Genomic DNA, 72,089 nt, shown 5'->3' on the forward strand with positions numbered 1-72,089 from the left:
ACAAACTCAATCTGCTCACAGGAAGGTCAGTTTTGTAGCTTCTGTAATGAGCTAGACTGTTTTCAGATGTGTGAACATGATTGCACAAGGGTTTTCTAATCATCAATTAGCCTTCTGAGCCAATGAGCAAACACATTGTACCATTTGAACACTGGAGTGATAGTTGCTGGAAATGGGCCTCTATTCACCTTTGTAGATTTTGCACAAAAAAACAGGCATTTGCAGCTAGAATAGTCATTTACCACATTAGCAATGTATAGAGTGCATTTGTTTAAAGTTAGGACTAGTTTAAAGTTATCTTCATTGAAAAGTACAGTGCTTTTCCTTCAAAAATAAGGACATTTCAATGTGACCCCAAACTTTTGAACGGTAGTGTAGTTTACCTGTATGTAGGTGAGTAAATGAGGTGCCTTTCACTAGGTTGTTACAGTGGGCACATGACATGCATGGAAAGTTGCCTGTTTTGCCCTCGATGGAAGTTCTCCCAATAGAGTCCGCATATGTGTGGACAAGTTTATCACGTAGATTCGGTCCCCGTCTGTAGGCCATAAGGGGAGGTTCTGCAAACTCGGGCATATTGGGATGACAAATACCAAGTATAGACCAATTTTTGCGGAGGATTTGGGAAATGGTTCCGCTGATAGAGCTATAGGTGCTGACAAAGGGGATTCTAGTTATAGGTTTATCACCTCGTGATTTTGGTGTCAGTAAACTATTGCGATCGTGTGATTTAGCGCGCATTCTTAATGATTCCACAAGTTCTTTGGGATATCCTCTGTCGATGAACTTATGGCACATTTGGGCCAACCGTTCATCGATGAAGTCATCGTCCACGATTCGTCAAATTTTTAAGAACTGACTCCATGGAAGTGATTTGGTCATATTGGGTGGGTGGCAACTCTCATACCGTAATAAACTATTCCGGTCTGTGGGATTCACTTATAGGTCCGTAGTTAACCCCTGAGTGGTCTTTGAAATCAGGACATTCAAAAATTGGATATGTTGATTCGAAGATGTCAATGTGAATTTTAATTTAGGTTGGATGTTATTGAGATCTTGGAGGAATAGCTCTAATCTCTCCTCAGTGTCATTCCAAACAAAGAAGACGTCAATATACCTCCACCACATCTGGACCGAAGTGCAGTGTGGGGAGGTATATAATTCCGACTCCTCGACGCTGGCTACATACAAATTCGCTTTTGTTGGGGCGACATTCGTCCCCATTGCTGTTCCTATGCGTTGGCGATAAATGCCGTCAAATAGGAAATAATTGAGTAAAACCTCGTCGAGGAGAGACATAACGAAATGTAAATTCTTGTTAGACATATTTGTATGTGACAGGATGTTTCTAACTGCATCTGTACCCAATGCATGATCTATATTTGTGTACAGCGAAACATCGCATGTGCACAAAAAAGCGTTAGGAGCCACAATGGTATTCTTAATCTTAGATAAGAAATCTGATGTATCCCGTATATATGAACGAGCTGTATACACGTGTTTGCGAAAAATGACGTCAAGAAAGCGAGAAGAGTTATTATAAATTGAGCCGCGGCCCGAAACGATGGGCCGACCCGGCGGGTCCACAAGACTCTTATGGACCTTAGGGAGGATGTAAAGTACTGGTGTGATCGGATGTTGAACCATGAGAAAATCATGCAATTGCTTGTCGATGATGTCCTCAAAAAGAGCATCATCGAGAAGAAGCCGCAAGCTCCTTTGGAAGGTGGATGTGGGATCGGTAGCCAAAGCCTCATATGTCTCATTATTAAGCTGCCGCATAACCTCTGCTGTGTATTTCTGAGAGTCCATGATGACCATGGAGCCCCCCTTGTCTGCCGGGTGGATAACAATAGATTCATCATTACTCAATGTATGCAATGTAGACAACCCATTTTTGGGAAGATTATTACGATGGACTCTATTTATACGAAATACGGAGTTGTGAGATGTCCTTTCGGACCAAGTGTTCAAAAACATCCACACACTGGTCTGTAGTGGGAGGGACAAAAGTGCTCTTATTACGCAGTCCAACCTCCCTAGATGTGAACCCATCTCGGGAGGTGGACTGTGCAACATCAAGGGAAGCAGACTGTGGTAAAGAGCCAAAATATGTTTTCAGTCGTCTACAGTCCAAGTCCAATTGGAACCAGTCTAAATCAGGAGATGGGCAAAATGATAATCCCTTTGACAGTAATTTAGATTCGACTTCAGTGAGTACCTTAGAAGATATGTTGATTACTGTCGGGTGTTCTTCTGCTGTTTCGCTCGGGTTACCATTCGTGGTCTGTTCCTTTCTTTTGTGTCTCCGCCCCCCTCTTCGTCTGAGTCCTTTCGGAGATGTTGTGTTCCAGTGGCAGATGGAGGGCGGGTCCCTAAAAAAGAGGTCAGTACGAGTTCCTCTAGTAGTAGATGCCCGAGAATCCTCTGCAGAATCAGAGGTATATATGAGGCTTGAATCAATGCCTTTTCTTCTGAATTGGCGCCTTTTGGTTGGACCACGTTGTCTGGGCATAGATGATATATGAGAATCATAACGATCTCGTCCAGCAGCTGTAGCCACCTGCCAATTGTAAACAGCGCCTGTCTTGTAATCATCAAGGTCTCGTTGCCATTTCCTTTTCTTATTTGCCTCCATCTCCTCCTTGTATTTTTTCAGAATAACGTCACATTAATCTTTTAATTGTGACCACTCCTGTTCCCCCACCACATCCAGTAGCTCCTTTTCAAGCTTCATGGCAGAGTCAGCGGCCAGAGAAATTTCCGTAAGTAAAAATTCTAGATTTAGCATACTTATTTGAGAGAGCCACGAATTTAGCACAAAATTCTTTATTGTCCGACATGAGGGTAGGGCGCACATGGGGCCGAAGTCCCCTAGGAATGCGTTTGCTGCGTAATAGCTTTCCAAGATTGCAGCATGTAGCTGTAATGCGATATGGCGTCGCTGTGCCTGTTCATGTTTCCGTTGCAAGGAACGAATATCAGCGTCTCAAGAAAAGCTACATCAGATGTTGTTCTACATAGAATATTATCCGCTTCTGCTAGCGTGTATGTAAACGTCCTGGACAACCCCGCTAATCCCATTACGGGGATATCACAATCATCATCTCCAATAATATGTGCGCGCTGTGTTGTATCCATGGTACAGTGCAAATTTACGATCAAACAGCAGCACCAAAGCAGTGTCCACCATAAATAAGGTGTGGAGGAACAAATATCGAATACTCACCGTGCACGCCTGCCGGATCCTGGATACCAAAGATCCAAAAGATAAGCTGTAAACAAGGTGGTGTTGGAAGGCAGCACTGGTCCGCGGGAACTCAGCAAAGGAAATTGCTTGTATATCATCTTTTATTCATAGGCATAGGTCCAGAAGTAAAACAGCATGGCGACGTTTCGACGGCTGCTGCCATCTTTGTCAAGCTCAATACACAGACAGAAAGTGTCCCTTATGTAGTGATAAAACAAACCCCCCCATGACATGATATTTCAGGGCGGAAGTACATCGGCGCTCCTGGCAACACATATTCACAATACTTATAACAATGTCCACTCAGGTTAAACATATTGTCATGGCAGCGGCAACATAGTCCTAAGTGTATAATGATCCACACGGGATCAGGGCGAAGTTTGAAGGGCGCCTATGAATAAAAGATGATATACAAGCAATTTCCTTTGCTGAGTTCCCGTGGACCAGGGCTGCCTCTCTGTCTGTTGAGTTGGAGCAGATCCGGTTGTATCTGATGGCCTGGCTGTAGGCTATGGACTTTTTGGTGTGTTTAGGGTGGAAGCTGTCCCACCTGAGGTATGTGGGCCGATCAATCGGTTTCCAGGGTAGGTATGAGTTTTTATGGTGGTATCCAAAAAGTTGATTTCTGTATGCGAGTAGCTTAATGTCAAATTTATGGTGGGGTGGAATGCATTGAATATTCATGAAATTTTATTAGTTCTTGTTCGGTCTTGGTCCAGATGAATATGATGTCATCAATGAAGCGGAAGTTGACCAATGGTTTGTTGGGGCAGGAGGCCAGAAAGTCACTCTCCAGTTTTGCCATAAAAATGGTTAGCATATTGCGGTGCCATTTTACTGCCCATGGCAGTACCGGTAAGTTGCAGGAATATCTCTTTGTCAAAGGAGAAATAGTTGAGTGTGAGGATGAATCTATTGAGTTGTAACACGGATTCAGAGGCAACCCCATTGGCCTTAAGGTGTGCCTGGCAGGCGGTCAGTCCATCTTCATGTGGGATGTTGGAGTATAAAGACTCCACATCCATAGTGGCCAGGATTGTGCCATCTGTGAGGGGACCTATGGTTGACAGTTTGTTCAGTAGGTTCGTGGTGTCCTGCAAGTAGCTGTTTGTATTCCTCACCAGTGGTTTGAGGACACCTTCTACCCATCCTAAGTTTTTTTTTCAGTGAGGTTTCCCACACTGGAGATAATTGGCCTCCCTGGGTTGTCAACTTTGTGTAGTTTGGGAAGCATGTAGAATACACCAATCCTAGGGTTCTCTGGTATCAAGTCCAGAAGTTTTGTGGAGCCCATAGACAGACTTCTGATGACCTTTCTCAATCCCCTCATATATTTCTGAGTCAGGTCTTGATCCATTTTGGTGTAGTATCTGTCCATCAGCTGTCTGTCTACTTCTTTCTTGTAGTCCAATGTATTCATGAGGACTATAGCACCACCCTTATCTGCAGACTTAATGGTGATCTCCTTGTTGTTTTTGAGTGCACGGAGGGCCCTTCTTTCCTGCATATTGACATTAAATGCTTTCCTTTTCTGCTTGTCCAGTATAGTAGATTGCACCTCATGTCTAAAGGAGTCTATATATTTATCCAAGGTGGGATTACGGCCAGGAGGGGGTATCCAATCAGACTTCTTCCTGGTCCCTAATTTCTCCTGTGTTTTGAGTTCTTGGAGGTCCTATGTCCTCTTTGTCATGGAAGAACTCTTTCAGGCTCTGTCTTCTGAAATATTCCTCCATGTCACTGCAGAGTTCTATTTTATCAAGTGTTTTGGTAGGACAGAATGAAAGTCCCCTGGAGAGAACTGTGAGCTCCTCATTACTGGGGTTGTGAGATGACAGATTAATAACACAGCTGATTTTACCTTTGTTCATGTCCTGTTAGGGGTTCTGCTTCATCATGCTGGACTCGTGATGTTCCTGATTGGTGTTTAGGTACAGGCCAGCTCTGGACTCGGCGTGTTCCTAATCGGTGATTGGGTATAGGCCCGCTCTGAGTGGAAGTCTCTGGAGTTTCTTTTCCTTGTTCTTGAGTAGCATCGTAGTGTTGCTTTCTCAGTTTCAAGTCCTCTATAAGTGTGTTCCTTAAAGTTTGTATCTCCACAAGGGTCTTTCTCTTGCTATTGTAGAAGACGTGGATAAGGTGGTTCCGCAGTCTTTCAGAAGTCCTATAGCAAAGACGTTGTGTATAAGGGGTATTATAGGTGTGCAGAATGGGATTCTTCAGGTAAAGTCCTTTGGAAATTAAATGTGCCTTCTTGTGTCTGGTTAAAAAGAAAATGTCACTATCCATTTGTGCCAGTTTCTTCAAAAGATGTTTAGTTGAATGAAAAACACATTCGTCATGCATACGGTGATTCCTCACAACTTCTCTTCCTCTTGGAGAACACTCTCATGGATGCCAGGTCCATACTGCAGATCATGTGCGAGTTTAACGTCCTTCCCTTGTCCTTACAGATCACCAATATAGCAGGAAACTTCTTGTCAAGGACCCTGATGGGGGGGACGTTCTGAACCAAATGAATACCTGCTTCATGCTTTCTATGAAAATGACATCTTAGTACCTGATAAGCCATCTTTCAAAAAAAAGTCAGCAGGTTGTGGTTGACGAAGATGATAATATGAATGTAGATCGAAATAAAAAAGGTTGTCGGAAGGCTGCATACTCTGGTGGCTTAGTCCTAGACCCAAAATTGGGTTTTATGACAAGTTCATTTTGCTTCTGGATTTCAACAGCTTCTAGTCCTCCATTATCCAGGACTATAACATCTGTTTCACCACAGTGCAGCAAACAGCTGCTAATGCTCAGAATGCAAGAGACAGTGAGGAGCAAGATGAGATTCCAGAACTACCTAATCCAGATTTAGAAATGGGAATCTTACCTCGGGAAATCCAGACATGTACCTGCAGTATGACATATGGCAGAAGGCTCTGAAGCTTACTGCCAAAAGCATGTATGGCTGTCTGGGCTTTTCTTACTGCAGATTCTAAAGTCACATATGGCGACACAGACTCTATCATGATAAACACTAATTGTAACAACCTTGAAGTGTTCACGTTGGGGAACAAGGTTAAAAGTGAAGTAAATAAATCCTACAAGCTGCTGGAGATAGATAATGATGGCATCTTTAAGTCACTTCTGTTGCTAAAGAAGAAGAAATATGTTGCACTTATTATAGAGCCTACGGCCGATGGGAAGTACGTAACTAAACAGGAAATTAAAGTCCTGGACACTGTCAGAAGAGACTGGTGTCAACTTGCTAAAATGGCTGGAAATTATGTGATTTATCGGATCAGCCCCAAGACGCCATCATGGAAAACATTCAGAACTAATGGACATTGGAGAAAATGTGATAAATGGCAGCATCTCCATTAGCCAGTATGAGATTAATAAGGCCCTAACGAAGGATCCACAGGACTACCCAGACAAAAAAGTTTGCCCCATGGACATGTTGCCTTGTGGATAAATTCTCAAGGAGGAAGAAAAATGAAAGCTGGGGATACAGTTTCATATGTCATATATGCCAAGATGGGTCAAATCTGAGTGCCAACCAGAGAGCATATGCTCCCAAACAGCTGTAAAAGCAAGACCTTTCCATTGACACACAATACTACTTGTCACACCAAGTTCACCCAGTAGTATCTCCAATTTGTGAGCCCATAGACGGGATTGATTCTGCACTTATTGCTGCGTGGTTAGGTCTTGATCCCTCTGTTTCGGGTTTAGCAGCAATATCGGAAAGATGAAGAGAATGAAGATTTACTTGGTGGCCCAACTCAACTGACTGATGAAGAGAAGTCGAGAGACCGTGAGCGGTTTAAGTTCTGCTGCCCAAAGTGTGAAACAGAAAATGTAGTTGACAACGTCTTTGACGGATCGGGACTACAGATCGAACCCAGTTTATTAAGATGTAGTAAACCAGAATGTGGTGCTTCACCGCTTAATCATGTTGCTCAGGTGCAAAATAAGTTACTTTTAGATATAAGAAGACACATAAAGAAGTACTCCAGTGGTTGGCTTTTGTGGGAAGAACAGACCTGCCAGAACAAGACGCGTAGTCTACCCCTAAACTTCTCTTGCAGTGGTCTTATATGCCAGGCCTGTCTAAAGGCTACCCTAAGACCCGGATGTCCTGAGAAGGCCTTGTACACCCAGCTGTGTTTCTATAGATTTATCTTTGACTGGGATTATGTACTGGAAAAGGTGGTTTCAGAACAGGAAAAAGGTTTCTTGAAGAAGCAGAAGCTGCATACAAGAAAGTAAAACATGTCGTCGACCAACTTCTATCACGGAGTGGATACTCTGAAGTAAATCTGAGCAAACTGTTCCAGACCCTGAGTGTAATCAAATACAAAATGTGCCTACTAATTGCCTTCAAGTGTTAAGACCCCTTAAATGTTGTCATTAAGATGAGGTTTAGATACATCTATAGGTTAAAAGTCTTCTGCAGGCGATCTGTATGGTTTCACAATAATGTTTTTATATGTTCTACAGTTATCTGTCAGCAGATTGTATTCCTGAAGCCCTAAGTGATAAAAGGACGGCTGCATTAATGGAATCATTTCCAGTGAGATCCTTGACCCGGGGAGGCCATAACAACCTCCGCTGTAGCCAAAAACCCCCTTTTTACCAATAAATACACAACTCCTTCTTTTGGCCACAGCGGCCACTTTATTTTGACAACAACAATACATAAAATAAAGCACAATATATGAGGGGGAGTCTTTGGAGCCACAAAAATCTGGTGCAACCATAACATGAACAGAAACCTGCCCACCACCAGACAAACAGGTTCCGGGGTAACACAAGCCTTCCAAAGGGTGGCTACTACCATTAAGACTTACGGCCGAAGGGAGTCAACCGCCGCCCCCGCACCAGATCACATAAAATTTACCAGGGAGGGATTCCCCGCCACACAATTTCCACCGACTCCAAGGACTCCCCACCCGCCACAGCTAGCACGGCTTACCCCTAAGCCTGCGCAGCCCCCTAACAACAATAAGGCCCTCTATGCCCTCCTGAATCCCTAATGCCCACAGATCAATCCCAACGTCGTTCAAGTGAATCCCATCCTCAGCCCAATAGCTCCCAATACCTTTCTCCAGTTCTAAGTGTCTTACGCTCACTCCCCCATTTCTGGACACAAAAGCCGACACATGACGGTTCAGCTTCACCGTAGCCCTATTAATACCTTTCATGGACCGCGCATATCGCCAACTCTTTCTCGGCATAATTTCCGACCACACAACAATCGGCTTCGGGAAAATAATGCGGATTTTAAGGAAATCGTATTGTATATCCCTGCGCAGTTAACGCGCTGGGCGACTACCCAAATCATTGCCGCCCGCATGTACCACTAAGATATCTGGGCTCCGATCCATCCGTACATAACCCTCCACTTCTCGCAGTACCTGGCACCATTTCATCCCCCTGATGCCTAACCACCTAACCAATGCCACATCCTTACTAAATCCTAGTTAACGGCCAGTAGGCCGCAACTTGGCCCTCTCCGCCCTCCAATACACATACGAATGGCCCAATAGCCAGACGAAAGCTGGATACTCTCGACCTGCAAGAAAATTAAGAAAAACCACAAATCAATAACCATCCTCCCCCAGACACAGAATACACAAGCACTCATACCTGGCTTCCCATTCAAAAACCTCCCACTAACAGTCCGGCAGTTCAGGACGAACATATAACTGATACCTCCTTGAAGCCCATCTCCCAATTCCCTTCACTACCTCTGCCGGCAACCCACGACTTGACGCCTCTGTCGCGGCCCCAATTCTAAAATAATGTGACGAGTATCCTGTACCCGCCAACTCTAACACAGCTACCACTTTTTTCAGCACACCTGTAAATTGGAATTGGGACAAAAAAGAGCCGTCCTCATGTCTGAACAACGGACACACTTCATGTCTCTGGTGCTTCCTGAACTCCCTGAAACAGCGCACCGGGCACATAACCGCCCCCGTAACTTGCCCCAAACAGACTCTTCTTCCTCTGCCTTCCTGGTCTGTTTTCGACCGACGCAGCCAAATTTCCACCCTGCCATCCAGCAGTATAACATCCTCTGACGCCAAACCACCTTGAACCCCTTTACCGGGGGCCACTAGCTCCCCCAGCCTAAATGCCCCAAAAAAGGCAAAAGCGCATCTAAACAAACACTCCTCAAAAACGTCCCTGCAAATCTCACCGAGCACGCCTGCCATCTTTACCAATAAGCCATGTTATAGGGCGTCTCTTGTCCTTAAACACCTGACCTTTCCGCAACCCACGCAATGCTTGCTGCACCCGAAACGTCTTAGTCAAATCTTGATGACCTTGTAACTTAAAAACGAAGGCCCACCCGGCCATATAACGATTCACCTTGGCCACGGACCAACCCTGTGTTGTTTCATGACCTAACCACGCCAGCAATGCCAGCTCTTTCTCGTTTTCAGATAATTGAATCCCCAACGCACTCACCCACTCCTGCCAATGATCCCAAGCTGCCTTGTAAACCTTCCAGGTCCCCCGTGCCAGCGAATTTCCAATCATTTGTTCCGCTGCACGTCGACCACGTTCCATAACTCCTGTGGACACAGCAGACCCTCTCGTTCGGCTCCCGGCACCAACGCCCAAAACTGCTCCCACTGCGAACGAGAAAGTGCATCAGCTATACTATTGTCAACCCCTGGTAAATGAACCGCCACTATCCACGCATTCAAGGACAAACAGAGCAATACAAAGTGCCGCAACAAATCCACCACTGGTGGCGACTGGGCTGTCACCCCATTGATGGCTTGAACCACACCCATATTATCGCAATGCAACCGCACCTTCTTATTTCTAAACCATTCCCCCCAAATTGACACTGCCACCACGATTGGGAACAATTCTAATAAAACTAAGTTCTTAACCGCCCCAGTAATCTTCCAATCTTCCGGCCAACAACCTGCGCACCACTGTCCCCTAAAAAAGGCTCCAAAACCAACCGACCCAGAAGCATCCGTGAACAACTCACAATCAAAATTATTCACTGCCTGATCTATAAACAAGGAGCGACCATTGTATTTGTTCAAAAACGAGGCCCATACTGCCAAATCCGCCCGAATCCCAGCCGAGATCCGAATAAAATGGTGGCCTGCCTTCACACCCGCCGTTGCCCCTGCCCTTTTCCTACAAAAAAACCCATCCCATAGGCATTCGACAAGCAAAATTTAATTTGCCTAACAACGACTGCAGGTCCCGCAGGGTCATTTGTCGGGAGCTAGCTGCTCTCGCCAAATCCTGCCGCAATGCCTCAAGCTTGTCCATGGGCAGCCTGCACTCCATTCTCACAGTATCGATCAAGATACCGAGAAAACTCAAACATGTAACCGGTCCCTCTGTCTTTTCCGGAGACAAAGGAATGCCAAATTTTTTGGCCACCCATTGCACCATACCCAAGAGCGAACTGCAAACGTCCGTATGTGCAGGGCCAATACACAAGAAATCGTCTAAATAATGCAGAATTGACTGCAAACTGGACACATCTTGAACCACCCACTTCAAAAAGGAGCTAAACGCTTCAAAATAGGCGCAGTAAATGGAGCATCCCTTTTCCCATCCGCACCTGGGGCCTTCCCTTTTCCATGCTTAAAGCACCTGGACGCCCCATGTCCCGCTGCGCTGCAAACAGAGCAGTTGTGTTTGAATCGACAACTTGCTCTAAACTTACACTGGCCTTCATTGAACTGCCTGCAAAACCCTGCTTTCCTAACAGACATTGATCCGCTACCGGCGGCTGAGCTTCCTCCAACATTTGCGCCGGAAGACGCGCTCCCTTGAAAGGACTGCCCATACCGTGTCGGTGCCATCACTTTTAACCACAAGCCTATATCCTTGTGGTCCCACCCAATTGTAGGGCGCACAGCCTTGCGTTGACGAAATTGTTCATCATACCGCAACCACGCCTGTCCGCCATGCATTCTATACGCCTCCCCAATTGAATCCAGATAACAAAAAAGGGCTGAGCAATTTTCCGGCGCCTTTTCGCCTATCACCCCTGCCAAAATCGCAAACGCTTGCATCCAATTAGCAAACGTCTGCGGAATTAGCCGCCAACGCTTCTTTTCCTCTTTTTTAGTTTCCGTCCGCTTCCCCTTTTCCACATTGAATTTTTTTAATAGTAACAATAAAAAAAAATTTCAATGTACTCATCCCTCCATATTTTTTCCCGTACCTCTTTTTTCAAATGGGCCCCCAAGGGGCCCTCGAAACAGACATACACCTCCCCCTTTGCCCTATCATCTAATCGAACTGACTCCCCGTCTTTTTCTGTTGCACAGCCACCATCACGCCGGCACACTGTACTTCCCCCACTCCTACATCAACCGAAGGTCCGGCAACTACTGTCGCATCACTCCTAGATCCCTGCGTCACCCACGCCGCCACCAGATACCCTAAAGGAAACCTTTCACCCCTATCACACTGCAGCAACAAATCCCTCACATTACCCAATAACTCCCTTAACTCACTCCCAAATTCCCCCTGCGAAACTGCTCCCTGTCCAGCATTCACACTCTGAACACCCCACTGACCCTCACGCACATCATCAGACATACAATACATGGAGCTATGCTCACCGGGCTGCATAAACGCTGTATCTCCACCAGCCGGGCATCCAGGAACCGGGACCTCCGCGTCGTTCCCTGTCTCTTCTGAATCCGCGCCATCCTGTCGCTGTTCTGCTAGCACCGCATACCCTGTTGCTTGCCGGCTTGCTCCAGTCCTCTGCTCCCGCTGCAGAACACACACCATGGACCGCACCCTGGTTGTGCTGCTCCCAGCGGATTCTTCAATTTGCTGTCGCTGTGATTGGGCTCCCCTGCCCTGCTTGGCTCCTACTGCACCTCTTGCCTGCTTTCTATCTCTCCCCTGGGCCGGCACTTCACCCATAGGGGTCGCTGTTCTGCCACTCCCAACAGCTCTGCCACCGCCGCTGCTAGCCCTCTCAGCCGTCTCCCTCCTCAGGACCGCGCTGCCAGACGCTCCCCCAGCCAGCACATCACCGGGGGAGACGTCTGTGCCAGGAAGCTGCATACTGCCGCCCAGCGCTGCAGGCCCCGCCCCCCGACCGGAGCGGGGGCCCCCGCCGGCAGCCTAGTCTGATTCCTCCGTGGCCTCGACTCCCTACCCCGAGGCTTGGGGAGGGCGCCGCTGCCACGAGGGTCCCCGGGGGGACTCCGGAGCCGCCGCCCAGCCTTCGGAGTGATTCCTCCTCAGAAAATCTTGCCGGCGGCCTGGCCCGCCTCAATCTCCGCTCCTCCGTTGGTGCCATATTTACTGCGCCACTCCTGTTCAGCACTCCGGACACCTGCTCCTGCAGCCAGTCTGGACCACGAACGCTGGCAGTTGCTCCCAACTCCTCCAGGATCCTGTCAACCGGTATTCCAGGTAACAGTCTCTTACAGTTGTTTGCTGTGTGACACTCACTAATGTCCCTCAGCTAAAGATGACGCTGACCCCCTCCCCTCTCTTAAATAACCCCCGCCTACTCCCAAAGCAATAGCTTTGTGCGCGCAATAGCTTTTTTAATTTTTCCGTCGACGTAGTTCAGCAAGGGCTTAATTTTTGCGGGATGTCCATAAGTTTCCGTTACTACTACTTTGGAATATATACAACTTTTTGATCGCTTTTTATTGCGTTTTTTCTGGGAGACAAGGTAACTGATTAAGTGCATTTCTGGCGTTCTTTATTTTTTTTCCCCAGAAAAAGCCAAAAATACAATACCTGAAGGTCTGCAAAGCAGAAACGGTCGCCATAGGCACGATCGCCATAAGGCAGGCACAATCGCCGTAGGGCAGGTGCAATGGCCGTAAGCCAGGCGCAATGGCCGTAAGCCCTGGATATATGCAGTCAGCCAGACAATGTGTGCAGGAGCAGCTTGTTCCTGGCAGGCTAATATGCAGTCACCCACTCAACCCAGCCCAGATTGGGGAGGAGTGACTGCATATACTAATAGCCTGCACATGTGAACGATACCAAAGATGTCAGCCACAGATGGATGGTGACCCACCATACAGGATATCAACCCTGGCTGATATAACAGCGGGTTGCCCTGTATCTCTAAAGTGGGCCACACTGGCTGACATCTTGGGCTCCCCCACCAACTAGCAAACTACATAACAAAAGTACTAATGCATACTAATAAAATGTGGGTGTTGGTACTGCATTTTGGCCAAAACGCATAGGCTGACGGGCCGTGCCGAAGCCACACCGCTTCTGTCAGTACCTACGCTAACTCACTATAAATTACATAAAATCACAGAGGTGAGGGAAAAAACAGACATTCACAGAAAAAGCCAAAAATACAATACCTGAAGGTCTGCAAAGCAGACACGGTCGCCATAGGCACGATCGCCATAAGGCAGGCACAATTGCCGTAGGGCAGGCGCAATGGCGGTAAGCCCTGGAGATATGCAGTCAGCCAGACAATAATGTGGAGGAGCACATTGTTCCATGGGGATGGCTTGATAGGCAGTCTCTCAAGGAAGCCCTGGGGCCTTTCAGAAGGCCCCCGGCAGCCATGACACCTGCAGCATTCAAGGGCTTTATATGCCGCTGTCAGAATTGACAGCGGCACTTAAAGGGTTAATAGCCGAAGGGTTAATAGTCAAACGGCGATCGGCTATTTCCCAGGGGTGTCAGCTGTAGTAAACAGCTGACACCCACGGTGCATGAAGAGAGGTCGCCCTGCGACCTCTCTGTGTACATACTCCGACGATCCAGGACGTAAATGTAGGACAAAGGACAGCCCCCTCAAAATACTCCAATCTCATATTTATTAGGACTGTGACTGGACAGATTGATCTGCATTTTGTCCGATGGCCTGGTTTCTCTTTCTACGTCAGTCGACTAATTCGCCTGTGGTGGAGAAATTGCTAGGGGTTAATGTGGAGGTGGGAACTCCCGACGATCTCTTAAAAAATAGTTGCCCCTTGCCCGTCCTCTCCCACGATACTGCCTACATCCTCTAGTGGCCCATGGTGGTAATCTACGATTGTTCATATGTCTGGGCCCTTCTGTATCTGAGAGGTCAAAATCTGACACGCTTTGTTCCATCTCTGATGGGACTCTTGTCTGGGGGAAAAGGCGATTTATCACGGAAGTGCTGTACATCTCTGAGAGAGATTATGCTTCCTTAATTCGAAGAGTCTATTGATTGATAGAGTCCTGTAGAGCCTTCTCCCGTTGCGGAAACTCAGGGTCAGACGCAAATTTCTTTGCTTGTAAGACTGACTCCTCTGGCATTTTTTGATTCTTGTTTAGTGTGATTTTTTTTTTCCCCTTCCTCTCAAGGTTACTGAAGGGCTTGGTAGGAGCGATCATGTTTGGGCAATTCACAACTTCAGCTTTTCGGTAATTAATAAAATGACAACGTGGAAAAAATGTTCTATGTAAATATCGAGTTGTAGAATAGACAGTTCCATTCCAATACTTTCCATGTGTGTTTGAGGTTATTACATATGTAGACATTACATCTCATTGATGTGGTTCAGTTTAATGCTTTTATGTATTTTCCAGGAAAATGTTTTCTGATTAAATATAAGTTTTGTATACTTTGGAAACTTAAACGAGTGAAAGTGTGTCCCTCTTATCCATAGCAACCAATGGACAACAGGTATTTGTAAAAAGACAGCTGAACCTTGGAGAAAAAGGAGACTTTTTCAGAGACAGATTTGATACTTGAGATCCAACAGTTTTAATACATGACAAAACTAAGTTTTTAGTACATTTCAACATTTAAAAAAATTGGCCTTTTCTTTTTATAATGTAAGCAAATAAGGTCTTGTAAAATGCAAAAATAAATAAATAAATATATATATACCGGACAAAATAACAACCAACTGGGCAACGGAACGAGCTGGATCAAATGGGAGGGCTGAGCCACAACTCCAGCCTACATTTCAAAAATGGTGAACTGCAACAGGTGGTGCAACAGAAGAGACCATCTGCACGATGAAGCGATCTTCATACAGGATTTCCGAAGGGCTGCACCATCCAACTGTAGAGGCCAGAGAGGCGCTCCAGGAGCCCATCCACCGCACTATGCAGCTAGAGAGCGGTGCACTCCTGGATAGCTGCAAATGCCCACTCCGGCCCCTGCGCTGAGGAGAAGAGACGCCAGCACTAAAGAAACAATAGTGTTTTTTCCCCTTTTGACTAGATGTAGCACTGTAGTACCCCAGCACTACTTCTGTCCCACCCCTTAAAGGCACGTGCTCTTTTGGTTATGTACAATGTCTGTTTTTCATTTAAAAATATTTTAACGACATTTAACCAAGTAACCAAACCCGCAGAACAGCTGAGCGTCCAGTCTCGTTGCACGGCCTTCAAAAGGTATTGGGCAATCTTTTTGGTTGTCAAGTTACATTGGGCAATTTTTGTGGGGGCCAGAGGGGAGGGGGGTGGCATTACAGTGTTAATTTAGGGTTTAATGCATTGTATAGACTTGTCACCAACTGACATGCGTGAGGGAGATGTAGAGAAAGTGTATTTTATTAAAGGTATTTTGTAGTCCTTGGGACAGCACTTATAGTTTTTTCACATTGGCATCGCAAAGATCCAGAAACATGAGGGGCGTTATTCTGCTATGCCCAAAAGTTTAGCTAAAAAAATGCCCTGTGTAGAATTAATATTTTATATAAAAAAAAAACTACAATGTCTAGTGAGATTAATCACTAAGACATTTATCTGTCCCTGGCAAACAAGGTGGGAAAATAAGGCCTTGTCCGACTTACCAGACACAGGGGGCTTATAGCAACAGGGCGCACAGCCTGCACCCGCGTATAAGTGGTGCAAGCAGGAGAGGGAAACGACCTTTGATGCGTTGCACCTATTATTGTTGCATTGGCTGCTCTAGTTCACCCCTATCCCCCCTGGACAAGGCACCTCCACAGCTTCCCTTCCCAACTCATTTCTGTGTCCTTACTAAGCCTAGCGACTGCATTTTTCCATATAACCATAAAGAAGCTCTGAAAGGAAAGAATTTAAATGTTGACATTACCCGAACTGAAAGGACTCTTCTGGGGGGTTTTTCTAGCAAAATCCACAAACTTGATCCAGATGTTATTGTGGGTCATGATATATATGGTTTTGATCAAATCAATGTTTATAGCCAGTGCCAGGAAGAACTACCTATTATAAAGCTGCAGACTTGTCAAAAGATGATCTGTTGGGGGATTTACTGCAAGATTTGAAATCGTAGCCAGTACAGATGACTCCACCACCGGTTATCACACTGAAGAAGAGGAGACCTGCAGGGACACCTCTTAACCCTTTTTCTATGCCTACTAAATCTCTAACCTCCAAGGCTTCTCCAACAGTTGTCAACTACCTCTTCCACTACCCAAGCAGGAATATGACTCTGCCCCATCTCAAGCGTCTAATTACACCGCCACTAAAACAACTGAGTTGTAGCGAGACCGTGACAGCAGAACTGCTACTGTTGCTAAAAATTAAAGGGTGACGAAGTTGGAAGAAACTTTAGAAGATGATGTCAAAGAGATGATTGAGTTTGACTACAAAGATTTTGACACGCCCGTGGAGGAGGATCATTCGGACATGAAAGCTGGCCTAAGAACAGCTGTTAAGATGGAAGCAGATATCAAACAGGAGGTGAAAGAAGAAATGGATGAAAAACCTCATTGGTTCAACATTTTATGGGGAGTCCTGCTGGGATCAAATACCGGATGAGAAAGTGTCTGTTGTAAATGAAGTTCAAGTAGATTCCAGTCTCCTTCCTTTGGTAACTGGTGAAGATGGTGATCAGGTTTTCAGATTTTATTGGCTGGATGCTTATGAGGACCAATACAATCAGCCCGGTGTTGTGTACTTATTTAGGTAAGTCTGGATAGAGTCTGCTGAATGTCAGTTGCTGTGTAAGCATAAAAATCATTGATCGCACAGTTTATCATCTGCCATCTGGAAAAGATACTTGTGTTCCTGTGACAATGATGAATGTTTAGCAGGAGTTCACTCATGGCATTGTAGACAAATATAAAATCATGAAATTCAAGTCCAAGAAAGTTGGAAAGAACTATGCTTTTGAGATTCCCGATGTCCCTGCTAGCTCAAAGTATCTTGAGGTTCGATATTCCGCAGACTTGCCCCAACTTCCTCAGGACCCAAAGGGAGAAACATTATCACGTCTTGGGACCAAATACATCAAGCTTGGAGCTTTTCTTGCTTAGTCAGAAAATAAAAGGGCCCAGCTGACTAGAGATAAAGAGCCCACAGCTGAACAGCCAGCCTATAAGCTGGTGCAAAGTTGAAGCAATGGTGGCTAAGCCTGATCTGGGGAATGTTCAACATATGCCACCACCTGCTATTGTTGTCCCGTCTCTCAGTATGAAGACTGTTCAGAACCCAAAGACTCATCAAAGTGAGATTGTTGCATTGGCTGCTCTAGTTCACCCCTATCCCCCCTGGACAAGGCACCTCCACAGCCTCCCTTCCAAACTCATTTCTGTATCCTTACTAAGCCTAGTGACTGCATTTTCCCATATGACCATAAAGAAGCTCTGAAAGGGCAATCTCAACATTTAAATTCTTTCCTAACTGAAAGGACTCTTCTGGGTTTTTTCCTAGCAAAAATACAGAAACTTGATCCAGATGTTGTTGTGGGTCATAATATATCTGGTTTTTATATTGAACTTCTGCTTCAAATGATTAATTTATGTAAGGTTCCGTTTCGGTCAAAAATTGGTCGACTTAGGCGATCAACTATGCCAAAACTAGGGAGTCGCAGCGGCTTTGCTGAAAGAAATTCACCATGCGGTCGAATAATTTGTGATATTGAGATCTCTGCAAAGGAGTTAATTCTCTGTAAAAGCTACCACTTGTCTGAACTAGTCCATCATATACTGATAAATGAAGGCATTATGATTCCTTCAGAACACATTCGTCATGCATACGGTGATTCCTCACAACTTCTCTTCCTATTTGAGAACACTCTCATAGATGCCAGGTCCATACTGCAGATCATGTGCGAGTTTAACGTCCTTCCCTTGGCCTTACAGATCACCAATATAGCAGGAACGTTTGTCAAGGACCCTGATGGGGGTTCGTTCTGAACCAAATGAATACCTTCTGCTTCATAGTAGGTAAAATAAACTATCCGCGCTCCAAGGGAATACAAAGCTTCAGTATAGGAAAACAATGTCCTTCTTTATTATTCTTGAGCAACGCGTTTCGGTAGATAAACTACCTTTTTCAAGCTCTATACATTTAACAATAAGTAACACATATAAATAGGCACTCACATATCTTCAGGTTTGACTACAACGCTGTGCATTGCAGTTCCGTAATTAGCGGGGGCGTGGTGCATGCCTCCCAGGTAGATCCCACGTCATACAGGTAAGACACCTGGAACGCTTCAGTCTGCGCTCCACGGTCTTCAGTAAAACTTTATTTGGGTTGCAGGAAAACAGCAACCTTCATACAAACTCTGTGCACACCCGCTGTCCGCTGGCTATTGCAGCAATGGTCGCTGGCTAAGTGCAATGCTCCTCTGTCCATACATTATCACTAAATCACATATATATACACATATAAAGTTCATTATCCCCACAGGTAGCTATTCAACAATTTTTCTTTACGTTCATTTACTATATTAAATTTCATATTTTTTATATTTTTTCTAATACCTCGTTTAAACCATATGGGCCTAGCGTATTGAGTCTGTGAATCCAGAACATCTCGCGTCTCCTCAGTTCGCCAACTGAATCTGCTTCTATAGATTCCAATGGGGTGACGGACATTTTTGAAGAATCGGCAATGTGGACATCGTTGAAGTGCCTCGATATGCTGTGGGTACGTAAATTATTTTTAATGTTTAATCTATGATTATTGATTCTCATTTTTAATTTATTTTTAGTACGACCAATATATTTTAGGTTGCACGGACATTCGATTAAGTAGATCACTTTAGTTGTATCACAAGACAAATATTGACTAATGGGAAATTTTTTACTGTTATCGCTCTCGTCATACTTAATTTCCGTTCTTTTGTTAGTGATAACTTGGCAACATTTACATTTAGTGTGTCTACATTTATATACTCCCGCTATTTTATTACATTTATGTTGAATGCGTTTTTTATCCGGATTAGATGGAGATATGATATTTTGGATGGTCTTCTGAATTTGGTTATAAAAGGTGCATTTTTAGAACTTATATTCGTCTTTTTTGTTAGTTTTTTATTTTTAACTGGATTTGTTTCATTAGCTATTTTGTTATATGCGTTTTCAAGGATTTTTTCAGGGAAATGTTTTTCTCTAAATCTATTTTTTATTAAGGCTGCCTGATCTTCATAATCACTATTTAAGGTACAGTTTCTCCGGATTCTTTTCAGTTGGCCGTAAGGAATATTATTAAGCCAATGTTTGGCATGGCAACTTCTGTAATCTAGGTATGAATTTTTGTCAACCTTTTTAAAGTACGTTTTAGTGGTAATTTTATTGTCAATTGGAATTAATTCTAGATCTAAAAATGTTATTTTTTCTTGGCTAATATTACTAGAGAACTTTAAATTATTAGTATTATTATTTAAAATTTCTATAAATTCTATAAGACTATTAAGAGGGCCCTTCCAGATTATTAAAATGTCAATAAAACGTTTGTAAAAAGCTAAATGTTCGTGTGATAAAAGGAATTGTTCAAAATGGCCCATATACAAATTTGCGAAAGCCGGGGCGAATTTACATCCCATGGCCGTGCCATGAATCTGTAGATAAAATGTTTTTTTATATAAAAAAATTACTTTTTAAGATGAAATCTATAGCTTTCGATATAAAATTTTTTTGGTTAGGGGGCATCAGCATATCTTCATTTAGAAATGCTTGTATGGCTACAATTCCAAGGTCATGGGGGATGCTCATATATAGAGCTTCAACATCTAGGGTACATAAAAAATAATTACTTTCCCATTTAAAATTATTTAAAAGCTCCAATAAATGACCTGTATCTTTAAGATAAGCTGGTAATGTTAAAACGTATTTTTGCAAGATCCTGTCTACGTGTTCGGCTAATCTACTGGTGACTGAATCTATTCCGGCAATAATAGGGCGGCCAGGGGGGTCAGATTGATCTTTGTGGATTTTAGGGAGGTGATACATAAATGGTATTTTAGGTTCTATAGATGTAATGTAACTACCCTCTTTTTTGTTTAGTCCCTTTAATTCAATAGTTTCATTAATAAAATTTTTTAATTGTCTAGTAATCTCTTCAGTTGGGTCACTTGGAATGATTTTATAGTTAGTTTTATTATTTAGCATTTCTAGGTTTACTCTATCATATCGACTATAGTCCATAAGGATAATCCCACCCCCTTTATCTGCTCGTTTAATTATTAATTTATCATTATCCCTAAAATTATTTAAAATATTTCTTTCCGATAGGGTTAAATTTTGGGGAGATGTAAGTTTTTTTATACTTTTATTTTTGTAACACATCTCTGTCGAATCTTTTAAAATATTGTTATAAAACAATTCTATAAAAGGACCTCTAATATCAATTGGATAAAATTTGCTTTTTGATTTAAGATCTGAGCCAATCGGTTCATTGATATCAAATTCTACTGTTAATTCTTTAAGATTATCTTTTTCGTGCATAATATAATATTTGTTTAGAGTTATTTTACGTACATAGTTATTTAAATCAATAAATCGAATAAATTAGATTTAGATGATGGACAAAATGATAATCCTTTAGATAATAGATCTAATTCTTTTTTAACTAATATATGGCTGGATAAATTACAAATACCGTGCATTTGTGCTGTAGTTCTATCTATTTCCTTATTTTGATCGATGTTATCCTTTTGTTTTTTATTGGTTCTTTTACCCCCTCTTTTTCCTCTCCTGTGTTTTTTTTGTTGGTTGGTTGGTGTTTTCTGTACTAAAGGTATAAGGTACTGGCTTATTTTGGATCTCGTTATGGGCGGTGTTATGGTTATATTGGTCGTTTTTTTCTTTTTTATTGGTACTGTTTTGGGGTTGCTGGTTAAAATTTGTTTTATTTTTGGACGTGCCCCTAAAAAAGAAACCATGGGGGACTGATTGTTTGTTGAGGCACTACTTCTGCTTCATGCTTTCTATGAAATGACTTCTTAGTACCTGATAAGCCATCTTTCAAAAAAAGTCAGTCGGTTGTGGTTGATGATGATATGAATGTAGATCAAAATAAAAATAAAAAAGGCTGTTTGTTACGTGTGCTGCTGGGATCTGTAGTTCTAAGCTTCCTAGCAGCACAGCCCTTACAGGGTTAATTAATTGAGCTGGCTGGGTGTGGTACTTCCTGCTAGCCAATCTACTTGGTCTGTGCTTATCAAAATAGAAAAGGGGTTTTATAGACTCTTTAGTCCGTATTATTAAAATATTTATTATGCAACGCGTTTCGGCAAATACATAGATGTTGCCCTTTTCAAGCATGTAATACACTTCATACACTCTACATATATATATAGACAATAAAGTCATAGCCACTTATTTTCCCCCCCGATGGATGCCAGGGCCGTGGCCATCTTGGTGTCACGTGATCACGTCACTTCCTCACCATGTGACTTCTAACATCACTATCTTTCTCAGTGAACACTCTTAACTACAACTCTATTCATAAATGTCTCTACTCACTATAATAGGAGAATCCACCTTTCACTATTTGTCTCATTCATTCTATTATAACGGGATGTTTGCTCGGAGAATCCTCCAATTATATTTAACCTTTTGTAATTAAATGACATAATTTTTATACCCATTATTCCATTAATATAAAACTCTTGTACCCATCATTCTATTAATTCTCTATATGGTTTTAAAAAAGCTACTATTATACATAAATATAAACATATATATGAAAATTACTATATTAAATACATTGACTAAATTATAATAAATTAATAAACAAATTAATATTATGACGATCATAAGACAATAATTTATCAGTTAATTATCAAGTAATCACAAAATTTTATAAAACCTATCATATGGCTATAATATAATAAATTACCATAAGAGATTAATTTAGAATCATTTTAAAATATATTATATGTAAAGAAAAAAAGAGGGAGGAGTGGGGGGGTGGTGGTAAAGGTCATCTCATTTACCCTTATATTTTTTCTAGTATTTCATTCAAACCCAAGTCTGAAGTCTATAAATCCAATACCTCGCCTTTCTTCTTAATTAACTGATTTTATCGGGATTTGTTCTAATGGGGTCACAATTAAATATTTGGTCTGACAATTATGCACTTCTGAAAAATGACGGGCCACACTGTTTACTGTAACCTCTCCTAATAGCAATAAACAAATTAGGAGGCGTGGCCAAGCAGCTAATCTGACCGGCCGCATGTGAGGAGCGCTCCTCCACATACCGGCAAAAAAACCCTAATCCTGAAGACATCCTGAGGGTCCCCTGACCCAGAATAGCACCGGCGGAGGGAGGAGAGGATAGAGCCCCTGACGGCGCTCCCGGACGGCCGCAGCTGAGGTACCGGCGGCGGGGAGAGCGGAGACCCATAGCCGCCGCGGACGTACTGCGGAGGACACCGGTGAGCGGCGGGGACTCCGAGCCAGACTTTGCTCCGAGAGGGAGGAGAGAGGAGGCGGATAGACCCCCCGGAGGGACGTCTGTGACACCGACATAGCGGGCACCGCCGGCGGGAGAAAAGTCCGAGAGGCAGCGACTCCGGCGGCCATCTTGTGAAGGGCAGAGGCGGAGGTGCAGGGCCCTGAACACCAGAGTGCACTGCTCCCGGGCGCGGTAGGGAGTTGTGCGGAGAGGGGGAAGAGAAGGTCGAGATCCGGAAGGTATAACCGAGAGGTGGACATAGGAAAAGCTGCTGGCGGGAAAAGACCGCGAAAACGCGGCTGCGGCGGCCATCTTGCGTGTGGCGCCGGAACAGAAAGGCCCTTAAAACAGGGCCGAAAGCTACCCCCGGGCCCAATATAGCACCGCTGCAGGGAAAGGGAAGAGGACAGAGACATTAGAATTACACAGAAGGCACAGGCAGCGTAGCGCACAACGACCTCAGACCCGCAGCGAAGTGACCATCAAGCGAACAAGCGCAGCTAGCAAGCAAGCAGCGAGAAGACACATTTAAGGGGACATAGAGGGAGGCCCTCCCCCCCCCCCCCCCTCCACTTACAAGAGGACTAAACACCATACAATTCGGAGAACCAGGAGAAGGGGCAAAACAGGGGCAGCAGCAGACCCCTATAGAACATTCAATTTCTATAACGGAAAACCAAACAACCGCGACATGGGCCCCACTAGACAAAGCTCATCTGCAGACAAACTTAAAGTCTTCGCAAGAGGAGAAACCCGGAAGGAGCCCAGCCCTGAACCCGCTGCGCCCGCTGCGGCGGGAGTTGCAGCAACAAAGCATACCAACCCAGATCCAACTGAGGGAACTGTGCAAACGCTGCAACAACTGTCTGAACAGCTTCTGACCGCAATACAAACATCTACAGCCACGCTCACCAGCAAAATTGATGAAGTTAAAGTGGATGTGAGTCTGCTGAGACAAGATCTCCAAAACCTAAGAGAACGTGTTGCCAGCACAGAGAACAGAATATCTACCCTAGATGATACTGTCGCCCCAATGACAGATGCAATACGAGATCTTACGCAGAAAGCTGAATACTGGAGACAAAAAGCAGACGATCTGGAAAATCGGTCGCGAAGAAATAATTTGCGCATAGTGGGGCTACCAGAGCGGGCCGAGGGGCAAAGACCTGAAGAATTTATAGAACGCTGGCTTCGAGAACTCTTTCCCAATGCTGGACTATCGCAAGTCTTTGTTATTGAACGTGCGCATCGAGTGCCCATGAAGCCACCAATACCAGGAGCCCCACCCAGACCCCTACTAGCAAAGCTGCTCAACTCCCGTGACAGGGATATAATCCTACAAGCTGCCAGAAAGGGAGGGCCCCTGCGACATGACAACGCCACAGTGTCCATTTTTCCGGATTTCTCAGCTGATCTCCAAAAGCAGCGAGCAACATTCTTCGGAGTCAAAAAGCAACTAAGAGATCTGCAGCTCCCGTACTCGATGGTGTATCCGGCTCGACTGCGGGTGATCGACGGGGACCGTGCCCGCTTCTTCTCCACACCAACGGAAGCAGGAAATTGGCTGAACACCAGACGACGACCAGAAGGGCCGTAATGTATACATAACCATTTATTTTCCCCTCTCTAGGTGCAGAGACCAATACACAAAGATGAACATTTCCCTTACAGTTCCTAACTGCACACTAGTGACTATCCTCTAAACACGCCACAAGAACACTCTAGCCAAATGGCACAGAACCGAGACTTTCTTTATCTGTGGCAGACAAGTAATCTACGATTCCCAGGAGAAGATGACAAACCTTCCCTTTCTACGGCCCCGGCGAGATTCACCTGTTTTAACCCCCCCCCCCCATCCTCCTCCTCCACCGATTCCCCTCGTCGATGTCTTGCGGGGTGATTTAGAACCCCCTCCCCATATGCTTCCTATCCTTAAGGGGACCCACCCAGAAAATGACAGCCTAACCAATGCCGGTCCACATAACTGATTTAACAACACAACAATACCACAAGTATAGTCTTGTAATAAGCTATACTATGTAGGTACCCCCTAAATACAGGTTGCCACGAATACGTATGTGATAAAGAAGATAATCTTCGAATCTGGTTAATTACAGGTTGATTGAGAGTTACAGTTGATAGTAGTTTATCAAAATGTTTTTAAGTTGTATGCATCAAGTGCTCTATGATGATATTGAAAATGTGCTGAAGTACTGTTACATGATAGATGATAAAAATGCAATTGAGTGTCGGGGGGGGTCGCCTGACGGGCAGAATAACATGGGGAATAGTATCCGGATCAGATTAACATCTCTTAGCCAATGGCGGAGATAGTCTTTGTATCCTGGAACGTCAGGGGCATGGGGTCTACTAGGAAACGGGCAGCGATGAACACGTTGCTGCGCTCCTGGCGACCACACATCCTGTGCTTACAGGAGACCCACCTTACACCTGAAACCACAAAAGTCTTACTGAAGCCATGGGTACAATGGTCCGCGCATGTATACCACACATCATACTCCAGGGGGGTGTCTCTACTAATAAGAAGAACACTTAGATGGGAGGTGGAACAGATTAAGAAGGACACAGAGGGCAGATATATTTTTGTAAGAGCTAAAATTAACAATGACCCATATGTCCTACTATGTTACTATAACCCGCCGCCGGCAACAACAACCATTCTAGCAGACGGCATTCAATTTGCATCATTCTCTCCAGACGCAACAGTTGTCTGTATGGGAGATATGAACATGGTGATGGATCCCGCCTTGGATAGATTTGGAGGTGGTGCTCGGGGGGAGGGGGATGCGAGCAAGACTCGCCTGGCCTCTATTATCTCGGTAACGGGTTGGCTAGACTTATGGCGAACATTTCACCCGCAGCAAAAAGAGTATACCTGCCATGCAGCCCACAACCACGCTCTCAGCCGAATAGACTACATATTCGGGTCCCCTTCACTATTCCCTAAAATAGACTCAATAGAGTTCCTACCTCGAGGTATCTCAGACCACTCGCCAATACGTATGACCCTTAAAAACCCAGGCCCAATCACAATCAAGAGACCAAGGGTGCACCCATTCTGGCTTTCATTATTTGGACCTAATGACCGCATACCGGACCAGATCCAAATATACTATGAGGCACATGAGACGCATGGAGACATAAATCTAGTATGGGAGGCATTTAAATCATACCTTAGAGGTTGTTTAAGGTCCTCAATTTCATTTGTCAAAAGAGCCACGGCACGTGAAGGTGAACTTTTAGCAGAGCAATGCCAACAACTAGAAAGAGATTATATAGCTGACCCTATAGACACTAAAAGAGATAAATGGCTTCAGACAGGCAGAGACTACTTATTATACCTGAAAGAGAAAGCCCAAAGGAATCTATTCTTTACCCGACAGTCCTTTTTTGAACAAGGAAACCAATCCAGTAAACTACTTGCTTATATGGCGAGACAGGAAACCGCCCCCCCAACCATACTGCGAGTTAAATCAACCGAGGAAGTAGTGCTTACAGACCCGAAAGAAATCCTAGATAGATTTCAGCAATTCTACAAAGACTTATACCAATCAAGGGTAAATTACACAGCGGCAGAACTAGAGACCTACTTAAATGACATAATATTTCCAGAAATACAAGACGACTATAGGTCCCTACTTGACTCCCCCATAACAGTGGAAGAGATTGAAGAAGCAATAAATGAGATGGCTAAAAACAAAACTCCGGGAATGGATGGGTTGCCAGTGGAAATATATCAACATTACAAAAAAGAAATAATACCACAATTGTTTACCCTATACAAATACATCCTGGATAAACATCACCTACCAGAATCGATGCTAGAGGCCAACATAGTCCTCATACTTAAACCAGACAAAAACCCAGAGGAGTGCGGCTCGTATAGGCCGATTTCCCTATTAAACACGGACTATAAAATCCTTACTAAAATACTAGCGACCCGACTAAACCAAATAATAGGGAAAATTATACACCCGGACCAATCTGGCTTTATCCCGGGTAAATCGACATCGGACAATATCAGAAGAACACAGGTAATCACACAGGTGGGGTGGAGGTGGAGAGCAGACTGGGCCCTGGCCTCACTAGACGCGGCTAAAGCGTTCGACTCCGTCGAGTGGCAGTACCTGATAGAGGTGCTGCGTAAATTCAGGTTTGGAGAAACGTTTATAAAATGGGTCACCATCCTGTACAAAGCCCCGACCGCAAGGGTAACGGTAAACGGCCTGGTCTCCACTTCCTTCCCACTACACAGGGGGACACGACAGGGATGCCCACTTTCCCCCCTTCTATTTGCAATTGCAATCGAACCCCTAGCCCTGAGAATTCGACAACACAACTCATACAAAGGCGTTCAAATCGGACCCAGAGAGGATAGAATAGGCTTGTATGCGGACGATATAATATTGTATATGTCAGACCCTAGAAACACCCTACCACTGGCCATATCTCTAATAGACAAGTTTGGAATTTTTTCAGGCCTATGCATTAACTGGCAAAAATCCGCTTTCATGCCCCTAAGATCAGAGGGATGGCAGACGGGGGATGTATTTTGTAACTTACAAATCACTCCCAGATTTAAGTACCTTGGTATATATATCACCAGAGAACACACCCAGAGCCTCGAGTTAAATATTGCCCCCCTGCTGACAACTCTGCAGCAAAAGTTGAAAGGCTGGAGCACCCTACCACTATCTGTAGCAGGCAGAATAAACCTCATAAAAATGATAATACTCCCTAAATACTTATATTGCCTAGAACATACAGAAACAATTATACCACAGAAATTCTTTAAAAAAACTAACTCATTAATAACGTCATTCATATGGGGAAACTCTAGAGCTAAACTACGACTGGATACCCTACAACGCCCTAAAGAAATTGCAGGTATGGCGTTACCAGATTTTAAACTATATTATCTGGCGGGACAGGTCAGGTATCTCCGTCATTGGCTGTCGGGTGCGCCTCTCCCTAACTCCGAGCACCATCTCATGTACTTCCTCGAGGAGACTTCGTTGTGGATCCTCCTGGAAAAACCAAAATTGATAACCAAACAAATGCTGCCAGTCCACAGACTGGCAGTGAACGTGTGGCAGATATGCAAATCACTAACAAGACAAGAGAACACCCCCTTGGAGACTCCCCTGTGGGACAACAGGGCATTACCACACTTGGTGAATTTGCCAGGTAAACAATTCTGGATAAACTCAGGAGTTACCACACTAGAGCATGTTTATAGGGACCAAACACTGGTTTCCTTTGAACAAATGCAAGAGCTATACCAGATCCCAAGGGCGGGATTTTTTAGATATTTGCAACTCCGACACGCACTGACCGCACAGTTTCCAGGACCTAGACAAATATTTTCACAGTATCCATTGATAGGGGTACTGCGAACACAAGGACCCAAAGGCCTGATTTCAGTGCTGTATACCCATCTACTACATGCTAAAATCCCTGACATACCAATGACAGTAATGCAGAGATGGAGAGAACTTATTCCCACCCTCACTAGTGAGGATTGGGAAATGGCCATGTCCATATACACCACAGTATCACCGGCGGCAAATAACAAACTAACACAACTATATATCTTACATCAGTGTTATCTAACACCGAGCAGACTTCATAAAATGAATCGGATAACCACCAACCGCTGCCACCGATGTGGAATGCCCAATGCAAACTTCAACCATTTGATATGGAACTGCGTAGATATTCAGACATACTGGAGAGAGATTATAGAGTTTCTAACACAAATATTGGGAATACCAGTACCACACGATCCTGCAGTGTGCCTGTTGGGGATTTTAGACGAAGAACAATGGCAATATCATGACAGGATATTTCTTACAAAGGTTCTATTTTACGCCCGGAAGGCAATAGCCTTACGCTGGATGGACAGGCGCCCCCCGACACTCACAAAGTGGCAGAGCATTGTCAACGCCGTTCTGCCATATGAAAAAATGGTATATAAAAATAGAAAATGCCCTGAAAAATTCGATAAAGTGTGGGAAAGATGGTGTGGGTCATCAAGTACGGTGTACACACAGAACCAGTTCCATAATTTGCTGAGAACAGCGATGCCTAGAAACACTTAGATGGGCTAACAAAGGAACACACCCTCCGCCGACACCACAAAGAAATTATATTACCAGAGGAAAATGTAACAAAGGAATATGTCAATAGAATGTACTAAAACACTTGTTAGGAATACAATGAGCTAATGATGTAACCAAAAGTTTTCTTTATTCAGTTGTTGTACAAAATACAATGTTTTCAATAAAACGAGTTTAAAAAAAAAAAACAAATTAGGACAGCGCTCCACAAAAGGGTTAATAAAATGGAGCTATGAGGCTCAATCCAAAGAACAGCACTAGCTGAATATGAACAAACAAATGGGTATGACTTACCCGGTGTCTAGAGGATCCCCACTAACACCCCATGTCCAAGTGTGCCTAATGTCCAATCCGCCGGAGTTTCCTGTAATCCCTCTGGGCTAGACAGCGGGAGAGCCAAGCTGGATCCTCCGTCTCTCACACAGGAGAGCCGCTGAATTGTAGTGTAAGTCAGAAAAATATGGATCCGCGCTCCTCAGATCCTCAGGATGGTGAAGATGCGGCAGCGGGGACAGTAGGCCCGAGGAGCGGACGCAGCAGATCTTCGCTCTTGAGCTGCCGCACCAACGTCTTTGTCGACGGGAGATTCTTAGAGGCCCTTGAAGAGACTCCTCAGCGGGTGGGAACCGGAATATCAACTGCAACACTGGGAGAAGCACGAGTCAGGGTTCTTCCAAAATGTGAGATACTGGACCTACCATCCTGAGGATCTGAGGAGCGCGGATCCATATTTTTCTCACTTACACTAATATCAAATTTATGATTTTGCGATACGTGCCCTTAGGGCATTTTTTGTTCTGCCTACATATGTTTTATTACAAGGGCATTCTAATAGATAAATAACATAATCACTATCACAATTCAAGATACAATCATTTTTTCGTTTGATGGTTTCTCCCGACTCAATAGTTCAGTGTTCTCTATCCTTTTTTATGTGTTGACAGCATTTACATTTACTTTTATTACATCTAAAAATACCTACTCTTATTCCATTTGCTCTCTTATCATAATTTTTCTTTTTTAGTTCGGCTCTTGATGGTGCCATTATATTCTGTATAGATCTATTCTTTCTGAACACTAATTTAGGATTTTCTTCCATAAATTTGTGTCGTATTGGGTCGTTCTTGAGTATAGACCAATGTTTCTGTAGAATTTTTCGGATATCTTGTGCTTGACTATTAAATGTAGTAATAAAGGATGAACCACATTTATAATCTTTATTGCTGAACATCTTTTTATTAGGTTTCATTTCATTAGCCGGATCAACCTCTATTATTTTTCTATCGTTAAGCACTTTATCATAAGCCGCATCAATTAAACGCATGGGATCTTCTTTAATAGATGTGATTGTTCAATATAATCCGTAGTTTTCGTGCAGTTACGTCCTATTCTTTTGAATTGTCCGTACGGGATATATTAGTTTTCCAGTGTCGGGCATGACAGCTGAAACAATCAACATAACTATTGCTGACAACTTTTTTGAAATGGTTAGTGGTAATATCATTAGTCTCATGACTAATTGCTAGATCCAAAATCATTCTTGTTTAAATTCTCAATGAATTATATTAAATAATTTATTTCCCCTCCCCAAATAATGATAATGTCGTCTATAAATCTTTTGTGGAATTTAATGCGTTCCTGTCTAAATCTATCCTCCTCAAAATGACCTACATATAAATTGGCATAAGTTGGTGCAAATTTGGATCCCATCGCCGTCCCCCGTTTCTGTTTATAATTATCGTAAGTAAAATAATTATTATCTAGGATAAATGTAATGGCATTAATAATGAAAAGCACCTGTTGTTCTGGCATGAGCGGATCTTTCGAACGATGTTGATAAACAGCTGCGATGCCTTTATTGTGTGGAATGCTAGAATTTAGGGCCTCAACATCAAGTGAGCACCAAAAATATGATTCTTTCCACTTAATGTCTTTGATCGTTTCAATCAGATGGCTAGAATCTCTGGGATACGTGGGGAGACTCCGCATATATTTTGGCAGCTGTCTATCGACATATTTTGACAGTCTACTAGTGATGGAGTTGATTCCCGCTATTATAGGTCTGCGGGGGGGGGGGGGGGGAGATTTTTTTATGTATTTTTGGCAGATGATGGAAATAAGTTGTCTCTGGTTCAATCTGCAAAATGTATTTTCCTTCTAATTTGGTGATGCCATTGGATTCTATTCCTACTTCTATTAATTTGGTAAGGGATTTTTGTATAATTCTAAGGGGATCTTCATTTAATAATATATACTGGTCTCTATCATTTAGAATTCTAAGACTTTCTTTAATGTACCTATCCCTATCCATAAGAACTATACTTCCCCCTTAGCTGCTTTTTTTACAATCCTATTTTCATCATTTTTTTAGATCTATAAGGGTATTTATTTGTGTTTTCGTTAGATTCTTTTTTCTGATTTTACATTTTCTTTATTTTTATCAGCATCCAATTTAGTCAAATCATTAAGTACATTGGTGTAAAAAAGTTCTTCAAATGGTCCTTTACTATCTGTGGGGTAAAATTTACTTCCCATCCAAACCGATTTAAAACTGGTATCATCTAAATTAAACTCTATTTGACATTCCTCTAATTTATTCTCCTTATTAATAAAATAATGATTTAGGGTAATTTTCCTAATAAACTGATTTAAATCTAGAAAAAATATCAAATAAATTAAAATCCCTACTAGGGCAAAAAGAAAGGGCTTTTGATAATCGCTTCATATCACTGGAATGAAGTACCTTACTGGATAGGTTATAAATACCATATTTAAGCGCTTCTAAATTAGTTATTTCCTCATTTTCATTGTGGTAACTCTTCTTTCTTTTACCATTCCTTTTCTTCCCCCCTTTTACCTTGTCTCCTTTTTTTGTTATTATCGGGGTCTTTGGGATCATATTTTTTGTGAAATTTTGGTTTATTTTGGATCTCGTAACAGGTGGGGTGTTCTTTATTACTATTGGACTTCTTTTCTTCCTCACCGATTCTTTTTCTCTTGTAATTAGTCTGGGTGGTTCCACGTTGGGTCTTAACTCTAAAAAATGATTGGGTAAAAGGCTATCTGATGCAAGGTGTTTACTATCCTTGGGGACTATATTGACCCTAATGTTAGTCATCCTGATTAAAGTCCGATGGGGAATCACAGGGAGAGCTATTTAATAAGATATTCTCTAAATCTATTCCTTTATTATTATGTGGCGTATTAGTCCCTAATCCAGCTTCCTGTGGGATCTGTACAATCCCACTAACACAAACAACATTATGGGGAGAAATTACATCATTGATAATATCAGTATTCGTCATGAAAAAGTCGTTTTTATCCCTATCAAAATCTCTAGTATTGTAACCCTTATTCCGTTTATTGCAGAAAATCATGGTATTCCCCGACCACATCTTCTTGGTATTAACAAAGTTAATGGCAGAATTATCCTTCTCTGTTATCCGTCTGAATGTTACTATTTTGAACTATATTTTGAGGACACTTGACAATTTGATTAACATCACAATAATCTCTATAAAGCTTATGGATCTTTCGAGTTAAAATCTGAATTTCCATATAATTAATATGGTACAAATTGCGTTCTAGTAAAGTATGAGGACAAAAAGTATTCCAATATAACAATCTCCGAATTGTATTAATAACCATTACTTCTCTTTTTTTTTATTATCTTGTCAATAATTTCACATGAAAAGTTATTAAGCATTTCCCTCCATTCCTCTGAAAACGTCTGGTCGGCAGGGAATGCTGATCGCATTCTTATCCTTAATCCTCGGGGTGAAAATCTATTCATCTTATATACACATAAGAAGATCCAATCGATAGTATGTCGCCAAAATTCATTAATGCAAGATTTAATAGTATGAATAGTACAAACAGGTGGTGTTCCTTCCATCGGAATAATTTCCTGCGACCAAAGTTCTGCTATTGACAGCTCTTCCTCTTTAATAAGGATACCATCAAGTTCTTTATGTCTTAAACGAATTGATCATAAAATTCTTTTCGGAATACTCATCCATTCTTTTTTTATGGTCTCCATCTTGTTTGTCCAGTCGCCGTCTTAAAAATAAGCCAGCCACCGCAATGCCGGTGACAGTATGTGAAATAGAAAAAAGGATATCAGCGCCTCTTTACCAAAAGATGGGATAAACAAGTGAGTAACCCACTGGCACCTAATGTCTACGAAAGCTTTGAATCCACCCTAGGATCCCCAATCCAGTGAATTGGAGAGGCGTCCACGGGAGGCAATCCACACCGGGCTGTAGATCGGATGTATCGGGTTTATGAAAATAGAAAAAATACCTGCGCTCCGGAATCCTAAGGGGTTAATAGACTCTTTAGACGGTATTAAAATATTTATTATGCAACGCGTTTCGGCAAATATATTGATTTTGCCCTTTTCAAGCATGTAATACACTTCATACACACTACATATATATATAGACAATAAAATCATATCCACTTCCTTTCCCCACGATGGACGCCAGGGCCGTGGCCATCTTGGCGTCACGTGATCACGTCACTTCCTCACCATGTGACTTCTAACGCCACTATCTTTCTCAGTGAACACTCTTAACTACAACTCCATTCATAAATGTCTCTACTCAATATAATAGGAGAATTCACCTTTCACTATTCGTCTAATATTCTAATCGAAGTTAGTCGAACTCTATTATAACGGGATGTTTGCTCGGAGAATCCGATTATCCTTAACCTTTTGTAATTAAATAACATAATTATTATACCCATTATTCCATTAATATAAAACTCTTGTACCCATCATTCTATTAATTCCCTATATGGTTTTTAAAAAAGCTACTATTATACATAAATATAAACATATATATGAAAATTACTATATTAAATACATTGACTAAATTTTAATAAATTAATAAACAAATTAATATTATGACGATCATAAGACAATAATTTATCAAAGTTAATTATCAAGTAATCACAAAATTTTATAAAACATCATATGCTGACTGTGCTCTGTGTGTCAGTTGGTGTAACTTGACACGGTTCCATATATCAGCTTTTGTAGCTGACTGTCTATTCCCCCTGGTATGAGGACACATAGACTTGCTGTGAGTTTCATCTGTGTGCATGTAAGCTCTGGGTGGAGTCTGTGTGTTTTCACTATGTGTTACAGTTGGCTGTGTGCCCCGTGCTCTGTCCTGTTCCTATTGCAGCTGGCTGTGTGCCCTGTGCTCTGTCCTGTTCCTGTTGCAGCTGGCTGTGTGCCCTGTGCTCTCCTGTTGCAAGCTTGCTGTGTGCCCTGTGCTCTGTCCTGTTGCAAGCTTGCTGTGTGCCCTGTGCTCTGTCCTGTTGCAAGCTTGCTGTGTGCCCTGTGCTCTGTCCTGTTGCAAGCTTGCTGTGTGCCCTGTGCTCTGTCCTGTTGCAAGCTGGCTGTGTGCCCTGTGCTCTGTCCTGTTGCAAGCTTGCTGTGTGCCCTGTGCTCTGTCCTGTTGCAAGCTTGCTGTGTGCCCTGTGCTCTGTCCTGTTGCAAGCTTGCTGTGTGCCCTGTGCTCTGTCCTGTTGCAAGCTTGCTGTGTGCCCTGTGCGCTGTCCTGTTGCAAGCTTGCTGTGTGCCCTGTGCTCTGTCCTGTAGCAAGCTTGCTGTGTGCCCTGTGCTCTGTCCTGTAGCAAGCTTGCTGTGTGCCCTGTGCTCTGTCCTGTTGCAAGCTTGCTGTGTGCCCTGTGCTCTGTCCTGTTGCAAGCTTGCTGTGTGTCCTGTGCTCTGTCCTGTTGCAAGCTTGCTGTGTGCCCTGTGCTTTGTCCTGTTGCAGTTGGCTGTGTGCCCTGTGCTCTGTCCTGTTGCAAGCTTGCTGTGTGCCCTGTGCCCTGTCCTGTTGCAAGCTTGCTGTGTGCCCTGTGCCCTGTCCTGTTGCAAGCTTGCTGTGTGCCCTGTCCTGTTGCAAGCTTGCTGTGTGCCCTGTCCTGTTGCAAGCTTGCTGTGTGCCCTGTCCTGTTGCAAGCTTGCTGTGTGCCCTGTGCCGTGCCCTCTCCTGTTGCAAGCTTGCTGTGTGCCCTGTCTTGTTGGTTCATGTCTGTTTGTTCATTGTTCTGTAAATTCTGTCAGTTTTGTGTTAGATTGCTGTATGACCTGCGATCTGTGTCCTGTCTTGTTGCAGCCTTCTGTGTGATCTGTGTCCGGTTCTGCTGGACTCCTAGTTAGTGTAGGGACTAGCAGTATAACAAGCAGCCGTGAAGTTGGCCTGCTAGCTTCCACGTTTTGTACAAAATGTCAACTAATACCTAGTATTTATATTCCTCTTCTCATCTGTTACTGGTGGTTGCATTTTGGCTGCTGTATGCTGTGTTTTCTGTCTCTGTGTATCCTGTTATTCTGTCCCTGTTATGTGGCATGTGTATGTCTCCTGTTCTGTGGCGTGGTTCCAAGGATCAGCTAGGGCCCAGTTCCAAAGACCGCTTGGCCGCCCTTTTATTGGGGTGATGTCCCCGCTTAGCTTGGCCTCTGTCATCCCCCTTGTTGCACAGGGTCAGTTGCCTGGATTCCATGTGAATCTCCTGTGTTCCCGTGTGCGTGCATACTACTACACTGCTACTAACTACTTACTCCTACTACTACTACGTGATGACGTCACTCCATCAGGTGCTTCCCCTATTGCGGGAAGGAGTGAGCTGGATAGAATCATAGAACCTTAAAAGAAATCAATATAACTGCATGAATATAATGCACCCACAGTGTTTCTAGCCCAAAACACTTTTTTTTAAAAAAAAAAACAACTTTGGACCTAGAATTAGAGAGTGATAAATACAAGATAATCTCCCGTACACATTTTAAAATGGTTGATACCAACAGTTATTTAAATGATCGCAGTTATCACAAAAATTGGAGAAAAAATATACCGTTTGGACAATTCCAGCGCATCAGAAGGAATTGTACCAAAGAGACAGATTTCAAATCTCAAGCAAAAATTATTATGAAGCGATTCTTAGAGAAAGGATACCCCAAGGGGTTGATCGATACTGCATATGACAAGGTATTAACACAAGGGAAGACACAAAAAGGTTTAACAAATAAGCATAAGGTAGACGACGAAAAATACCAAACCGCGTTTGTTACAAAATTTAGCACTCAATCAGGAAAAATTAATCGTATCCTTAGAAAAAAAATTAAGCTATTTTAATGGAAGATCCTTTCCTTGAAAAAAAGTTACCAAAAGTACCGCCATGTATAGTTCGAAAAAAATAAGACTCTGAAGAATTTAATCGCGCCCTCTTGTCCAAAGAAGGAGAGCAGTAAGCAGATAAATAAAAAAGGGGAGGAGGGAGTTTATTAATGTAAAGAAAAAAGGTGCAAATGTTGTTTAAGTATTACACATGGGAGGAAGATCATAGAATTATCGAATAATGAGAGTATGGCAATCCAACAACATATGTCGTGTGCGGTTAAGTGCATTATTTATATGTTGGAGTGCCCCTGTGGACTGAGGTATGTGGGAAGGACGATTAATTCACTAAGAGACTGAATCAACATCGTAGCAATATACGTAAAGGATACACTGAGCATAGTATTTCCATACATCTTTTAACTAATCATGCTAAGGATTTTTCAGGTTTGCAAATTACCCCTATAGAATGCATTCAGGATAGATCCATACAAAAATTAAGGGAAAAGGTAATGTTTTGGATATTCAGGTTAAATACGCTGGTCCCTAAGGGGTTAAATGAAATTTTAGAGAAATTATAAATGTTTTTAAAGTTTTTTTTATATATAGAGAGAGATTGAGATTAGAGAGAGGGAGACTACAGATAGAGATTAGATAGAGATTACAGATAGATTACAGAGAGAGATATTATATATATATATATATATATATATATATGTAGAGAGAGATTATAGATAGTGATGATATATATGAGATATATATATATATATATATATGTAGAGAGAGATTATAGATAGAGATTATATGTGTTTATATAGAGAGAGATTACAGATCGAGATTAGATATATGTAGAGAGATAGATTATAGATAGAGATTAGATATATATATGAGATATATACATATATATGTGGAGAGATTATAGATAGAGATTATGTGTATATAGAGAGAGATTACAGATAGAGATTAGAGAAATTTATATATATACATATATCTATAGAGCTCTCTCTCTCATATATATATATATATATATATATATATATATATATATATATATATAAAGCTGAAAGCCCTCACTGACTGACTCACTGACTCGCCAAAAGTTCTCCAACTTCCCGATATCGTAGAAACATGAATTTTGGCACGAGCATAGATTATCTCCAAAATAGGAAAAGTAATTGGGTCCCAACTCGATTATTCAATTCTAGCGCAAAAGAATTGGCGTCGAAATTTTACGTATATAATCTAAATCTGTCACTTCCCAATGCCTTAGAAACTTAAAATTTGGCACGGGCATTGATTATGACATAAATAGGAAAAGCTAATGGGTCCCAACTCGATTATTCAATTCTATGCGCAAAAGAATTAGCGTCCAAATTTTACGTACGGAATCTAATTTTCTCACTTTCCGGTGTCATAGAAACGGGAAATTTGGCACGAGCATTGATTGTCATAAATAGGAAAAGTTAATGGGTCCCAACTCGATTATTCAATTCTATGCGCAAAAGAATTGGCGTCCAAATTTTACGTACATAATCTAAATCTCTCACTTCCCAATGTCATAGAAACATGAAATTTGGCACAAGCATTGATTGTGTCATAAATATGAAAAGCTAGTGGGTCCCAACTCGATTATTCAATTCTAAGCGCCAAAGAATTAGTGACCAAATTTTATGTACGTAATCTAATTCACTTCCTGATGTCATTTTATATTAAGGAAACGTCGCATGGTTACCTCCACGTGGTGTGTCCTGGGTATCGCAGAGAACTATGCAAAATGGTGAACATATGTTTTTCCTCAGTATCTCTTAAGTAACCACGACTTCATAAGATTTTCCGTGTGAACACCAGATAAACACCAGTACCAAATTAACTCGGGCGAAGCCGGGTATATCAGCTAGTATATATATATATATATATATATGATAGAGAGGGAGAGATAGAAAGATGGAGAGATAGAGATATAGAGAGAAAGATATAGAGAGAGATTTTGTTTTCCAGAAACGTTTTTCCGAGAAAAAAATGCTAGTCTCCCATTGACTTCAATGGGTTTCGTTACTCGAACCGAGCTTTCGATTATTACAAAAAGCTCGTCTCGAGTAACAACGTGATTTATTTTTGTCAAATTCCCACAGGTTGTGGCTGTTATTTATTTTTAATTACGCCACGTATAAGTATGTTTTCTGCCTCTCTTCAACAGCGTGCCTTCTAGTGTTGTGCGTGGTTGCACCTCGTCATGGACTAATCACGATCTATCGATTTCCCTGCATGCGTTTCCAGCTGATCAAGATATTGTTTGTCTTTGATTGCAGAAAACGGGTCAATACAGTGACAATATAGGGGAGATGGTGCAAAAGGTTTTGGAAGGTAAAGTTCACGACAAATACAGAATGTGCTCACTGCACTTTACAGCGGACTGCTATGAGTACAAAGGGGAACGTAGAAGACTACGTCATGGCGCTACGCCAACAATATTCATTACTAGAACCTTGGAAGATTCACCTAGTACTGTTGGTGTTTTTGGACATACTCAGCAGTCGTTGGTGGGTGGTCGCAGTGCCATGTCTTTCCACGGTCACCACAACCTGCAATACAGTAACTTTCAGAACAAGTTGCCAAAGTCAAGCTTCAACTACTTTTTTACATCTTGGCAGCAAAGGATCTCAGCTTATTTCTACATCCAGCAATACTTTTACTTTTGCACCTAAGGTACGAGTGATTGAAGGATAATACACCCACATCTATACCCTGAAAATGCACAGTTTGAAAAGTTCTGCACTCTCTGTACAAGACTCTACAGCATTGGCAAGCAACACAATGGTTCACATCTCAGTCAGGCATACAGAAGCCGTCCTTCATATCTACGCGTTCATTTGCTACTAATACAGAATATCGGGAAAACCAAAGAAATAAGCAAACGTGTCTTCCAAAGGCTAGAAAAAACAAAAGAAAGAAAAAGGGTGTAAAGCTTGTTGACGACCCTGTTAAAGACCCCGAAGAAACAATAGTGCTTTCACAACCAGAGGCATGCTATGTTGATTCTTCTAGCGCTACAGATGTAGAACTAACAACTTCTCCTGTGAGGGTGACACAGCAACAGCCAGAAGTCTCAGGTTTTGGACAATCCACAGTTCAGTCACCGCTCTGACTCAGGAAAAGATATGGATTACTTACCGGTAGTCCCATTTCCAGGAGTCATCACGACGGCCCCATGACCCAGGTAGGGACAGGAAGAGTTTAAAGCACCTCCCCTTTCCACCATGCTTTAGTGACTTACAAATTATTACGGTGGACAATGTTTACTAAACCAAAGTTTACCTTTATTCGGTCATATTTACACTTGAAAGAACATGAATTAAACTAAAAGGGAGGGAACTATGGGCCGTCGTGATGACTCCTGGAAATGAGACTACCGGTAAGTAATCCGTATCTTTCCAGAGCGTCATCCCGACGGCCCCATTACGTATGGAGTATACCAAATTATACGTGGCTCTAGGGCGGGACCACTGTCTGAAGGACTTTTCGTCCATAGCCCAGGTCTTTGTCCGACTGGACGTTAACCCTGTAGTGACGGGTAAATGTATGTATGCTAGACCAGGTGGCTGCTTTGCAAATCTGCTCGGCAGACACCTGGCCTTTTTCTGCCCAAGAGGAGGAGAGCGAGCATGTGGAGTGGGCTCTAATTTTCCCCGGAGGATCGAGACCCCTGGCTTTATATGCCTCTTGGATGGCAGTCTTGATCCACCTTGCGATGGTGCCCTTAGATGCCGTCTTTCCTTTTGCCGGCCCCTGAAATTGGATAAAAAGGTTATTATTTTTACGGAAAGAGCGGGTAGCCTCTAGGTACGCTAGAACAGCTTTCCTAACGTCTAGGCTATGAAATTCTCGTTCTTGTTCATTGCAGGGATTTTGACAGAAGGAGGGCAGAGTGATCGTCTGCTCCCTATGAAGGAAGGCTGGGTCCAATTTGAAGGTAATCCTGTCATCTTGTATTACCATGTATGGCTCAATACAGTATAACGCCTGTAATTCCCCTATTCTCCGAGCCGAAGTTATAGCAACTAAAAGGGTAACTTTTAGCGTGAGTAGTCTCAGGGAGAGTTGGGAGATAGTGGAACTCAATTTGGTACCCTGCTTCAATTATTCGGAGTACCCAGGGGTTAGATGTTATCCCCTGCCACTGATTTAGATAGCCCGCTAATCTACCCCCTGTTTGTTCAGGAGAGGGTTGAGATTCCTTACCCCGACCTCCCTTGGGGTACGACCATCTTCCAGTCTTCCCTTTCCCTTTAACTTCGGGAGGTGGCTGGCGTGTCCTCCTTGGGAAAGATGGTTTCTTGTAAGGTTGTCTGTCGGGAAGGGTCTTGCTCTTGTCGCCGACTTTCTCTAAGATTTTGTCCAGGACGGGCCCAAACATGTATTCCCCTTGGAAGGGGATGGCGCAGAGCTTGTTTTTAGACGTTATATCTGCGGCCCATGTCTTCAGCCATAATGCCCTTCTTGCAGAGTTGCTGAGGACTCCGGTTTTTGCACCGTATCTCACCGTCTCCGCTGATGCGTCAGCCAGGAAGGCGGTAGCCATTTTTAGGAGGGGGAGACAGCTGGCTAACTCCTCTCCGGGGGCTCGATCCGTGATGGAGGCTTCCAGCCTGTTTAGCCATAGCACCATGGATCTGGCCACAGAAGTTGAGGCTATGTTAGCCTCAATGGTAAAGGATGTTGCCTCCCAGGCTTTCTTCATTAACCCGTTGATTTTTTTTATCCATCGGCTCGGATAGCTGGGAAGTGTCCTCAAAGGGCAAGAGGGTCTTCTTGGCCACTTTTGCAATTTGGATGTCCACCTTAGGGGTCTCCCTGTACAGGCGGACGTCCTCAGTAGCGAACGCGAGCCGGTTTCGGATTTCTCTTGAAACCGCTATTCTTTTTCCGGCTCCTGCCACTCGTCTGCAATTACTTGTTGCAGGGTTTGATTGACCGGGAACATGGTCTTTCTTCTGGACCGGAGGCCGCCAAACATCTCATCTTGGATTGTCCTAGGCGGGTTATCCTCTTCTATTTGCATTGTCTCCCTCACCGCCTTGATGAGGTGTGCAATGTCGCTTGATGAGAAATAATATTTTCTCTCATCTTCTATAGGAACTGGTGGGTCCTCTAATTCTCCTTCGGACAGGAGCTCCAGTGATTCACCGGAGATTGAGCTCGCCGATTCAGTCTGCCGTGGCCTTTTAGGGACCCATGACGGACCTGGCTGGGCCTGGGGAAGGGACGCTATGGAGGCCTGTAATTCTTCCCTGATCATACAGCGGATATCAGATTTAAATGCCGCTTTTTCTTCTGCAAGTATTTTCCCCGTGCCTTCTTCGCATAGGGGCTTTTTATAGCTCTCCTCGAGCCTTTTGCTGCAGAGGACGCATTTTTTCGATTTTTTTTCTCGGGTCCGTTTTCTTTGGACCTTCCTTATCCATCTACCCATGCAAAGTGGGGGAGAGGGGAGAGAAAAAAGGGAACATATATCCATCCGAATTGTACAGGTGACCATTTTGCGCATTCCTTTTGGCATATAGCCTACTTACAGTTGGTAGGGTATCAGTCTCTCCCTCTTGTGCTGAGCTGTCGCGGGTAGACATACTCACATACACTGTCTGGCAGTCAGCAGGATCCTCCATGGAGTTTAGCCTGCTTATATGGGGAGGATTTTTGAATTTGCCGCCATTTGCGGGTTCTCGCCGGTAGCCACGCCCCCTACGTTGAGCGCGTGACGTCACCACGCCGGATGACGTCACCGCTATGCGCGCCGAGGACCAGGGAGGCCACCGCTGCCGTTCCCCTGCCAGGAGGAACTATCCCATCGCGGCGGCCCGAACATGCGGACCGCGCGAGGGAGACCAGCGCTGCTGAGGCAACTTACGGCTCCGTCGGGGATGCAGGGACTCGGGAGTGTGCGGCCCTGACCTCTACCCCTCCAGGGGGGGGACCGCACAGCGTGCGGTAAGTTTTTCTTTCTTCTCCGCAGCTTGTTTGGAGCTGCTCCTCTGTCCCACCGTAGGGACAGGAAGACACTGAAGCATGGTGGAAAGGGGAGGTGCTTTAAACTCTTCCTGTCCCTACCTGGGTCAGAGGGCAACCTCCATACGTAATGGGACCGTCGGGATGACGCTCTGGAAAAAGGAATTCCATTTGCCAAAAACACAACCTTTCATGTTCACATCAACACCCTTAAAAATTCTACATGAACCAAGATGTTCCTTTCTACAAGACCACATCTATGCAACTGATATGAAAACCCTTCTTCATACAGAATGATCAGTCCAAAATGCTGAACTTCCTTGCATTTCTCCATTAACATCGGAAGCCCAATATTTTGTTCAAACTTCAGTGAACAAAGGAACTTTCTACAGTTGTACGAACGATCTTAGTGTTGTATTCCCTTCGCAATCAAATACATCTGCAATGGACACTAAGGATGCAACTTACTTATGTTCTAGTTCCGACAGCGAGAGTGATGACACAGATTGAAACAATTTTTGGTTCTAATGATCATTTTTCAAAGAAAATTTGCAGTTTTTCGGTGAAACAAGTAGTACCGCCCCTTCGCTCCGTTCACTTAGAAAAAATTGGATTTGAATGAAATGTTGAATTCCTACTTCAAAAAGGGTTGGACATTCATGTTATAACTACAGATCGGCATTAGAAAGTCAATAAAGGACAAATACTCTAATGTTGTACATCAATTTGATGTTTGGCATTTAGCAAAGTCTATCAGGAATAAACTCATGGCTGCATCAAAGTGTAATTCATGCTCAATTCTTGCTACTTGGGTGCAACCAACTAAAAACCACTTATGGTGGTGTTCAAGAACTTTTCAAGAAGATACTGATGAACTAATTTCACGTTGGCTCTCCATTCTGTACCACGTGCAGAACATCCAGGAGTGGACAACAGAAGAATCTTACAATTCCTGCAGTCACGTTCAGCTGTCTAAGGAGCAAATTAGCAAAACAAAGTGGATTGAAAAGGATTCCAGTGCCATGCTGCAACTGAAGAAGATCGTTGAAAATAAAAACCTACTGCGAGACCTTAGACATACAACGTTGTTTGGCCACACTGGAGACCTAGAGGTGTGTCATAGTCACAGTTTAATGTATAGACCCAAAAGGACACATTTTTTTAATGGATGGGATGATTGCCCGAACACAGCTTGCAGCTCTCGATCACAACAAAAATGTTGGACGTCCTAAAGCGGTGGTCAAGAAAGGGAAGATATTCGGGGATAATCCTGGGACACAGCGCTATCGCTATGAATATTCAAAGCTAAGAAAAGCCTGATTAGTAAAAGACATGTATGAGTGTACTGGTTCGGGATTTTGTGGAAGAAATCATTGAAGATATTATGATGATGATTCATGGTGAATTACATATAGACTGGCACTCGAAATCAGAGGAATATCCGAGAACTGTGGCTGCAGTTGAGAAAATGGATAGATTGGAACTAGAGATGAGCGAGCGTACTCGGAAAAGCACTACTCGCTCGAGTAATGTGCTTTATCCGAGTATCGCTGTGCTCGGGTCTGAAGATTCGGGTGCCGCTGCGGCTGACAGGTGAGTCGCAGCGGGGAGCAGGAGAGAGCGGGCGGGAGAGAGGGAGAGAAAGATCTCCCCTCCGTTCCTCCCCACTCTCCCCTGCAGCTCCCCACTCCGTGCCGGCACCCGAATCTTCAGACCCGAGCACAGCGATACTCGGATAAAGCAAATCACTCGAGTGAGTAGTGCTTTTCCGAGTACGCTCGCTCATCTCTAATTGGAACTTATTCGTCATCATCAAGCGAGATTTTGATAGTAACAAATTCATTTCTCCGTTGGATGAGCGCTGCGCTCCATCTGAGGCGGGACAGCGGGAGCTGAGTTGAGAAGGTTGCATTCAGGCGGCAGCAGAGACCCAGAAGAAGACGGCAGCGGCTGGAGCATTGGCCAGCCAGAGAAAAAAAGTCAGAGGAAGAACATCAGGAATGCATAAGTATCGTCTGTGTAAATCTCCTTTTCCACAAGTGATTTTTGGCACTACGATTAACGCTACTTATGGCCTTGTTTTAAATTTTTACAATATTTGATTTAAAACTTTGAAAAAAAATGCCTTGGTTATTGTTACCGTCTGTATGTTACTTCATATATTCCAGTACTAGAAAACTCAAGCGTATGGAAAACTAACCATGTAATACCCTTTTTTTCCAAAGTAATTTCCCCAAAAAATATTTTCAAAAAATAAACCAGGTGAGGGAAGGATAAAGATAAAACGTGGATTTTTTTTTAAAGGCCTTTTATTACTTGAAAGAATCTGAATATATTATCTCAAAGTCGTCCGAAAAAACATCACATAGATACGATCAATAATACAATTATTAATATTGCCATTACAGCGTTACTTTTTTATCAACGTGGAAAAGAATACCGCAATACATCAATTTTTCAGAAGTTGAAATTGATGGGTATTCGATGGGCGGACTCGGCAGCAGACCACTTGAAACCTGTATATGATCCGTTTGCTTCTGGATAAATATCCCTTATTTCGCAGACAACACAGGCCGGTATGGGAACCCGATGCCCACTGCCAAGAAATCCATAAACGTAACGAAATCCACGTGCGTCGCATGACACTGCCGGCGTGTCATGCACTGTACTGCGCATGCGCGCCGGCACGGGATGCGGGACATCGGGCGGCGGATCCGGAGGTGAGTATGGGGTCTCTGGGGGGGACGCCGTGACAGACTCCGCTGCGAAATTCTGCTTGTGGAGCCCGTCACGGCCCGTCACGGGGAGAGCGAGACCCAGGCGACGTCTTGGATTCCTCCTGGCCGGTCTGTCCCCACCCCCCGTTGCTGTGGGTGATAAGCGGCCGGTCAGAGGGTCCCCGGAGGGGCTCCTTACCCTGCGCCGGGTCCGGGGCTCCGCCTCCTCGGCTTTCAGCCTAGCTGGAAGCCGTGTCCTGCGCGCGCGCCGCGCCTGGGCTCCTTCTCCGCTGCCTGCTGCGGGCTCACCTGTCATTTGAGCCTGCAGCCACCCAGGGGGGTGACTCGCCGCCGCTGCCCTGAGGATCGCTATAGCCGCCTCCATGGACGCCATCCCGGTGAGTCCTACGTCCCTTCCTTCGTATATCCGCCACTGCACACTCACAGCTGCCCTGCCGTGCTGCTGAGCGCTCCGGTCTCGCTGCTGCCTGCCGCTGCAGAAATACACGCTATTCCTGTGTACACTCCTGGTCTGTCTCTCTCTCTAAACTCTCTAAACTGCTTCAAAAGATGGCGCTCCTGCCCAAATACCCCCTTTTATATCTACCTCCCCACAGCCCCCCTCTTTACTCACTAACCAATCCCTTTAAACTAGCTCTTAACTGTCACTCCCCTCACCTTATCAGTTAACCCTATGCTACCTTTTCGTTCCCTGCCAACCCTGTCATGCAGGGCCTCCACGTATGTGCCCCTCATGGCACGTTCCGGCCCTTTTCTTGACTATCTGTGGGCAGGCAGGCTGGCTGGCTGTTCTCTCCACGGCAACCCTGGAAGGAGGAAGCTGTGTTCACGCTCAAAGCCTGCTGGGAGATGACCCCCAGCTGCACAACAACACCACATGCTGATAACAAAGGTGAACATTAGGTTTTTAAGTTAAAGCACGCCAAAAATCGAGGGTTCCTTGTGTCCATTAGGCAGACCAGGGAACAATGGATGTTAAAACATAAAAACGTTATTCGTGTCAGAACCCCTTTAATGCTTTTATGTATTTTCCAGGAAAATGTTCTTTCTGATTAAATATAAGTTTTGTATTCTTTGGAAATTTAAAAACAAAGAGAAAGTGTGTCCCTGTTGTCCGTAGCAACCAATGGACAACAGGTCTTTGTAAAAAGACAGCTGAACCTTGGAGAAAAAGGAGACTTTTTCAGAGACAGATTTGATACTTGAGATCCAGCAGTTTTAATACATGACAAAACTAAGTTTTTAGTACATTTCAGCATTTAAAGTTGTACTTTTTATAATGTAAGCAAATAAAGTCTTGTAGAATGCAAAAACAGGACAAAACAGCCAACTGGGCAATGGGAAACTAGGCCAGCTGGTACAGAGTTTGGGATGAGCTGGACCAAATGGAGTTGCCAGCTGGGCAACGGGAAAGTAGGTCAGTTGGTGCAGAGTTTAGGACAAGTTCGACCAAATGGGAGGGCTGGGCCACACCTCCAGCGTACATTTCAAAAATGGTGAACTGCAGCAGGTGGTGCAACAGAAGAGAGACCGTCCGTGCAATGAAGTGATCCTCATACTGGATTTCCGAAGTGCTGCACCATCCAACTGTAGAGGCCGGAGAGGCGCTCCAGGAGCCCCTCCACCGCACTATGCAGCTAGAGAGCCGTGCACTCCTGGATAGCTTACGCCACGTATAAGCATGCTTTCTGCCTCTCTTCAACAGCATGCCGCCTTGTGTTGTGCGTGGTTGCACCTCGTCATGGACTAATCGCGATCTATCGATTTCCCTGCATGATCGTTCATCTTTGGTTGCAGAAAACGGGTCAATACAGTGACAATATAGAGGAGATGGTGCAAAACAGAATGTGCTCACTGCACTTTACAGCGGACTCCTATGAGTACAAAGGGGAACGTAGAAGACTACGTCATGGCGCTACGCCAACAATATTCATTACTAGAACCTTGGAAGATTCACCTAGTACTGTTGGTGTTTTTGGACATACTCAGCAGTCGTTGGTGGGTGGTCACAGTGCCATTGTATGTGCAGTGCCATGTCTTTCCACGGTCACCACAACCTGCAATACAGTAACTTTCAGAACAAGTTGCCAAAGTCAAGCTTCAACTACTTTTTCACATCTTGGCAGCAAAGGATCTCAGCTTATTTCTACATCCAGCAGTAATTTTACTTTTGCACCTAAGGTGCGAGTGATTGAAGGATAATACACCCACATCTATACCCTGCAATGCACAGTTTGAAAAGTGCTGCACTCTCTGTACAAGACTCTGCAGCATTGGCAAGCAATACAATGGTTCACATCTTTCAGTCAGGCATACAGAAGCCTTCCTTCATATCTACGTGTTCATTTGCTACAGAATATCGGGAAAACCAAAGAAATAAGCAAACGCAAACATGTCTTGCTGCAAATGCCCACTCCGGCCCCGCACTGGGGGGGGGGGGGGGGGGAAGAGCTGCTAACACTAAAGAAGCATTCTACCAAAAATACACATTTGTTTGGAAGCAGATGTCAAACAGGAGGTAATAGAAGAAATGCATGAAGAACCTCATATTAGTTCAACATTTTATGGAGAGTCCTGCTGGGATCGAATACCGGATGAGAAACTATTGTAAATGAAGTTCAAGTAGATTCCAGTCTCAAATCTTATAGAAAACAAACAATAACAGAGACTGGTGGACAAGGCAAGAGTAGAAACAACTTGGATATTCTATGTTTGACTTATTCCATACGAACACTATGCGCTGTTTCCGCTGAGGTACCGTTCTCTTATGCACTTTGTGTCGGCCATAAAAGGTGGATATTTAAACTCTAAGAAAAGCAAATTTGTGCAATTATATCCCCTTTCAAAGCCTAGACGTTTTGTATTCAACATTATCTATTACTGTCCAGTATCTCCATATAAGCACCTTTTATCAGAGAGTTTAATTACTTTATCGTATCCTCTACAAAGCTTGCCAACTGCTTCCCAAGTAGTCTTGGATAATACCGTGTTTCCTCAGAAATAAGCCCTAGCATGATTTTCAATTCTAAAAGATATACAATTAAGTACAAGAAAGGAGTCGTTGAGGACTCCCAGAGCGAAAATCTTGGATATCGGAATGGTCCAAAAATGGTGAGCAGAGTATGATAGGTGTACAAGGGAAACGCTAAGAAGTACAAGTGTGGATCGGGTCGGCAACCATTAATTCCTAAACTGGAACATATGATCTGTGAATAGATTGCCAACAGCAGAGCAAAGGCTTTGGTTGCGCGTAGGGCTGATAATTCAAAAATTTGCCCTTGCAATAGCGCCATAGTTAGAAATATCCCCAGAATGCAAAGCATCACAACAATGGCTGGATGGCTTCCTTCAGCCATGTAAGCTGTCTCTAAGAAGATTGACCACACTATTTAAGCTGGAAGATGCTGAAGTCATCAAGGCCTCATGTCCACGGGGAAAATAAGGCCCACCGCGGACATGTAACGCGGATTTCTGCTGTGGATGAGCTTAAAATTGTATTTTATTGCATGCAGGTGACATGCGAATGCGTTTTTTCCACGCTGGTATGTACGCGGATGCAGTTTTTCCATCCGCGCGTGTAAAAAAAAACTGCAAGTCCACTAAAAAAGAAGCCAAACCCCTGGCCAAGCCCCAAATAGTAGTCCAGCCCAGTGGCCAATGCCTAGGAGCCATTTTATTTTGCTTTCAGCATTGTACCGAGCCACGGTTACTGCCTGGTTCTTCAGGTCCAACAGCCCCATTGGTAATTGTCGCGGATGAGGGCTTTGGCCTGTCATATTCTGCAACCATTTCTCTGCAGAGGGTTGGACACCAGAAGGAGAGTCTTTAACTATTGACTCTGCTTTTTGAATTCTCTCCAGTAAATAGCGAGTTTTCCTGGGCCAAGATGCAAAAAAAAACATAGATGAACCCATAATTACAGATCTAAGGCCAAAAAGTAAATTTTACCCCATAGAAGCGAGAGGGGAGTATTTAGATCTATTCTATAATAAGACAATGAAGGACTTCACCGCAATGTGTAAAGAAAATAGATCCACTCACCATAATCTAACAAAACAGCAGAGAAACATCCTTAAAAAACTTATGGAAGAAGATACCATTGTAATAAGGAATGCAGACAAAGGGGGAGCCATCATAATTATGGGTTATGATCAATATCACACAGTCATTGAGACTCTTAGGGGATAAGAGATACTATGAAGGACTAAGGAAGGATCCAACGAGGGATATCACGAAAGAATTCTATTCTCTAGTGCAGACAGCATATGATAAAAATAGCATGTCCAAAATGGAATATAAGTATTTAAAGGAAACACCTATAGGAGTCGCCTACTTTTATCATGTACCGAAGGTACACAAAGACCTATATAACCCCCCAGGGAGACCAATAGTTGCAGGTATGCAGGCTATTACACACAGGTTATCCGAATATATTGACCACCAGCTTCAAAAATGTGGTAAACCTCCCTTCCCATATCAGGGATTCAGGACATTTATTGGAGCTAGTTAAGGACATAGAATGGCAACCGTTGTTTCTGTGGTGCACGATCGATGTAGAATCGCTATACTCAAATATAGATCACAAAAGTGGAGTTGAGGTGGTTGAAAAAATACTTATTGAAGATCCACTAATGCCAGCCCACCAAAGAGAGCTCTTGAAAAAGAGTTTAATATTTATTTTGGAAAGTAATATATTCACTTATAATGGCGGTTTTTACCGACAGCGCACCGGGACAGCCATGGGAACAAAGTGCGCACCCAGCTTCGCCAACCTGGTAATGAGGGTATTCGAGAAAGACAGGTTCAACGATACTAGAATAATACTGTACAAACAATTCATAGATGACCTACTCATAATATGGAACGGGGAAGAAAAGGAGTTGACAAGATTTGTGGAGGGTCTCTCCAAAAATGAGTTTCAGTTCAAATTTACGCGTATCAGTGCACAAAAGGCAGTGTATCTAGATTTGGAGCTAGAGGGTGAGAACAGTAAAATAATTTCTCATACGCATTTTAAAGTGGTTGACACCAACAGTTATCTGAGTTACCACAGTTGTCACCACAAAAACTGGAGAAACAGCATACCATTTGGCCAATTTCAACGGATAAAAAGAAATTGCACCAAAGAGAGTGATTTTAAATTACAATCTAAAATCATAAAAAAATGGTTCCTGGAAAAGGGATACCCCAAAGGATTAGTAAATGTAGCCTATGAGAAAGTATTACATCAAAATATGAGACAAAAAAGGATGAGAAATCAATGTAAAGCAAATGAAGAAAAATATCATACGTCATTTGTAACAAAATTCAGCACACAATCGAGTGCTATTAGTCGCATTTTAAAGAAACTGGACTATCTTAATGGAGGATCCTTTTTTGGAAAATAACCTTCCGAAAGCACCTCTGTGTATATTTAGGAAGAATAAGACACTCAGAAATTTAATCGCACCCTCATGTCCTAAAAAAGAGAAGAAAAAAGATAGAACAACCAAATCGAATGTCAACCAAGGGGGAGAGGAGGGGGGGATATATAGGTGTAAAGAAAAAAGGTGTAAGTGCTGTTTAAATATTAATCATGGAGTGAAAAATATAGAATTATCAAATGGTGAGTGTAATGTAAAAGGTGTTATCTACATGCTAGAATGCCCCTGCGGACTAAGGTATGTGGGCAGAACAGTAAATACACTGAGAGAGACTCAATCAGCACCGCAGCAACATACATAGGGGGTACATGAAGCACAGCTTATCACGTCACTTTTCCATAATCCATGCGAAAGATTCTTCAGGTTTACGTGTAACCCCAATTGAACATATCCAGAACATCTCTACACAAAAACTAAGAGAAAAAGAGATGTTCTGGATATTCAGAATCAATACCGTAGTCCCAAAAGGACTAAATGAAATTTTAGAAAAATTATGAATTTTTGGTTATATTACATGTATTTAGATAAAATTTTAAAACATTTTTGGTGATATATATTTATTATGATAAAATATAGCTTTTTAAATGTATAGAAATGTTATGAATTTTATAATTTTAGCTTATAGATGATTTTATATGCATTTTTATAGATATCAGATGTGATGGTATTAACTAAATTATATACATTTTAATACACTGCAGGATATAAATATGAATATGCACTAGATGATGTATAATAATGTTATATGGTGTTGGCTAGAAACACCATATACACTTGTGTAATCATTGTAACTTTCTGCAATAGGCTCCGTGGTCCGGCCTGTCTATACTCCTCCCCACACAAGGGGTGGCGCCCGATGCAGCGACGTCAGAGTCACGTGATCCCGCGTCATCAGGCACGCACAGCGCAGGGCGTGACGACGCTGGAGGAGGACGGGAGCCACTGGTAGCTGCAATTAGGGAAAGGTAATACCGATAATTTTTTAACATATATATATATATATATATATATAGATGTTTGTTATGAAAGAGTGATATGTACTTGAGAAAGTCCACCGGGACGAAACGCGTTGTACAGCAATAAACGAAGTTGGGGATATTAATCACGGACCGGAGTGTATATGTCCTAAGGAGCGCAAAATCCATATTTATCCACAGAGTTTTCCTGGGCAGCATTCAGATGGAACCTGAAAATTCGTGCTCGGTGGTTAAAGCAGCTGTGGTACTGTATAATTTTTGCTGGAGCAAAGACGCGTGTTGGATGTTTGTTGACAGTCAAATACCAACAGCTTCAACAGTTGACGGTGTTGACCAAAATCAAGCGATAAGGCCTGCATCTTCTGGGCTTCGGATTAGAGATGATTTTGCAGACTACTTCCTGACTCCTCAGGGAGCAGTTCTGTGGCAGCTGGCCTCTATCCGTTAAGTCTGAGGGTCAGCACTTTCTAAAACATGAAATAGTTATTTTTTTTTACTGGCCCACATTTTTTTAGGTAGTTTTTTTTGTTAGGGACTCGCAAAACAATGAGGTCCCTTGATGGGGGTTGCGAGCTCAAGTAATATGGTCATATTCACAGAGAAGTCCCTAAAAACAATTTTTATTATCAATATGCGTTAAAACACTGGGCCTTAGGACAACACGAAGAAAGACAATGAACGAAAACCAAAAAGGAGGAAGACAAAACAATTTATGCTCCTGATTGAATTATAATATAAGGGATTCCGGCAACTGGTTTTGGATAGCCAGTTTATTAACTATATCCAGTTGCTCAAATCGGAGGAATATCTTTATATCTTATTCAGCTTAGAATATAGAGGATGGATTATGATATTTGAAAGTCTAAATATGATTAATGTGAAAGCCCCCAGGCAAATCGGGGTCCACTGACTTATATATAGCAGTAGTTCACATATAAGTCAAGTTAGATGTATAATTTATAAGGTTCGATGCATTTCAGTTTGACCTTCAACTTCTTCAGGAACCAGTTGGTCATAAATACAGAGATATTGCTTCATCGGGGCTTAGCAAGCTCCCTATGGACTCTCAGATATTTGAATTTTAATGTTAATGATTATGATGACTTCCAATGAATGTACAACACCAACCATTTAAAATGAATTGCTACGTTAGTGTAAATTCAGAGATAAGTCTAGGAAGGGATTCATTGCAGACAAGGGGCCTCCAATTGAGGGGTCAGATATTAAAGCCCTCAAAAAAGAGATTGTATGCCTTGTCAGTCGTTTGCTCCCATGATTCCAGAATAGGGAAGGGCAGTTTAGTCACTAACCCAACCTAGACTATTGTGGAGATAAATTCTAGATAGTAACTCTGATTAATTAAGACTGCTCAATAGAATACTAGCTAAGTCCCTGATCGTCGATAATGACCAAATTACTAGGCTGTCTGTAATAAGAGCATTAACAGCTAGGGGGCAATACCCCATTAGGCTAGAGAAAACAAAAAAATAGCATGGCCTCCAGCCCTGATGGTGGAGTGGTGGCCGTATGTCTGTGTTGAATATGTCTCTTCTTATATACTCTCCAGGGAGGGGATAACTCCACCTCTAGGGGCCATAGCGTCCTATCAAAAGTGGCAGCATAATTAGCCATGTGAGTGCACAGGACCTGCCCCCTACCCATTGTAATCCACAACACTGCGTCCCAGTCCTTTATCCCTCCACAAAACCTCTTCTTCTTTTAGATGCTGATATGTTTTAATAAAAGATAGTAGGCAGATTATATTAGGGCGATCGTACCTTTAATGTTACCATGTCCAGATGGTCAATGTTATAATAGACCGGCGATAGAGGCTTAAGCCACTCCCCCATAGTGTGTCATATGTCGGCGTCAATTGCGTGGCGCGTCATACGTCGATGACGTCACCGCATTCACTATGCGCAGCGGGGGGGGGGAGTTAATGTAATCTCTGATGTGGAAGGTGTCATTCGTAACTGCACTTACAAAAGACTGACCCCTCAGAATAAATTCACAAATAGAGCAAATCAGAACATGCATAGGTTCCTTTGATGTTACTTTTTCCTAGCCACCTGCTTTCTGACTGCCGGGGAGGAAGATGGCTCCTTACGAGTCTATCCTTTAAATTTCTTCCATGACGATATGGAATTAATGGAGTGGCAGAAATATAGTCCCTGTTGTCTTCATCTCTCAAAATATCCCAGTCTTGTTAAAGTATATTTCTGATAGTTCTGGCACCTGTGTCATATGTACCAATTAACCGGATGATGTTAGAGGGATCTTTCTTTTTAGGGACCAATAGGGCCGCTCTTTCCTGTCCTTGTGCATATTGGACGGCACTATCCACTACTTCTTTTGAATAATTTCTTTGAAGAAACGTATTGCTGAGATCTCGACTCTCTCTGATGAAGTCTTGTTCATTGGAACAATTCCTCTTTGCTCTGAGGAACTGACCCTTAGGTATCCCCTGACGAAGTGGACCCGGGTGAAAACATTCCCAAGAGAGTAAATTATTTGTAGCTGCCGCCTTTCCATACAGAGTGGTCGTTAGGCCGCCCTCCTCGGTCTTTTTGATATTAAAGGGGTTGTCTCGCGGCAGCAAGTGGGGTTATACACTTCTGTATGGTCATATTAATGCACTTTGTAATATACATCGTGCATTAAATATGAGCCATACAGAAGTTATTCACTTACCTTCCCTGCGCTGGCGTCCCCGTCTCCATGGCTCCGTCTAACTGCAGCGTCTAATCGCCCGATTAGACGCGCTTGAGCAGAAGGGTCTTCTGCCTTCGGCTCGGTTCGGCAGCAGCGGTGTTCTGGCTCCGCCCCTTCTACGCGTCATCGTGTAGCTCCGCCCCATCACAAGTGCCGATTCCAGCCTCCTGATTGGCTGGAATCGGCACACGTGATGGGCGGAGCTACGCGATAATGCGTAGAAGGGGGGGAGCCAGAGTGCCGCTGCTGCCGAACCGAGCCGAAGGCAGAAGACCCTTCTGCGCAAGCACGTCTAATCGGGCGATTAGACGCTGAAGTTAGACGGAGCCATGGAGACGGGGACGCCAGCGCAGGGAAGGTAAGTGAATAACTTCTGTATGGCTCATATTTAATGCACGATGTATATTACAAAGTGCATTAATATGGCCATACAGAAGTGCTTAACCCCACTTGCTGCCGCGAGACAACCCCTTTTAATATTGAGGAATGATATCTCATATCTCTGGATTTCTGAGGTAACCTTAACCCTTTGCAATCCAATTTTGGATTCAGGGTTTCCTATGGGGCTTTCTCTTTCTGCCATTATACAATGGCGCTATCTGCTGGTTAGAGCCAGTATTGTGGTATGGAACATGCTGGAAAGGCCCTCGGAAACAGAGCTGCCAGTAATCTACAGTAAGAATACCCTACCGGATGTCTTCCGACATTGAAGGCTGTACAGCTCCAATCAGAATGTCTTTAGACGTCAGACTGTGGATTGGAAAGGGTTAAGGTCGAGGTTATTGATGTTTAAAAAGTCTATGAATTGATGAAACGGCATCATCCCCTGCCCATAAAATAAGAATGTCATCGATATACCTTCAATAGAAAAAAACAGGTTAGCGCTCCTGAATAAATGGCTGAGAGTTAACTCCACACGTGTGTTGTAAATGAATAACACACTTACCCGGTGTCTGGCAAAGACCTTGGTTAAGATCCCTACCAACACCCCATATCCAGAAAAGCCTGTAATCAATTCCTGCCGGTGAGTCCCTTGGAATCCCTTGGAATCCCTCTGGGCTAGACAGTGGGAGAGCTCTGCGGATCCTCCGTCTCTCTGGCAAGAGAGCCGCTATAGAAAAATCTGTATATTTGAATAAGGGTGCCGCGCTCCTTAGAACATACACGTCCCGGACAGTAATTATCTTCCTCTTTGTTTATTGCACAACGCGTTTCGTCTATAAAGACTTCCTCAAGTACATACTATCCCATAAAAGAACACATCTATATATACATACAATATATGATATAACTGGTTATTACCTTTGCTGATTTGCTGGTCTCGTGGTTCCCGTCCTCCTCCGGCGTCCAGCCCTGCACCGTGCGTGCCTGGTGACGCAGAAGCACGTGACTCTGACGTCGCTGTAGTGGGCGCCGCCCCTTGTGTGGGGAGGAGTAAAGACGGGCCGTGCCGCAGCATCTGTTTACAGGGGTTTCCATGGTTACACATGTGCAAACGGTGTTTCTAGCCAACATCGTGTGCTATTCTTCTATGCTGTTACTGTGTATGTCTCTACTCCCCTGCTTCATTACGTCCAAAATCTATACAAGTTAATAAATTATATAAATATGCATATACATATAATTTACATGTAAGACTAACATATAAAAAGTTTCTTTTTCTCCCTAAAATTATTAAAAATTATCATGTCATGAATAAATAAACTTGGTACTCCATAAATACACATACCCATGAAAATTACATACGAAAATTATTAAAACAATTTAAATCCTTTTACTGTGGCTAAAAAATATATATATATAAAAAAGTATAAATATGAACATATATATAAATTTTATAATTTTTCTAAAATTTCATTGAGTCCCTTAGGGATCAATGTATTTAACCTAAATATCCAGAACATCTCCTTCTCTCTGAGTCTTTGAGTGGAGATGTTCTGGATAAATTCGATGGGAGTAACCCGCAATCCTGATGAATCCTTGGCATGAGTTATGGAGAAATGTCGGGATATACTGTGTTTCATGTAACCCTTGTGTACATTACTCCGGTGCTGATTTAATCTTTCCCTTAATGTATTAACCATTCTGCCTACATATCTAAGTCCACACGGACATTCCAGCATGTAAACCACACCTTTGACGTTACATGACATTCTTTGTTTAATCACAATATTTTCCCCATTGGTTAGTTCTATATTCTTGGCCCCATGTTTAATATTAAAACAGCATTTACAACGTTTTTCCCTACATTTATAGATCCCCCTTTCCCCCTCTACCCCCTGATTGTTAATAGGTTCGATTGTTTTGTTCTTCTTACTTTCTTTTTCGGGGCACGATGGTGCAATAAGATTTTTCAAAGTTTTGTTTCTCCTGAATATACAAGGGGGTACCTTGGGAAGATTATTTTCCAAAAATGGGTCTTCCATTAAAATGGCCCAATTTTTCTTCAAAATACGATTAATAATGCCCGACTGCGTACTAAATTTCGTTACAAAGGATGTACGGAATTTTTTCGTATTTATTTTAACTTTATCCGTATCTCTTCTTCGATTTTCTCTTTGGTTCATTACTTTCTTATAGGCTGCATTTATTAATTTTTTTGGGTACCGTTTTTCCAAAAAACGCTTTTCTAGGATTTTTGCCTGTGACTTAAAGTCGCTTATTCTGGTACAATTTCTTTTTATCCTTTGGTATTGGCCAAATGGTATGCTATTTTTCCAGTTTTTTTGATGACAACTGTACTAGTAGCTCAGGTAACTATTGGTGTCTACTGTCTTGAAATGTGTCCGAGATATAATTTTACTGTTTTCGCCTTCTAGTTCCAAATCTAGGTATATTGCTTTTTTTGCACTAATGTTGTATGTAAATTTGAAATGGAATTCGTTTCTGGTCAGATCCTCTATATATTTCTTTAGGTCATCTTCTTTCCTATTCCATATAATCAGTAGATCGTCTATAAATCGTTTGTACAATATTATTCTGACGTCATTAAATCTGTCCATTTCAAATATCCCCATTACTAGATTGGCGAAACTCGGTGCACACTTAGTTCCCATTGCTGTACCGGTTCGCTGGCGGTAAAAATCACCATTATAAGTAAATACATTTTTTTCCAATATGAACATTAGGCTTTCTTGTAAAAATTCCCTTTGATGTATTGGCATCAATGGGTCCTCACTGAGTATCAATCCAACCACCTCAACTCCCTTTCTATGATCTATATTGGAATATAACGATTCCACATCTATCGTACACCAAATAAATGATGGTTCCCATACTATATTGTCAACCAGCTCCAATAAGTGTCCCGAATCCCGTATGTGGGATGGTAGATTAATAACGTATTTTTGGAGCTGGTGATCATTATATTCGGATAGTCTATGCGTGATGGCTTGCATGCCCGCTACTATGAGTCTCCCCGGGGGATTAAAAAGATCTTTATGCACCTTAGGCACGTGATAAAAATAGGGGGTTCCAATCGGTGTTTCTTTTAAATATTTATATTCAATTTTGGACATTCTCTATCAGTGAATGGAATTCTTTTGTAATAATTTTCGTGGGATCTTCTCTTAGTCTCTCATAATATTTTTGATCTCCTAAGATTCTTAATGATTCGGTATGATATTGATCGTATCCCATGATCGTAATGGCCCCCCCTTTGTCCGCATTTTTGATTACAATGGTATCTTCTTCCATCAAATTTTTAAGGGTGTTTCTCTGTTGTTTTGTTAGGTTATGGTTAGTGTGTCTATTTTTTTTACACATGGAGGAGAAATCCTTCATTGTTTTATTATAGAACAATTCTAGATATTCCCCTCTCGCCTCTATGGGGTGGAATCTACTTTTAGGTCTTAGATCAGTAATAATGGGATCCTCTAAATTAAATTCCCTTTCCTCCAATTCATCTATTGTTTTAATTCCCAGATTTCTCTTTTCTTTTATTATGAAATATCTATTTAATGTCAATTTACGTAAAAAGGAGTTGAGGTCCACAAATAAATCAAAAAGGTTAGACCCCCTAGTTGGGCTAAATGATAGCCCTTTTATGAGGACTTCCATCTCACTTCTTTTCAAGTTGTATTCTGAGATATTAAATATTCCTTTTGTTTTTGCCTCCTCAAAACTCACTATTTCCTCACCGGTTGATTCTGTCCTCCTACTCCTTTGGGAAATCCGAATCCCCCCCCCTCTTACCCCTCCGTCTTCTCTTGTGATTTTTTTCTTTGTGGACGTTGTTTTTATCAGTTGGTAAAACTGATCTATTTTCGATCTTGCCCCCAACATCATAGATTTTCTGTTGGATTGTGTCCCTAAAGTATTGTTTTGTGTTGTTATTTTCATATTTGTCGTTGCCCAATCTACAGGGGACGATGTTAACCCTGGTTCCTTGGATGTTAGTGACTCCCCCCCCCCCCCCCCCTAAAAAAGGAACCAATGTTGTATCATTGTTACCTAATGAATCCCTTTCTGATCTCCCCCTCATACTAAGGTCAATTATCTCATTTATATCTGGAGGAGAGTTAGCCATAGGGGAACTTAGAAGTAGTTCCTCAACCTCACTAGGTATTAATGTCGGTGTATTAAGTCCAGGACTCAATGAAATTTTAGAAAAATTATAAAATTTATATATATGTTCATATTTATACTTTTTTATATATATATATTTTTTAGCCACAGTAAAAGGATTTAAATTGTTTTAATTTTCGTATGTAATTTTCATGGGTATGTGTATTTATGGAGTACCAAGTTTATTTATTCATGACATGATAATTTTTAATAATTTTAGGGAGAAAAAGAAACTTTTTATATGTTAGTCTTACATGTAAATTATATGTATATGCATATTTATATAATTTATTAACTTGTATAGATTTTGGACGTAATGAAGCAGGGGAGTAGAGACATACACAGTAACAGCATAGAAGAATAGCACACGATGTTGGCTAGAAACACCGTTTGCATATGTGTAACCATGGAAACCCCTGTAAACAGATGCTGCGGCACGGCCCGTCTTTACTCCTCCCCACACAAGGGGCGGCGCCCACTACAGCGACGTCAGAGTCACGTGCTTCTGCGTCACCAGGCACGCACGGTGCAGGGCAAGACGCCGCTGGACGCCGGAGGAGGACGGGAACCACGAGACCAGCAAATCAGCAAAGGTAATAACCAGTTATATCATATATTGTATGTATATATAGATGTGTTCTTTTATGGGATAGTATGTACTTGAGGAAGTCTTTATAGACGAAACGCGTTGTGCAATAAACAAAGAGGAAGATAATAATTACTGTCCGGGACGTGTATGTTCTAAGGAGCGCGGCACCCTTATTCAAATATACAGATTTATCGATATACCTTCGCCATAGTAATATTTTGTCTGTCCAGAGATTATTGGCCTCAGTAAAGACCAGCTGTTCTTCCCACCAGCCCAGGTACAGGTTAGCATAAGTGGGGGCACATGGAGTCCCCATTGCTGTACCCCTGAGCTGGTGGAAGTGCTGGCCATTGCATAGAAAGAAATTATGTGTGAGGATGTTCACAGAAATAGACAAAAATATAGCTTTTATTTATGACGTGGACTAACAAACTACAAACTTGGAGACAGAGAACATGTAGATCAGGGTTGGTCAGATAGATAGAGACTGAATAAACAGATGACCTAACCGTGATTATCGTACGGACAAGACTGTCTATAATAGCATATGACGATTCATAGACAGGTAACGAGATACCTCAGAACCTAAGTAAGTGATCCTTAGTTAGGTCTAGATATCAGAGATGAGCTGTCAGTTGGGTATAGCTTGAATAGTAAAGCACCCTAGGGTCTGAATATCTAGATCTAAAATAGGGGATAGGTATCAAGAATAAGCTGGCATTTAGATGTAGCAAGATTATTATGCTCTAGGTGTAGATAGTACAGCTCTACACATAGCAAGATGGTATGGCGCGACGCGTTTCCCTACTGGTATAGACAGTAGTTCATCAGGAGCAGATTATATAATTATTAGTGTTCTAGTTAGCTCAATTGCCAGAAAAAAATGCCAAGAAATAGATTTCAGGCATAGAAGATATAGAGCCTCTGTCAACGTAGTGGTAAGGTATCACAGAGTAATTTATAGCACCTTGTGAGAGGCGTGCAATATGTCTTTTTTATATAATGCACTGCGCTAGATAAAAGATAATAACAGGATCAGAACTCTAGATTAAAGAGTTCAATGCACATCCTGAATGTTATTCAAGGAGCACTGGCAGCTATGAAAAGGTCCGCATAATAGAGGAAATAATTTTATCCACACCGGTCAATTTGCTGTCTTAAATAAAGTGCTACCCTTGGTGTAATAACAAGGAGCTATGATACCAAACGCAAAATAATAAAGCAACAAAATGGTAGAGCCTGTGACTCTGATGGTGAGTTCAGGCATATGATTGCAAGCCCAGAGTTGTGCTGGTAATATACCCTGTTGGCCCTCCCCAAAATGGGTGGGTGTCTAAAATTGACCAATCAAATGCTGAGATGGGAGGAGTAAAGCCTCTGATCCTATTACAAAGGGAATTCCCATCATCAAAACCACCAATGTGTTAAACATTAGATGCCCAAGTGATACCTAATGAGATTGCGCTTGGCCGGGATCTCCGATCGCTATAATAAGGCGATCATAAGCTAAATTTGTACATAGTACGAGTGCCGCTCGTCGGGCGATCGCGCATGTGCGCGTCGTGCCGTGACGTCAGGGCGTCCGTCACGTGAGTGTGATGCGGCGCTGAATGACGTGGAGATGTATATCACGTGGTCCGGTTCCATTCATAAAAGCGTAAGTCCATGGTATAACACTGGTTGGCATGGAGATGCCGGTCTATGATTTAAGATTGATCCGGTCATGTGACTGTTGTATTAAAAGAATAGATATCCAGCTTGTAGAGTGATTAAGAGGGCGGCACTAGGTAAATAATGGTCGTACCTGGATTATGGGAGATATCACATCCTAGTATGGAATGGTTTAATCGATGTTAATAATAAAAGGACTATTGGTCGGCTCATTGCAATTATTAGGACAGTTATTTGGAGGATGAACTGCACAATATAATAAAGATGGTAACGAATCATACCGGTCACATCTTGACTAAAGGATACTGTGTAGCAAGAACATCCTCAGTGAGTTGGTGGCATAATAATGATGCCAAATTATGCGTCACTGTGTTTATCAGGCTGGAAGCTCTAACATTTGGGTACCAATCTATATATATAAAGCTGAAAGCCCTCACTGACTGACTCACTGACTGACTGACTGACTTGCCAAAAGTTCTCCAACTTCCCGACATCGTAGAAACATGAATTTTGGCAGGAGCATAGATTATCTCCAAAATAGGAAAAGTAATTGGGTCCCAACTCGATTATTAAATTTCAGCGCAAAAGAATTGGCGTCGAAATTTTACGTACATAATCTAAATCTGTCACTTCCCAATGCCTTAGAAACTTAAAATTTGGCACGGGCATTGATTATGACATAAATAGGAAAAGCTAATGGGTCCCAACTCCATTATTCAATTCTATGCGCAAAAGAATTAGCGTCCAAATTTTACGTACGGAATCTAATTTTCTCACTTTCCGGTGTCATAGAAACGTGAAATTTGGCACGAGCATTGATTATGTCATAAATAGGAAAAGCTAATGGGTCCCAACTTGATTATTCAATTCTATGCGCAAAAGAATTAGCGTCCAAATTTTACGTGCGGAATGTAATTTTCTCACTTTCCGGTGTCATAGAAACGTGAAATTTGGCACGAGCATTGATTATGTCATAAATAGGAAAAGTTCATAGGTCCCAACTCGATTATTCAATTCTATGCGCAAAGGAATTGACGTCAAAATTTTACGTGCAGAATGTAATTTTTTCACTTTCCGGTGTCATAGAAACATGAAATTTGGCACGAGCATTGATTATGTCATATATAGGAAAAGCTAATGGGTCCCAACTCCATTATTTAATTCTAAGGGCAAAAGAATTAGTGTCCAAATTTTACGTATGTAATCTAATTCTCTCACTTCCTGATGTCATTTTATATAAAGGAAACATCGCATGGTTACCTCCCGTGGTGTTTTCTGGGTAACGCAGAGAACTATGCAAAATGGTGAACATATGTTTTTCCTCAGTATCTCTAAAGTAACCACGACTTCATAAGCTTTTCCGTGTGAACACCAGATAAACACCAGTACCAAATTAACTCGGGCGAAGCCGGGTATATCAGCTAGTATCTATCTATATATATATAGGTTCCTTGATGCAATATATATGACAGATTATACGTCACTGTGTTTATCAAGTTGGAAACCCTAACATTTGGGTAACAATATCTATATGTGTAGGTTCCAAATGTGAGTTATTAGGTAGCATGATCATTAATAATAATAATTCAGAGCGCATGATGTGATATAGTTTTGATCCAATAATTATGATCCATTGATAAACTAGTTAATAAAAAGAAGTATATTTATTGAGTAGGCAGTTTTCTAATGCATGGATAGGATTGGCCAATTTGACACAAGTCTGGGGACAGCAGGAATATTTGGGGGAATTAAAAGGAGATAATTGGATGTTTAGACGTTCTCATAATAGAGTGATAGGTAACTAATTGCCGGCTGTATGCTCCAGGGAAGAATTAAAGGGGTAAAGAGTCACAAGTCATAGAAAGCAATTAAAGCAAAGGTTTTCATTTAGTCCATTTGGGTTAACAGTATTAAGTCGATAGATCCAAGATGCTTCTTTGCATAGTAGTCTTTTATCCACATCGCCACGGCGACCATGGGTCCCAAGAACTTTTATCCCTTGGAATTTTAGCGACTGTATATCGCCATTGTGAAAGTTCCACATATGATCTGCCAAGGGGGTGGACTCATGGCGTCTGATGTTGCCTAGGTGAGACAGGATTCTTCGGCGGAATTGTTGTATTGTCTTACCTACATAGTTCATAGGACATAAACATGTGGCCAGATAAACCAGATTTTTGTGTCCTGCAGTTGATGAAATCTCTACAGGAATATACCTTGTAGGTAGAGGATGCTTTGAAGGTATTCCCGCGCAGGATGTATGGACATGCTAGACATCCTTGGCAGGGAAAACTCCCTTGAGGTTTATTAGAATTGAGCCATGTTATTTGGGTCTCACTTGGAGAAAGGTGACTCTTCACCAGGTGATCCCGTAAGTTGTGGCCGCGACGGAACGTAATGGCAGGATTAGAGGGAAGATGATCTTGAAGGTCCCTATCACGTTTAAGGATTTCCCAGTAATAGTTCAGAATATTCCTGACTTGTGTGGAACCGGTGTCATAAGTCCCAATAATTCTAGCTTTTTGATCTGATGAACGTATTCTAGGCTGTAAAAGATGAGTTCTGTTTTGTGCGGAAGCAAAGGAATATGCTTGATTAATAATGTCCTCTGGATAGTTTCTATTTTTGAAACGTCTGTGTAGTTTTTTGCTTTCTGTCTCAAAGGTCTGGTCATCTGAACAATTGCACCGGAGGCGAATAAACTGGCCTTTTGGAATACCTCGTTTAAGAGGTAGTGGATGGAAGCTATTCCAAGTCAGCAGATTATTAGTCGCGGTAGATTTGCGATATAAAGAGGATGAAATCTGGCCCGAGGTGTCTTTATGGATTTGTAGATCTAGAAATGGTAGAGTGGTGATGTGAATCTCTGATGTAATGCGGAGATTGAGGTCATTTTGATTTAGATTGTTAATTAAGACCTCCAATGACTCCATATTACCCTTCCAGAATAACAGCACATCCTCAATGTAGCGTATCCAAAGTAGGATGTTGTTGGATCCAATGGTGTTATTACTGTTGAAGATAGTCCGTTCCTCCACCAGCCCAGGTACAGATTGGCATACGATGGGGCACAGGGCGTCCCCATCGCAGTGCCCCTGAGCTGGTGGAAGTACTTGGCTTCAAACAGGAAAAAGTTTATGGCGCAGAGTGAACTCTAAGAACTCCAGAACACATTGGTTGTGTGTATGGTACAAAGGACCTCTTTGATTTAAGAAAAACTCAGTTGCCTTCAAACCTCCTTGATGAGGAATAGAGCTATATAAGGATTCAATATCTAGAGAGGCCATACGCGTGTCTGGGTCTACTGTTAAGCCATCCAAGATACATAAAACGTCCATGGTGTCCTGGACGAAAGACCGTATGTGAGGATGAACCTAAGCAGTTTGATCACAAAGGTGTTATGTTCCTCAAACTGAGTGCCTCGTTGTTGGAGATAAAATTCAACTGCTTGGATGCCTTCATTGTGGGGAATTGAACTCTAAAGGGCCTCTACATCGAGACTTGCTAGTACATGGGAGTCTACTTGAAGTCCATCCAGATGTCTCAATTTGTCCATTGTGTCCCTTATGTATGATGGTAAGGATGTCACAAAGCCGCGAAGAACCCTATCAAGATACACACTGGCGTTTTAGGTAACTGAGTCTATGCCCGATACAATGGGGCGACCTTTCAGTGGGTGAAGCCCTTTATGAATTTTGGGTAAGGCATAGAACGTGGCGATCTGAGGGTGCTGGGGAAACATAAATTTAAATTCCTTATCGTCAATGACTCCCATTTGTAGACCACCTTTAAGAATACTCTCCAGTGATCTTTGATAAGTGAGAGAGGGGTCATGAGCCATGATCCTGTAGGCATTATTATCACCTAATAAATCCTTACACATTTTGGTATAATCTGCATAATCCATGATTACAGTATTGCCCCCCTTATCGGAGGGCTTAATGATGATATTTGGATTTTCAAGTGAATTAAGGGCTCTTAGTTGACAGGGAGACAGATTTGATCGTCTACAGATCGGTGGAGGATGTTTGTCCAGTTCTGTCAGCACCATTTTTTCAAAGACGTCAACCAGTGGGGCATGAACAGGCGGCGGGTTAGCGGCACTGATTGATATCAGATCTGTAAAGGGGCCTAGGCCTTCGGCTTCAAGGCTCTCAAGGGCTTCTAGGCCTGAAAGGTCACTCACTTCTAAACCAAGTTCAGAGGCTTTCTTTTTATTCTGAGTTGCAAAAAACTTTTTCCACCGTAATTTGCACAGGAAGAGGGAGATGTCCTTTGTCCACACGAATTGATTGCAACGGGTTGTGGGGACAAAGGACAGCCCCCTCTCCAAGACGCTGGTCTTATCACTTGTAAGAATCTGCTGTGATAGATTCACAATCTGCATTTTATTGTTGTGAGTTGGGGGGACACTATCTTCCCCAGAAGGGGAGGTTATGGTTGGAAGAAGATGGACTTGTTTATCAGGATAATCAGTTAGGTGGCCTAGATTCTTCTTTGGTTGATCCTGGGGAATTTGAGGAGTGGATATAGCTAATTTTATTCTTTCCGGTCCCTTAAAAGGTATTGGCCGAAAGGTTGACCTAAAAAATCTTTTTCGGGGGATCCCCTAGTCCTTCCTCTCTGACGTTGCCTACCCTGTCCCATTCTGTTACTAGGACCGACACGATTTCTCCTGATCTGGTCCACTTCAACTTGTTCACAATCAGAAGAACTGATATCAGTGTCTGATCTGAACTTCTCCCCGTAAGCCCTGCCTTCCTTGAAGTCATTCAGGTCTCTTGCAAATTGAAAATGTTTTCTTTCTTTAATGAAAAACCTATAGTTCTCAATGTTCTGCTGAAGAAGTTTTTCTTTTTGTTGGTATTCAGGGTCGGAGGAGAAGGTCTTGGTTGTTTCTATAGCCTCCTTGAGAAAGCGTGTATTATTTTTAAAAGTAACTTTCTCCTCCTCTAGAAGGAGTCTTATCAATCTCAAGGCCTCTTCTGTGACTTCTTTCTCCCACTTCTTTAGAAATTCTGGATTACGGCATTTTATAGGGGGAAGGAGAGGCAAGCGTAGTCCTCTTGGGACAGTCTGGTAATATGGTCAAAATTTGCTCTAGTGACTAATGTCTTTTAGCTGACTTTGACCATATTATGAACCAATACCTCATATTTTCCTTAGGATGGAATAAAAAATAATAATAATCCTTAGCAATAAAAACAGTTTTCTGGAAAATCTGCTTCTTGTCATTTGTTATAACTTTATGCAGCCATGTCTGCAGTGGTTTTTCACAAGTAAAATAGTGTAAAGGCCCAGTTAGACACAACGATTATCGCTCAAAAGCCATCATAATCGTTGTCTAACTGCACTGACGTTGTGCAGTTTTCTTTAAGCCATCACCCATCATCGTCTTTCAGCATGCTGAAAGATAGCGATGAGCCTTATCGGTGATTTACAGCGGGATACAGCTGATACTGTTGTTTCAGCTGTATCCCGCTCCCTGATGACAGCTGGGTATGAAGAACACAGCGGTCCAGCTGTCTTCTGCATTCCCTGCTTGGAGCGCTTGGCTGTATAACACCTGGGAGCTCCGAGCAGAGAACAGCTGGATGTAGAAGACAAGCGGCTCTCTGCTTGTCCTCTGCATCCTCCACTGGGAGCGCTCGGCTTTATGACAGCCGGATGCTCCCAGTGGGGAAAAGCCGTATACAGAAGACAAGCGGAAACGCTTGTCCTCTATATCCCCCGCTACGAGTCCAAGGGAGAAGCACTAACCTGGAAAGCAGACTACTGTAAATAACATTATAAAACATTACATTAATAACTGTCTAGTTCAAAAACGAATAGCAACAGGTATATTCACAAATATTTTATTGCAATTTTTTGGAAATAACACTTTTTTTTTCAACAATAATTTTTATTGAATTTTCAATAGTACAATTAGAGACAACAGTATTATCATTAGATTGTACATCATGTTACAGTATGATGGCTTTTGTCAATAAGGTTTTTAACAGAAAATAAAAATGACAATCAGATATTAACGTGCATTTTCATTGTTGTTGTCGTGGGGAGCGTTATTCAATAGTAATCAATGGCCTGGCCAGGGCCAATTCGTCATGTAGGTAGGAAGGGATTGGTGTAGGAAAGAGTAGGAAGGGGGAGGGGGGATTCTCTCTCTCTCTCACGGTTGGTACCCCAAAGGGCGAAGATCCCCGAAGTCTGGTTTTAGATTAGTAGACTCGACCCCGCTGTGGGAAAGGTATCGTTTATCCAGGGAGTCCAGATACTAATGAATTTATCCCTTCTATCCTCCGCTATCGAAGTAAGTTTTTCATTTATTCGGCGTTTAACTTCAGAAAAATTCAGAGTAGCTTTACGCCAGGAATGAGCGATAGTTTGTTTTGTAGCTAGGAAGATAAAAGATATTAATTTTCTGGGATTTGGGGGTATATTCTTTTATATATTTTTATTGTTCAGCAGAGCCTCCCATGGATTTTTGCGTAGGTTATGGAACGTTACCGAGTAGATTAAAGAGTAGGTCCTAATCCATAGTCGTTTGACTCTAGGGCAGGACCACCATATATGTAGCATGTCAAACACATTTTACTTCAATGGTTTTCTATGGGGTTTTTTTAAACCTATGGAACTGTGTGTAATTGGCATATTTCAAACGTTTCCCAAAAACATTTGTTGCTATAAATTATGATACCGGGGACCACTGCTTTGTGAAGTTGAGGGCACTTCATGGGCCCAATCCTGAACTGAGCCGCTGCCCCTTTCAAAATGCAGGGGGTGTGGCATGCACTGAATGGCACCAACATGTTCCCTGCCTTGTTGGCCTTAGTAGCCATAAGAAGTTTGTGGGCGAGGAGGGGGTGATGGTGCAGCTGGATGTCCAGACGCTATTTGGCCTTGCAAAAGCAAAGCTTACATTGGTCCACAGACGCAATGACCTCATAAGGCACATTTGGCGGTGTTGCCATCTCTATGATAAAAGACAAACACCCCTGAATCCAAACCCGGATGTCCTCTGGCATTGCACGTAGAGATGTTGCACCATACTGGCCATATGCATCCAATGTGTCCACCGCTTCTCTAGATCTTCGCACCACCTCTAGGACCTCTTGCTGTTTTTCTTTCTTAGCGGCTGGCACTTCAGCTTTAGCGGCTGTGGCTTCTCCAGCAATATCTGCAGCCCAGGGCCCGCCTCTTTGCCTTTTCACTGGTGTTGCTGAATTTGATGACTCCGCTACTTCTACTACTGCAGCCACTGAGATTGGTGTGGTTGCTGAGGCCACACTGCTTTCCACAGACTCCACTGAAGGGCTCTGCTCCGTTTCTGGCAAGCTATCACTTGTCCTGTGAAGAAAAAAAAAATTATTAGTCTCTGACCTCTCAGAAGTTGGTTTTAACCCCTTCTCTCCACATGACATAAAGTACGTCATGGCAGTGGGGTACTTCCCGGCTACTGGACGTACCCTTACGTCATAGGGATAGTGCAAGATCATAACAGATCTCGCGCTATATGCCAGCGGGAGCTGACTGTTACTAGTAACCGGCCTCTCGCTGTTAACCACTTCCCTGGCGTGATCTATGTAGATCTCGGTATTAAAAGGGCTTACAGAGGGAGCGCGCTCCCTTGTGATCTGCGGGCTCTCGCAATGTAATCACAGAGAACCCAGCTGGTTGCCATGGTAACAGGACGCCACCTATAGCACCTATTATCATTGGCTATGATCGCTGTAATAACTGATAAGGCATTGCAGGAGAGAAGTCCTGCAATGCCTTATCATAGCGATCATCATGGCATGATGTAAGCCCCCTATCTGGGACATATGGTGTAAAAAAGAAGAATCAAAATAATGTACAAAAAATGTAAAAAAACACCTTTTTTGGTGCTTTTATTCATATTAGCATTAAAAAAAACAAAAAGCACATATTTGGTATCGTCATCTCCACAACGAGAAGTACAATAAATTGAACATGCTTTTTATTGCGCACGTTAAAAAGCTTAAAAAAACACTAAAAAATTAAAGCAAAACGCTAATTTGTAGCATTTTCCCTCCCCAAAAGCACAATAAAAGTGATCAAAAAGGTCGTATATACCCCAAAATAGTACCAATAAAAAGTACTGCTCGTCTCGCAAAAAACAAGCCTTTATACAACCGTGTTGAGGCGGAAAAAAAGTTAGGGCTTTTTGAGAAATGAAGATTAAAATCGGCCAAAAATCATTGCGTCCCAAGCCCAAAATAGTCCATGTCCTTAAGGGGTTAACACGAGTCAGTGTGAATGTATACTTACGGCCGCATCCCCACTGTACGGCGAAGGTACACTATTCTTTGAAAATGGATATATTCTCTTTTTGGCTTTCCACCTGCGCCACTCTTTGGAACCGCCAAGTAATCTTTTCGCCATTGATCCTTGGCGCTCCTCCACCTCTCGCATTTTATCCAGTGCAACAGAGAATTAAGGGGAAAAAAGTAAAAATAATTATTTCGAAGCTATTAAACTAAATGCAGTGTTGAAAATATGCAGCATTTTTGCAATCATGCATGCGGCCTCCTTGCAAGCGAGCATTTAACACCTGCAGCCGTGCAAAAAAACATAATGCATGAAACTGTTCACATGCAGAAGCACGACCGAGCATGCCTGGAACAGAAATAACCTGCATACAGAAATATAGGCGCCACATACTCACACTGACATGCACACAGGCAAACATGCATACAGACATACAACAACACACGCATGCTTACTAAATGAGGGTAAAGAAATACTTAAGCATTTTTTTCTTTTGATCGACACGCCAAGATGGCCATTCGGAATTCAGGGCTACAGCCAGCTCCCCCAAGCCATTTCCCTCTTATTCCGGTCCTTGTAATGTTCATGGGATGGATCCCACACATATGGATGCTCCTCCATGAGGGTCACAAGCTTCCCTGTGTCACATGTCAGTGCTGCCATACTGCTTCTCTCTCTCTCCACTTCTGCATCCAAAATGGCCACCGCTGGAGTTGTTTTGCCCACTTTACTCCACCTCCAGGTACTTTCCCCACCTTCCAGCCTTGAAATCCGCAGCGGATCTCCCGCACCCAATTAAATCACATTTAAGATCCGCAGCGGATCTCCCGCACCCATAGAGATCAATGGGGGCCATCCGGAGCGTGATCCGCACTTAAGTGGAGCACGGCGTGTTTTTTTTCACGCACCTGAAATCACTTTAGAATCCCATCCGTGGCTTCTTATCTCCCCGCCGGTGGTCAATGCATTCCTAGGGGAAATTTTACATGCGTATCACAAAATATATTTCCCCCGTGGACATGAGGCCTGAGTGCGCGCTGGCATTGAAGTCCTTTGTGGATGGCATTGACCAACTTTCCAACATGATTGCTACAGATGACACTGCAGTGTTTATGGGCCAAGGATCTCCAACGACTATTGATCAGCGGGAAGCCTCCTCCATCTACATTCCCTCCACCGGCTATGAAAGCGCGTGGTGAAATAAAGCCCCACCTAATCATTAGTAAGGTTAGAAGGAGAAGATGGACCATGCTCAGGCATTGATATTCTTACAACTGAAGAGCCTGGTGCCCACAAGCAGTTATAAGGGAGAGGGGGAAGATCTCCAAATGGTCATGGAGAAAGAACTGAAATGATTCCATACTAGACCCGGGATCATCAAGACAGACAAATCAATCCTGGGAATCGGATGGAGAGAATTGATCTATCACGGCTTTCTAAGGGCTCTTTCTCACGAGCGCATATACGGCGCCTTTTTATGCCTGAGCCTATATACGCTTGCAATGGATTCGTTCACATGGGCGAAAATACGGCGTGCAAATACGCCGTTAGCGTGAAAAATATAACATGCGCAGCCAGCGTATATACGCTCACCCTAAACAGTTCGGAGGCCGCCATAACCCACAATGTCAGCAGCTATGACAGGTGGTTGGGGACTGTAGTTTCACTCCTTGCAACGGGCGGCATATCAAGGGTGTACTGAGTTTTCGTGGTGCCGGGACGAAAGTGGAGGTGCGACGTGTTCGTGATGGCAGCAAATTGTCGCTAGATTTTTTTTTCTTTTCTCCTGAAAAATATTTGTTAGAAATAGCGTTAACCACTTAGTGCGCTGAGTCTTCGCTGTAGCGTTGCTAATTAGCGGCGCGTGAGGACTCCATCTTTGCGCTCAAAATCACCTCACTGTGTTGTTTCCCGTGCAGTTGTGTTCGTGCGAGAGAATATGGCGCTCACTGGGATTATTCCTGCGGTTGAAGGCAAGCCCACTTTGTAGGACAGCAGCCACCTAGGTTCTATGAATGAAGAGCTATGGCGTCCGGTTGCCCGCACTGTACGTGGGGCTCGAGTGGGAAGTTGCTGACCCAGAGAAGTGAGAAGACCTTGTTGGGTTTTTATGTAATTTTTTTTTTCCTCTCATATGTTATGCCAGGTACTAAAGTGTGACCCCCGTGCCTCAGTGACTGGAGAGATGTTGCCCATGTTCAGCCAAACCTTTTGCCACGATTGTAGAACAGCGTGGCATGTCGTATATGTAGTAGGGTAGCGCGGGCTTTGTGTGGGGTCAACAGTTGCTCATGTTTTGTGCCAAGTTGTTTATTGACTTGCATGCGGATTGGCGGTGTGGGAAAGCTAGTTAGGGTTGTTGGGCTGGTTCTTAGACCTGGGGGCCACACTTGGCGTCTAATGTTACAGTTGTGGGGGCACTCATTTCTTCAGTTTTTCCTCCATGGTTCCTGGACCCCATCGATGACTGTCAACAATAATAGTCGTTGCAGTTAAGAGAAATGGGACGTTAGTGCGGGGCGAGAACCTCTGAGAACTATTCCCTCACCCAGTACCTGGGGAGCGCGCCAAAAAGCGTTGTAAATTTTCACACCTGCTAAACTTTCTGGATAGCCAATTTGATTTGCCATGGAAAGTATCTCGTTCATGGGTATTTAACCCCTTCGTGACCAACCTATTGTGTTTTTATGTCCTGCCATACGTCGCAGGTGTGAGCTGTTTATTACAGCTGACACCTGCGGACAACAGTCCCGTTCCGCCGTGCAGCCGATTGGGACTGGTAACTCTTTAAATGCCGCTGTCAAATCTGGCAGCGGCATTTAAATTTCCCGAGCGATGTTCGGGGTTCCTGTGAGGCCCCCCCACGGTGAGATCAGGGGGAGACATGCAGGTGTCATGGCAACTGAGGGCCTTCTGAAAGGCCCCAGGGCTGTCATGGCAGAATACCTATCAAGCCATCCCCAAGGGGGTGGCTTGATAGGCTGCCTGTCAGAATACAGT

General features: G+C 42.9%; 2 pseudogenes; both read left to right on the plus strand.

Moving 5' to 3' along the window:
* LOC136620083 (DNA polymerase alpha catalytic subunit-like) overlaps positions 1–7,632 on the plus strand; it is a 12,861-nt pseudogene extending 5,229 nt beyond the window's left edge.
* Positions 7,633–13,672: 6,040 nt separating this feature from the next.
* Positions 13,673–21,545, plus strand: LOC136620084 (DNA polymerase alpha catalytic subunit-like; annotated as a pseudogene).
* Positions 21,546–72,089: the final 50,544 nt, after the last annotated feature.

This window comes from Eleutherodactylus coqui, chromosome 3 (assembly GCF_035609145.1).
Source record: "Eleutherodactylus coqui strain aEleCoq1 chromosome 3, aEleCoq1.hap1, whole genome shotgun sequence".
Taxonomy (NCBI): domain Eukaryota; kingdom Metazoa; phylum Chordata; class Amphibia; order Anura; family Eleutherodactylidae; genus Eleutherodactylus; species Eleutherodactylus coqui.